The sequence below is a fragment of the Corythoichthys intestinalis genome, chromosome 9 (genome assembly GCF_030265065.1).
Source record: "Corythoichthys intestinalis isolate RoL2023-P3 chromosome 9, ASM3026506v1, whole genome shotgun sequence".
Classification (NCBI taxonomy): Eukaryota; Metazoa; Chordata; class Actinopteri; order Syngnathiformes; family Syngnathidae; genus Corythoichthys; species Corythoichthys intestinalis.
Genome location: NC_080403.1, coordinates 50,617,532 through 50,689,620, shown reverse-complemented (window position 1 = coordinate 50,689,620; position 72,089 = coordinate 50,617,532). Strand labels below are relative to the sequence as shown.

Genomic DNA, 72,089 nt, shown 5'->3' with positions numbered 1-72,089 from the left:
ACCAAGTGTGCCAACTATTGTGGCTCTATAAGCTGCCTGAGTCTCTGAAAAAAAATATTTCCTTTAAATGGCGAACAAAGGGTCGTCACGGCAACAGACAGAGACACGTGGACATGGGCCGTAAATAAGTATTTTAATAGGTCTTGAAACTACAATGACCAACCTGAAAAGAACTGGACATGTATTGGAAAAACGAGTGACTTTCTATTGCCACTAGTTGGCGCTGTAGGGTTGATGCAAATGACCCCTACAAGGCCCTTCAGGGTATGACTCTCAACAAGCACGGGAAGTTTGGCGCAGATATGTTGTATATCTGCCGAGTTATGACTGTTCAAAGTTTTTGGAGAGAAAAATTGTTGACAGTCATTTTCACTTTCCTGTTTGGACCCCTCCGCTTCAACGAAACTTCAATATTTTTCATCAGGCACCTGAACACAGGTCTTAAGGCTTCCCTTTTGCAGGTTTGAGGTAGATTGATTTTTTCCCTTTAGAGGAGGAGTGTGTCCCGTAAAAAAGGGCATTTCCTGTTCCCACTAGGAGGCGCCAGGCACAAATGGTAAATTTTCAATCCAGTCCTGCTCAGGCTAGTATACCTCACACACATGCCAGATTTAAAATAGATTGAACGTTGTATGAGGGAGTTATCAGTCATTTTCCGAATTCGGTGTTTTGGCGAAAAAATGGCCGACTTTGGCACCCCGCCCAGGTCAGGCCCGTGAATGAAAACACACCATTTTTATAACTTAAGATTTCATATGCCTCATGAACAGGCTCGCCAATTTTGAGAATGATCAAACTAATTCCCTAGGTGCCAAGGTGTAAAATGTGCACACTGTAAATCGATAAAAATTTCACATTCAATCCAAAATACCCGATTTCCTGTAGGATTTGGAATGTGTGTGCAAGAGACTTTTTGGAGCAGTTTTGCACAAAGTTTTGACTCTCCAAATTTCATCACTCTATGTTAGAAAAACCTAAATGGAGAGGCCTTTTTGAAAATTTCAAGGGGGCGCCACTGAGCCATTTTGTTAAATTTTTTCGTAACGTTGCAAGATTATCGAACGTTATCCAAAGCCGCATGTATGTGCAAATTTTGGTGAGTTTTTATGCATATTCAAGCCTCCAAATGTAAACTCTTACTGTGAACCCATGAAAATTTCACATTCGATCCAAAATACCCAATTTCCTGTTGGATTTGGAATATGGGTGCAAGAGACTTTTTGGAGCAGTTTTGCATAAGGTATCTACTCCCCAAATTTCCTTGCTCTATGTTGAAAAAACCCAATAGGAAAGGCCTTTTTTAAAACTTCTTTCTTTCGCCACTAGTTGGCACTGTAGAGTTGATGCAAATGACCCCTACAAGAACCTTCAGGGTATGACTCTCAACAAACACGGAAAGTTTGGCGCAGATATGTTGCATATCTGCCGAGTTATGACTGTTCAAAATTTTTGGCGAGACAAATTGTTGACGGTCATTTTCACTTCCAGTTTGGACCTCTCCGCTTCAACGAAACCTCAATATTTTTTATCAGGGACCTGAACACATGTCTTGAGGCTCCCCTGAAACAGGTTTGAGGTCAATAGTTTTTTTTCCCTTGGAGGAGGAGCCTGTCTCGTAAAGAAGGCCATTTCCTGTTCCCACTAGGGGGCGCCAGGCCTAATGGGTAATATTTCAATGCAGTCGTGTTCAGGCTGGGATATCTCATATACATGCTAGAAATGAAAAAGATTGAACGTTGTATCACGGAGTTTTTAATCATTTTCTGAATTTGGTATTTTGCCCAAAAATGGCCGACTTTGGGACCACGCCCAGGCCCGACCCTTGAGTGAAAACACACCATTTTGAAAACTTAAGATCTCATATGTCTCCTGAATACTCTGACCAATTTTGAAGACGATCCAACTATTTTCTTCAGCGACAAGGTCTCAAATGTAAATCGATAAAATTTCACATTTGATCCAAAATTTCCGACTTCCTGTTGGATTTGGAATATGGGTGCAAGAGACTTTTTGGAGCAGTTTTGCACAATGTATCGACTCGCCAAATTTCATCGTTCTACGTTGAAAAAACCTAATAGGAAAGGCCTTTTTGAAAATTTCAAGGGGGCGCCACTGAGCGATTTTGTTAAATTTTTTTGTAGATTATCAAAATTTACGCAAAGTTTCATGTATGTGCAAATTTTGGTGAGTTTTCGTGCATGTTCAGGCCTCCAAATGTAAACCCCAACTGTGAACCGATAAAAATTTCACATTTGATCCAAAATATCCGATTTCCTGTTGGATTTGGAATATGGGTGCAAGAGGCTTTTTTGAACAGTTAGGCATAAGGTATCTACTCCCCAAATTTCATTGCTCTACGTTGAAAACCTGAGAGGAGAGGCCTTTTTGAAAATTTTAAGGGTAAAGGGGGCGCCACTGAGCCATTTTTTGACATTTTTTCAAAACGACACAAGATTATCGAAATTTACGCGAAGCGGCACGTATGTGCAAATTTTGGTGACTTTTCGTGCATGTTCAGGCCTCCAAATTGGCCATTTTCATTTGCCCTGAAAAAAGAAGAATAATAATAATAATAATAATAATAATAATAATAATAATAATAATAATAATAATCCTTTGCAAAACAATAGGGCCTTCGCACGTCTAGTGCTCGGGCCCTAATAATAATAATAATCCTTTGCAAAACAATAGGGCCTTCGCACGCTCAGTGCTCGGGCCCTAATAATAATCCTTCGAAGAACAATAGGGCCTCGCACGCTGAGAGTGCTCGGGCCCTAATAATAATCCTTCGAAGAACAATAGGGCCTCGCACGCTGAGAGTGCTCGGGCCCTAACTAGCCCTGCAAGCAGGACTGACGGGCCCTCGCGTATGGCGCAACTCGGACGTCAAACAAAGTCGGAGGGCAGGCAGGTCGGGGCGGTGGCAGTCGACAACAGACAGATATCCAGGCAGATATATTGCATGTCTGAATGTTCAGAATTAGTGGGGAGAGAAAATGGCGACGGTCATGATGACTTTCTTATCGGACCCCTCTGCTTTAACAAAACAAAAGTGTTTATTAGGCACCTGAACACGGTCATTATGACTTTCCTATTGGACCCCTCTGCTTTAAGGAAACAAAAGTCTTACCGGAGTATAAGTCGCATTTGTGGGTGAAATTTACTTGATAAAATCCAACACATAGAACAGATATGTCATCTTGAAAGGCAATTTAATATAAAGATACAATAGAGAACAACATGCTGAATAAATGTACAGTGTACAGTGCATAAACAACGAAATGCGAATATACTGTCCTCACCAGGACGCTACCGCTCGGTCCTGGCTATAGACAGCGAACTCCAAAAAGACAATTCTGGATGTCCGCATAATTTGTTGAATCAATTTGGTCCTCGATAGCAAACAGGTTCACATCACCGTAAATAAATGATAATTACGTACTATTACAGCAATAATGTAACAGATTAGCATGCGTTCGCTAGCATTAGCACACCATTCAAACAACCACACAACTGGCTGTAAGTGTCCGCTCGCGGGTGGAAAACACACAACAACAGAAAAGATGATACACGCAGGCGTTGCCTCTGTAGAGATATTTTAAAGGCATAAACAATGAACGTAGGTTCGCAGCCGTCTTTCTCTCTCGCTAACTAGTCCACTCACTCACTCACTCACTCACTCACTCACTCACTCACTCACTCACTCACTCACTCACTCACTCACTCACTCACTCACTCACTCACTCACTCACTCACTCACTCACTCACTCACTCACTCACTCACTCAGAGCTACGTGGCTGTCTGTCTTCTTCTGGTGTGCGAGCGCTTATTCACATAAACAAGTGCGAGTGCGCTCCCAGGTGGGCGTGAAAGCGCCACAAACTAAATGCATCCATTTCAATATAAAAAAGTCAATTATACAATTGAACATACATTGCCAAAGGCAGAACGCGAACGTGGCCATAGCTATTAACAGTTATTCAGATAACTATAGCATGCTAACAAGTTTACAAAACCATCAGTCCAAAACACCAAAATAACACGGGAAATTATATCATAATGTGTTAATAATTTCACTCACCAGGGGGCACCAGGCCTAATGGTTTTGTAAACCTGTTAGCATGCTATAGTAATCTGAATAACTGTTAATAGCTATGGCCACGTTCGCGTTCTGCCTTTGGCAATGTATGTTCAATTGTATAATTGACTTTTTTATATTGAAATGGATGCATTTAGTTTGTGGCGCTTTCACGCCTAACTGGGAGCGCACTCGTTATTATTATTTTTTCATGGCAAATGAAAATGGCCATAGCTATTAAGAGTTATTCAGATAACTATAGCATGCTAACAAGTTTACAAAACCATTAGTCCAAAACACCTAAATAACATGGGAAATGTTATCATAATGTGTTAATAATTTCACACATAAGTCACTGCTGAGTATAAGTCGCACCCCAAACCAAAATATGAAGAAAAAAAAACACGACTTATAGTCGGAAAAATACAGTAGTCTTTTACTGAATTGTATTGTCAAAAATAAGACACATTTGCTCCCCTGCCCAGGAAAGGGCCGTGAATGAAATGTCACCATTTTGATAACCTAACATCTCATATGTGTCATGAACATTCATTCATTCATTCATTTTCCATGCCGCTTTTCCTCACGAGGGTCGCGGAGGTGCTGGAGCCTATCCCAGCTAACTCGGGGCAGTAGGCAGGGGACACCCTGAACTGGTTGCCAGCCAATTGCAGGGCACAAGGAGACATACAACCATTCACGTGCACACTCATACCTACGGACAATTTAGAGTGCTCAATCAGCCTACCATGCATGTTTTTGGGATGTCTGACCAATTTTGAGAAGCATTCAACTTACTGCTTCGGCGTAATGGTCTCAAACGTGCATGCAGGTTTTTGACAAAAATGCAAGATTCAATCCATAATACCCGATTTCCTGTTGGGTTTGGAATATGGGTGCAAGAGACTTTTTGGAGCAGTTTTGCACAACGTATCCACTCCCCAAATTTCATCACTCTACGTCGAAAAAAACTAATAGGACAGGCCTTTTTTAAAAATTGAAGGGGGCGCCACTGAGCCATTTTATTACATCTTTTGGCAATGTTGCTAAATTCATGAAATCTACATGAAGCCACATGTATGTGCACATTTTGGTGAGTTTTCGAGCATGTTCAGACCTTGAAATTTGCCATTTTGAGAGAAAATGCCGAGGGTCTTTTCACTTTCCTGTTTGGATACTGCAACATCAACGAAAACTCAATATTTTTCATCAGATACCTAAAGACATGTCTTAAGGCTCCCCTGATGCAGGTTTGAGATCAATTGATGTTTTTCACCAGGAGGAGGAGCCTTTTTAGTAAAAAAGGGTGTTTCCTCTTCCCACAAGGGGGCGCCAGGCCTAATGGAAAATATTTCAATGCAGTCGTGTTCAGGTTAAGACACCTTACATGCATGCCAAATATGAAAAAGATTGGACCTTGTATCAGGAAGTTATTAATCATTTACTGAAATTGGCGCGTTGCCAAAAAAACACCCGACTTTGGTACCCCGCCCAGGTCAGGCCCGTGGACGAAAACTCACCATTTTCACAACTTAGTATCTCATATGTCTCATGAACACTTACACCAATTTTGAGGAAGATCCAACGTACTGGCTCAGCGCAACGGTCTGAAACGTGCATGCTGGTTTTCGCCCAAAATGCTATGTTTTTCAACATTCAATCCAGAATATCCCATTTCCTGTTGGGTTTGGAATATGGGTGCTTTAGACTTTTTGAAGCGGTTCTGGACAACGTATCCACTCCCCAAATTTCATCGCCCTACGTTGAAATACATCAAAGCAAAGGGCATTTTGAAAATTGCAAGGGGGCGCCACTGAGCCATTTTTTTATTTTTTTTGTAAACGTTGCCAAATTATCGAAATTTTCGCGAAGCCGGATGTATGTGCAAATTTTGGTGAGTTTTTGAGCATGTTCAGGCCTTCAAATTGGCCATTTTCATTTGCCATGAAAAAAAAATAATAATAATAATAATCCTTCGAAGAACAATAGGGCCTCGCACGCTGAGAGTGCTCGGGCCCTAATAATAATAATAATAATCCTTCGAAGAACAATAGGGCCTCGCACGCTGAGAGTGCTCGGGCCCTAATAACTAGGCCTGCAAGCAGGACTGAACGGGCCCTCGCAATCTAGCGCAACTCGGACGTCACGCAACTCGGACTGTGTGCAGGTCAGGGTGGTGGCAGATCCTCCTCTCTAATCATCTCATTAGAACCTAACATGCACGAAAGTCGCCTATTTACATTACCACACCCAAGAGATAAAAAACCCTATTGGAGAGAGTACTACAAAAAAGGAGCAACTACTGAGCTGTGCAGCCAAGCCCTTATTCAAAACCAAATTAATCTTCTAACTGGGCCAATTCGACCAAGTGTGCCAAATATTGTGGCTCTATAAGCTGCCTGAGTCTCTGAAAAAAAATATTTCCTTTAAATGGCGAACAAAGGGTCGTCACGGCAACAGATAGAGACACGTGGACATGTGCCGTAAATAAGTATTTTAATAGGTCTTGAAACTACAATGACCAACCTGAAAAGAACTGGACATGTATTGGAAAAACGAGTGACTTTCTATTGCCACTAGTTGGCGCTGTAGCGTTGATGCAAATGACCCCTACAAGGCCCTTCAGGGTATGACTCTCAACAAGCACGGGAAGTTTGGCGCAGATATGTTGTATATCTGCCGAGTTATGACTGTTCAAAGTTTTTGGAGAGAAAAATTGATGACAGTCATTTTCACTTTGCTGTTTGGACCCCTCCGCTTCAACGAAACTTCAATATTCTTCATCAGGCACCTGAAGACAGGTCTTAAGGCTTCCCTTATGCAGGTTTGAGGTAGATTGATTTTTTCCCTTTAGAGGAGGAGTGTGTCCAGTAAAAAAGGGCATTTCCTGTTCCCACTAGGAGGCGCCAGGCACAAACGGTAAATTTTCAATCCAGTCCTGCTCAGGCTGGTATACCTCACACACATGCCAGATTTAAAATAGATTGAAGGTTGTATGAGGGAGTTATCAGTCATTTTCCGAATTCGGTGTTTTGGCGAAAAAATGGCCGACTTTGGCACCCCGCCCATGTCAGGCCCGTGAATGAAAACACACCATTTTGATAACTTAAGATTTCATGTGCCTCATGAACAGTCTCGCCAATTTTGAGAATGATCAAACTAATTCCCTAGGTGCCAAGGTGTAAAATGTGCACACTGTAAATCGATACAAATTTCATATTCAATCCAAAATACCTGATTTCCTGTTGGGTTTGGAATACGCATGCAAGAGACTTTTTGGAGCAGTTTTGTACAAGGTATCGACTCTCCGAATTTCATCCTTCTACGTTGAAAAAACCTAAATAGAGAGGCCTTTTTGAAAATTTCAAGGGGGCGCCACTGAGCCATTTTGTTACATGTTTTCGTAACGTTGCAAGATTATTGAACTTTATGCAAAGCCGCATGTATGTCCAAATTTTTGTGAGTTTTCGTGCATGTTCAAGCCTCCAAATGTAAACTCCTACTGTGAACCGATAAAAATTTCACATTCCATCTAAAATACCCGATTTCCTGTTGGATTTGGAATACGGGTGCAAGAGACTTTTTGGAGCAGTTTTGCACAAGGTATCGACTCCCCAAATTTCATCACTCTATGTTAAAAAAACCTAATAGGAAACGCCTTTTTGAAAAATTCAAGGGGGCGCCACTGAGGCATTTTGTTACATTTTTTCGTAACATTGCAAGATTATCGAACGTTATCCAAAGCTGCATGTATGTGCAAATTTTTACGAGTTTTTGTGCATATTCAAGCCTCCAAATGTAAACTCCTACTGTGAACCCATGAAAATTTCACATTCGATCCAAAATACCCGATTTCCTGTTGGATTTGGAATACGGGTGCAAGAGACTTTTTGGAGCAGTTTTGCAGAAGGTATCTACTCCCCAAATTTCCTTGCTCTATGTTGAAAAAACCCAATAGGAAAGGCCTTTTTTAAAACTTCTTTCTGTCGCCACTAGTTGGCACTGTAGAGTTGATGCAAATGACCCCTACAAGAACCTTCAGGGTATGACTCTCAACAAACACGGGAAGTTTGGCGCAGATATGTTGTATATCTGCCGAGTTATGACTGTTCAAAGTTTTTTGCGTGACAAAGTGTTGACGTTCATTTTCACTTTCCTGTTTGGACCCCTCCGCCTCAACGAAACATCAATATTTTTCATCAGGCACCTGAACACAGGTCTTAAGGCTCCCCTGATGCAGGTTTGAGGTCAACAGATTTTTTTCCCTTGGAGGAGGAACCTGTCTCGTAAAAAAAGGCATTTCCTGTTCTCACTAGGGGGCGCTAGACCTAATGGGTAATATTTCAATGCACTCGTGTTAAGGGTGGGATACCACACATACATGCCAAATATGAAAAAGATTGAACGTTGTGTCAAGGAACTATTAGTCATTTACTGAATTTGTCATTTTGCCGAAAAAATGGTCGACTTTGGCACCACGCCCAGGTCAGACCCGTGAATGAAAACGCACCATTTTCAAAACTTAAGATTTCATATGTCTCCTGAACAGTCTCACCAATTTTGAAGATGATCCAACTAACTCCCTCGGCGAAAAGGTCTCAAATGTGCACCCTGTGAATCGATAAAAATTTCATATTTGATCCAAAATAACCGATTTCCTGTTGGGTTTGGAATATGCGTGTAAATGCTTTTTTGGAGCGGTTTTGGACAAGGTATAGACCCCCCAAATTTCATTGCTCTACGCTGACATACCCTAATGTTATAGGCCAATTTTAAAATTTCAAGGGGGCGCCACTGAGCCATTTTGTTATATTTTTTTGCAACGTTGCAAAATTATCAAAATTTACAATTTTCCGGACGTATGTGCAAATTTTGGTGACTTTTCGTGCATGTTCAGGCCTCCAAATTGGCCGTTTTCATTTGCCCTGACAAAAAAAAAAAATAATAATAAAAAAAAAAATAATCCTTTGCAAAACAATAGGGCCTTCGCACGTCTAGTGCTCGGGCCCTAATAATAATAACTAGGCCTGCAAGCAGGACTGAACGGGCCCTCGCAATCTAGCGCAACTCGGACGTCACGCAACTCGGACTGTGTGCAGGTCAGGGTGGTGGCAGATCCTCCTCTCTAATCATCTCATTAGAACCTAACATGCTCGAAAGTCGCCTATTTACATTCCCACACCCAAGAGATAAAAACCCCTATTGGAGAGAGTACTACAAAAAAGGAGCCACTACTGAGCTGTGCAGCCAAGCCCTTATTCAAAACCTAAATTAATCTTCTAACTGGGCCAATTCGACCAAGTGTGCCAACTATTGTGGCTCTATAAGCTCCCTGAGTCTCTGAAAAAAAATATTTCCTTTAAATGGCGAACAAAGGGTCGTCACGGCAACAGACAGAGACACGTGGACATGGGCCGTAAAAAAGTATTTTAATAGGTCTTGAAACTACAATGACCAACATGAAAAGAACTGGACATGTTTTGGAAAAACGAGTGACTTTATATCGCCACTAGTTGGCGCTGTAGGGTTGATGCAAATGACCCCTACAAGGCCCTTCAGGGTATGACTCTCAACAAGCACGGGAAGTTTGGCGCAGATATCTTGTATATCTGCCGAGTTATGACTGTTCAAAGTTTTTGGAGAGAAAAATTGTTGACAGTCATTTTCACTTTCCTGTTTGGACCCCTCCGCTTCAACGAAACTTCAATATTTTTCATCAGGCACCTGAAGACAGGTCTTAAGGTTTCCCTTATGCAGGTTTGAAGTAGATTGATTTTTTCCCTTTAGAGGAGGAGTGTGTCCCGTAAAAAAGGGCATTTCCTGTTCCCACTAGGAGGCGCCAGGCACAAATGGTAAATTTTCAATCCAGTCCTGCTCAGGCTGGTATACCTCACACACATGCCAGATTTAAAATAGATTGAACGTTGTATGAGGGAGTTATCAGTCATTTTCCGAATTCGGTGTTTTGGCGAAAAAATGGAAGAATTTGGCGCCCCGCCCAGGTCAGGCCCGTGAATGAAAACACACCATTTTTATAACTTAAGATTTCATATGCCTCATGAACAGTCTCACCAATTTTGAGAATGATCAAACTAATTCCCTAGGTGCCAAGGTGTAAAATGTGCACACTGTAAATCGATAAAAAGTTCACATTCAATCCAAAATACCCGATTTCCTGTAGGATTTGGAATGTGTGTGCAAGAGACTTTTTGGAGCAGTTTTGCACAAAGTTTTGACTCTCCAAATTTCATCACTCTATGTTAGAAAAACCTAAATGGAGAGGCCTTTTTGAAAATTTCAAGGGGGCGCCACTGAGCCATTTTGTTAAATTGTTTCGTAACGTTGCAAGATTATCGAACGTTATCCAAAGCCGCATGTATGTGCAAATTTTGGTGAGTTTTTATGCATATTCAAGCCTCCAAATGTAAACTCTTACTGTGAACCCATGAAAATTTCACATTCGACCCAAAATACCCGATTTCCTGTTGGATTTGGAATATGGGTGCAAGAGACTTTTTGGAGCAGTTTTGCATAAGGTATCTACTCCCCAAATTTCCTTGCTCTATGTTGAAAAAACCCAATAGGAAAGGCCTTTTTTAAAACTTCTTTCTGTCGCCACTAGTTGGCACTGTAGAGTTGATGCAAATGACCCCTACAAGAACCTTCAGGGTATGACTCTCAACAAACACGGAAAGTTTGGCGCAGATATGTTGCATATCTGCCGAGTTATGACTGTTCAAAATTTTTGGCGAGACAAATTGTTGACGGTCATTTTCACTTCCAGTTTGGACCTCTCCGCTTCAACGAAACCTCAATATTTTTCATCAGGGACCTGAACACATGTCTTGAGGCTCCCCTGAAACAGGTTTGAGGTCAATAGATTTTTTTCCCTTGGAGGAGGAGCCTGTCTCGTAAAGAAGGCCATTTCCTGTTCCCACTAGGGGGCGCCAGGCCTAATGGGTAATATTTCAATGCAGTCGTGTTCAGGCTGGGATATCTCATATACATGCTAGAAATGAAAAAGATTGAACGTTGTATCACGGAGTTTTTAATCATTTTCTGAATTTGGTATTTTGCCCAAAAATGGCCGACTTTGGGACCACGCCCAGGTCAGACCCTTGAGTGAAAACTCACCATTTTGAAAACTTAAGATCTCATATGTCTCCTGAATAGCCTGACCAATTTTGAAGACGATCCAACTATTTTCTTCAGCGACAAGGTCTCAAATGTAAATCGATAAAATTTCACATTTGATCCAAAATTTCTGGCTTCCAGTTGGGTTTGGAATATGGGTGCAAGAGACTTTTTGGAGCAGTTTTGCACAATGTATCGACTCGCCAAATTTCATCGTTCTACGTTGAAAAAACCTAATAGGAAAGGCCTTTTTGAAAATTTCAAGGGGGCGCCACTGAGCCATTTTGTTAAATTTTTTTGTAGATTATCAAAATTTACGCAAAGTTGCATGTATGTGCAAATTTTGGTGAGTTTTCGTGCATGTTCAGGCCTCCAAATGTAAACTCAAACTGTGAACCGATAAAAATTTCACATTTGATCCAAAATATCCGATTTCCTGTTGGATTTGGAATATGGGTGCAAGAGGCTTTTTTGAACAGTTAGGCATAAGGTATCTACTCCCCAAATTTCATTGCTCTACGTTGAAAACCTGAGAGGAGAGGCCTTTTTGAAAATTTTAAGGGTCAAGGGGGCGCCACTGAGCCATTTTTTGACATTTTTTCAAAACGACACAAGATTATCGAAATTTACGCAAAGCCGCACGTTTGTGCAAATTTTGGTGACTTTTCGTGCATGTTCAGGCCTCCAAATTGGCCATTTTCATTTGCCCTGAAAAAAGAAGAATAATAATAACTAGGCCTGCAAGCAGGACTGAACGGGCCCTCGCAATCTAGCGCAACTCGGACGTCACGCAAGTCGGACTGTGTGCAGGTCAGGGTGGTGGCAGATCCTCCTCTCTAATCATCTCATTAGAACCTAACATGCTCGAAAGTCGCCTAATTACATTCCCACACCCAAGAGATAAAAACCCCTATTGGAGAGAGTACTACAAAAAAGGAGCCACTACTGAGCTGTGCAGCCAAGCCCTTATTCAAAACCAAAATTAATCTTCTAACTTGGCCAATTCGACCAAGTGTGCCAAATATTGTGGCTCTATAAGCTGCCTGAGTCTCTGAAAAAAAATATTTCCTTTAAATGGCGAACAAAGGGTCGTCACGGCAACAGACAGAGACACGTGGACATGGGCCGTAAAAAAGTATTTTAATAGGTCTTGAAACTACAATGACCAACATGAAAAGAACTGGACATGTTTTGGAAAAACGAGTGACTTCCTATCGCCACTAGTTGGCGCTGTAGGGTTGATGCAAATGACCCCTACAAGTTCCTTCAGGGTATGACTCTCAACAAGCACGGGAAGTTTGGCGCAGATATGTTCTATATCTGCCGAGTTATGATTGTTCAAAGTTTTTGGAGAGAAAAATTGTTGACAGTCATTTTCACTTTCCTGTTTGGACCCCTCCGCTTCAACGAAACTTCAATATTTTTCATCAGGCACCTGAAGACAGGTCTTAAGGCTTCCCTTATGCAGGTTTGAGGTAGATTGGTTTTTTCCCTTTAGAGGAGGAGTGTGTCCCGTAAAAAAGGGCATTTCCTGTTTCCACTAGGAGGCGCCAGGCACAAATGGTAAATTTTCAATCCAGTCCTGCTCAGGCTGGTATACCTCACACACATGCCAGATTTAAAATAGATTTAACATTGTATGAGGGTGTTATCAGTCATTTTCCGAATTTGGTGTTTTGGCGAAAAAATGGAAGAATTTGGCGCCCCGCCCAGGTCAGGCCCGTGAATGAAAACACACCATTTTTATAACTTAAGATTTCATATGCCTCATGAACAGTCTCGCCAATTTTGAGAATGATCAAACTAATTCCCTAGGTGTCAAGGTGTAAAATGTGCACACTGTAAATCGATAAAAAGTTCACATTCAATCCAAAATACCCGATTTCCTGTAGGATTTGGAATGTGTGTGCAAGAGACTTTTTGGAGCAGTTTTGCACAAAGTTTTGACTCTCCAAATTTCATCACTCTATGTTAGAAAAACCTAAATGGAGAGGCCTTTTTGAAAATTTCAAGGGGGCGCCACTGAGCCATTTTCTTAAATTGTTTCGTAACGTTGCAAGATTATCGAACGTTATCCAAAGCCGCATGTATGTGCAAATTTTGGTGAGTTTTTATGCATATTCAAGCCTCCAAATGTAAACTCTTACTGTGAACCCATGAAAATTTCACATTCGATCCAAAATACCCGATTTCCTGTTGGATCTGGAATATGGGTGCAAGAGACTTTTTGGAGCAGTTTTGCATAAGGTATCTACTCCCCAAATTTCCTTGCTCTATGTTGAAAAAACCCAATAGGAAAGGCCTTTTTTAAAACTTCTTTCTGTCGCCACTAGTTGGCACTGTAGAGTTGATGCAAATGACCCCTACAAGAACCTTCAGGGTATGACTCTCAACAAACACGGAAAGTTTGGCGCAGATATGTTGCATATCTGCCGAGTTATGACTGTTCAAAATTTTTGGCGAGACAAATTGTTGACGGTCATTTTCACTTCCAGTTTGGACCTCTCCGCTTCAACGAAACCTCAATATTTTTCATCAGGGACCTGAACACATGTCTTGAGGCTCCCCTGAAACAGGTTTGAGGTCAATAGATTTTTTTCCCTTGGAGGAGGAGCCTGTCTCGTAAAGAAGGCCATTTCCTGTTCCCACTAGGGGGCGCCAGGCCTAATGGGTAATATTTCAATGCAGTCGTGTTCAGGCTGGGATATCTCATATACATGCTAGAAATGAAAAAGATTGAACGTTGTATCACGGAGTTTTTAATCATTTTCTGAATTTGGTATTTTGCCCAAAAATGGCCGACTTTGGGACCACGCCCAGGTCAGACCCTTGAGTGAAAACTCACCATTTTGAAAACTTAAGATCTCATATGTCTCCTGAATAGTCTGACCAATTTTGAAGACTATCCAACTATTTTCTTCAGCGACAAGGTCTCAAATGTAAATCGATAAAATTTCACATTTGATCCAAAATTTCCGGCTTCCTGTTGGGTTTGGAATATGGGTGCAAGAGACTTTTTGGAGCAGTTTTGCACAATGTATCGACTTGCCAAATTTCATCGTTCTACGTTGAAAAAACCTAATAGGAAAGGCCTTTTTGAAAATTTCAAGGGGGCGCCACTGAGCCATTTTGTTAAATTTTTTTGTAGATTATCAAAATTTACGCAAATTTGCATGTATGTGCAAATTTTGGTGAGTTTTCGTGCATGTTCAGGCCTCCAAATGTAAACTCAAACTGTGAACCGATAAAAATTTCACATTTGATCCAAAATATCCGATTTCCTGTTGGATTTGGAATATGGGTGCAAGAGGCTTTTTTGAACAGTTAGGCATAAGGTATCTACTCCCCAAATTTCATTGCTCTACGTTGAAAACCTGAGAGGAGAGGCCTTTTTGAAAATTTTAAGGGTCAAGGGGGCGCCACTGAGCCATTTTTTGACATTTTTTCAAAACGACACAAGATTATCGAAATTTACGCAAAGCCGCACGTTTGTGCAAATTTTGGTGACTTTTCGTGCATGTTCAGGCCTCCAAATTGGCCATTTTCATTTGCCCTGAAAAAAGAATAATAATAATAATAATAACTAGGCCTGCAAGCAGGACTGAACGGGCCCTCGCAATCTAGCGCAACTCGGACGTCACGCAACTCGGACTGTGTGCAGGTCAGGGTGTTGGCAGATGCTCCTCTCTAATCATCTCATTAGAACATAACATGCTCGAAAGTCGCCTATTTACATTCCCACACCCAAGAGATAAAAACCCCTATTGGAGAGAGTACTACAAAAAAGGAGCCACTACTGAGCTGTGCAGCCAAGCCCTTATTCAAAACCAAAATTAATCTTCTAACTGGGCCAATTCGACGAAGTGTGCCAAATATTGTGGCTATATAAGCTGCCTGAGTCTTTGAAAAAAAATATTTCCTTTAAATGGCGAATAAAGGGTCGTCACGGCAACAGACAGAGACACGTGGACATGGGCTGTAAATAAGTATTACAATAGGTCTTCAAATTACAATGACCAACCTGAAAAGAACTGGACATGTATTGGAAAAACGAGTGACTTTCTATTGCCACTAGTTGGCGCTGTAGGGTTGATGCAAATGATCTCTACAAGGCCCTTCAGGGTATGACTCTCAACAAGCACGGGAAGTTTGGCGCAGATATGTTGTATATCTGCCGAGTTATGACTGTTCAAAGTTTTTGGAGAGAAAAATTGTTGACAGTCATTTTCACTTTCCTGTTTGGACCCCTCCGCTTCAACGAAACTTCAATATTTTTCATCAGGCACCTGAAGACAGGTCTTAAGCCTTCCCTTATGCAGGTTTGAGGTCAACAGATTTTTTTTCCTTGGAGGAGGAACCTGTCTCGTAAAAAAAGGCATTTCCTGTTCTCACTAGGGGGCGCTAGGCCTAATGGGTAATATTTCAATGCACTCGTGTTAAGGGTGGGATGTCGCACATACATGCCAGATATGAAAAAGATGGAACGTTGTGTGAAGGAACTATTAGTCATTTACTGAATTTGTCATTTTGCCGAAAAAATGGCCGACTTTGGCACCCCGCCCAGGTCAGGCCCGTGAATGAAAACACACCATTTTGATAACTTAAGATTTCATATGCCTCATGAACAGTCTCGCCAATTTTGAGAATGATCAAACTAATTCCCTAGGTGCCAAGGTGTAAAATGTGCACACTGTAAATCGATAAAAATTTCACATTCAATCCAAAATACCCGATTTCCTGTTGGGTTTGGAATATGCATGCAAGAGACTTTTTGGAGCAGTTTTGTACAAGGTATCGACTCTCCGAATTTCATCCCTCTACGTTGAAAAAACCTAAATGGAGAGGCCTTTTTGAAAATTTCAAGGGGGCGCCACTGAGCCATTTTGTTACATGTTTTCGTAACGTTGCAAGATTATTGAACGTTATGCAAAGCCACATGTATGTCCAAATTTTTGTGAGTTTTCGTGCATGTTCAAGCCTCCAAATGTAAACTCCTACTGTGAACCGATAAAAATTTCACATTCGATCCAAAATACCCGATTTCCTGTTGGATTTGGAATACGGGTGCAAGAGACTTTTTGGAGCAGTTTTGCACAAGGTATCGACTCCCCAAATTTCATCACTCTCTGTTAAAAAAACCTAATAGGAAACGCCTTTTTGAAAAATTCAAGGGGGCGCCACTGAGCCATTTTGCTACATGTTTTCGTAACATTGCAAGATTATCGAACGTTATCTAAAGCCGCATGTATGTGCAAATTTGTACAAGTTTTTGTGCATATTCAAGCCTCCAAATGTAAACTCCTACTGTGAACCCATGAAAATTTCACATTCGATCCAAAATACCCGATTTCCTGTTGGATTTGGAATATGGGTGCAAGAGACTTTTTGGATCAGTTTTGCATAAGGTATCTACTCCCCAAATTTCCTTGCTCTATGTTGAAAAAACCCAATAGGAAAGGCCTTTTTTAAAACTTCTTTCTGTCGCCACTAGTTGGCACTGTAGAGTTGATGCAAATGACCCCTACAAGAACCTTCAGGGTATGACTCTCAACAAACACGGGAAGTTTGGCGCAGATATGTTGTATATCTGCCGAGTTATGACTGTTCAAAGTTTTTTGCGTGACAAATTGTTGACGTTCATTTTCACTTTCCTGTTTGGACCCCTCCGCCTCAACGAAACCTCAATATTTTTCATCAGGCACCTGAACACAGGTCTTAAGGCTCCCCTGATGCAGGTTTGAGGTCAACAGATTTTTTTCCCTTGGAGGAGGAACCTGTCTCGTAAAAAAAGGCATTTCCTGTTCTCACTAGGGGGCGCTAGACCTAATGGGTAATATTTCAATGCACTCGTGTTAAGGGTGGGATACCACACATACATGCCAAATATGAAAAAGATTGAACGTTGTGTCAAGGAACTATAAGTCATTTACTGAATTTGTCATTTTGCCGAAAAAATGGTCGACTTTGGCACCACGCCCAGGTCAGACCCGTGAATGAAAACGCACCATTTTCAAAACTTAAGATTTCATATGTCTCCTGAACAGTCTCACCAATTTTGAAGATGATCCAACTAACTCCCTCGGCGAAAAGGTCTCAAATGTGCACCCTGTAAATCGATAAAAATTTCATATTTGATCCAAAATAACCGATTTCCTGTTGGGTTTGGAATATGCGTGTAAATGCTTTTTTGGAGCGGTTTTGGACAAGGTATAGACCCCCCAAATTTCATTGCTCTACGCTGACAGACCCTAATGTTATAGGCCAATTTTAAAATTTCAAGGGGGCGCCACTGAGCCATTTTGTTATATTTTTTTGCAACGTTGCAAAATTATCGAAATTTACAATTTTCCGGACGTATGTGCAAATTTTGGTGACTTTTCGTGCATGTTCAGGCCTCCAAATTGGCCGTTTTCATTTGCCCTGAAAAAAAAAAAAAATAAAAAAAATAAAAAAAAAAATAATCCTTTGCAAAACAATAGGGCCTTCGCACGCTTAGTGCTCGGGCCCTAATAATAATAATAATAATAATAATAATAATCCTTTGCAAAACAATAGGGCCTTCGCACGCTTAGTGCTCGGGCCCTAATAATAATAATAATAATAATAACTAGGCCTGCAAGCAGGACTGAACGGGCCCTCGCAATCTAGCGCAACTCGGACGTCACGCAACTCGGACTGTGTGCAGGTCAGGGTGGTGGCAGATCCTCCTCTCTAATCATCTCATTAGAACCTAACATGCTCGAAAGTCGCCTATTTACATTCCCACACCCAAGAGATAAAAACCCCTATTGGAGAGAGTACTACAAAAAAGGAGCCACTACTGAGCTGTGCAGCCAAGCCCTTATTCAAAACCAAAATTAATCTTCGAACTGGGCCAATTCGACCAAGTGTGCCAACTATTGTGGCTCTATAAGCTCCCTGAGTCTCTGAAAAAAAATATTTCCTTTAAATGGCGAACAAAGGGTCGTCACGGCAACAGACAGAGACACGTGGACATGGGCCGTAAAAAAGTATTTTAATAGGTCTTGAAACTACAATGACCAACATGAAAAGAACTGGACATGTTTTGGAAAAACGAGTGACTTTCTATCGCCACTAGTTGGCGCTGTAGGGTTGATGCAAATGACCCCTACAAGGCCCTTCAGGGTATGACTCTCAACAAGCACGGGAAGTTTGGCGCAGATATCTTGTATATCTGCCGAGTTATGACTGTTCAAAGTTTTTGGAGAGAAAAATTGTTGACAGTCATTTTCACTTTCCTGTTTGGACCCCTCCGCTTCAACGAAACTTCAATATTTTTCATCAGGCACCTGAAGACAGGTCTTAAGGTTTCCCTTATGCAGGTTTGAGGTAGATTGATTTTTTCCCTTTAGAGGAGGAGTGTGTCCCGTAAAAAAGGGCATTTCCTGTTCCCACTAGGAGGTGCCAGGCACAAATGGTAAATTTTCAATCCAGTCCTGCTCAGGCTGGTATACCTCACACACATGCCAGATTTAAAAAAGATTGAACGTTGTATGAGGGAGTTATCAGTCATTTTCCGAATTCGGTGTTTTGGCGAAAAAATGGAAGAATTTGGCGCCCCGCCCAGGTCAGGCCCGTGAATGAAAACACACCATTTTTATAACTTAAGATTTCATATGCCTCATGAACAGTCTCACCAATTTTGAGAATGATCAAACTAATATCCTAGGTGCCAAGGTGTAAAATGTGCACACTGTAAATCGATAAAAAGTTCACATTCAATCCAAAATACCCGATTTCCTGTAGGATTTGGAATGTGTGTGCAAGAGACTTTTTGGAGCAGTTTTACACAAAGTTTTGACTCTCCAAATTTCATCACTCTATGTTAGAAAAACCTAAATGGAGAGGCCTTTTTGAAAATTTCAAGGGGGCGCCACTGAGCCATTTTGTTACATGTTTTCGTAACGTTGCAAAATTATCGAACGTTATCCAAAGCCGCATGTATGTGCAAATTTTGGTGAGTTTTTATGCATATTCAAGCCTCCAAATGTAAACTCTTACTGTGAACCCATGAAAATTTCACATTCGATCCAAAATACCCGATTTCCTGTTGGATTTGGAATATGGGTGCAAGAGACTTTTTGGAGCAGTTTTGCATAAGGTATCTACTCCCCAAATTTCCTTGCTCTATGTTGAAAAAACCCAATAGGAAAGGCCTTTTTTAAAACTTCTTTCTGTCGCCACTAGTTGGCACTGTAAAGTTGATGCAAATGACCCCTACAAGAACCTTCAGGGTATGACTCTCAACAAACACGGAAAGTTTGGCGCAGATATGTTGCATATCTGCCGAGTTATGACTGTTCAAAATTTTTGGCGAGACAAATTGTTGACGGTCATTTTCACTTGCAGTTTGGACCTCTCCGCTTGAACGAAACCTCAATATTTTTCATCAGGGACCTGAACACATGTCTTGAGGCTCCCCTGAAACAGGTTTGAGGTCAATAGATTTTTTTCCCTTGGAGGAGGAGCCTGTCTCGTAAAGAAGGCCATTTCCTGTTCCCACTAGGGGGCGCCAGGCCTAATAGGTAATATTTCAATGCAGTCGTGTTCAGGCTGGGATATCTCATATACATGCTAGAAATGAAAAAGATTGAACGTTGTATCACGGAGTTTTTAATCATTTTCTGAATTTGGTATTTTGCCCAAAAATGGCCGACTTCGGGACCACGCCCAGGCCAGACCCTTGAATGAAAACACACCATTTTGAAAACTTAAGATCTCATAGGTCTCCTGAATAGTCTGACCAATTTTGAAGACGATCCAACTTTATCCTTCAGCAACAAGGTCTCAAATGTAAATCGATAAAATTTCGCATTTGACCCAAAATTTCCGGCTTCCTGTTGGGTTTGGAATATGGGTGCAAGAGACTTTTTGGAGCAGTTTTGCACAATGTATCGACTCGCCAAATTTCATCGTTCTACGTTGAAAAAACCTAATAGGAAAGGCCTTTTTGAAAATTTCAAGGGGGCGCCACTGAGCCATTTTGTTAAATTTTTTTGTAGATTATCAAAATTTACGCCAAGTTGCATGTATGTGCAAATTTTGGTGAGTTTTCGTGCATGTTCAGGCCTCCAAATGTAACCTCCAACTGTGAACCGATAAAAATTTCACATTTGATCCAAAATATCCGATTTCCTGTTGGATTTGGAATATGGGTGCAAGAGGCTTTTTTGAACAGTTAGGCATAAGGTATCTACTCCCCAAATTTCATTGCTCTACGTTGAAAACCTGAGAGGAGAGGCCTTTTTGAAAATTTTAAGGGTCAAGGGGGCGCCACTGAGCCATTTTTTGACATTTTTTCAAAACGACACAAGATTATCGAATTTTACGCAAAGCCGCACGTATGTGCAAATTTTGGTGACTTTTCGTGCATGTTCAGGCCTCCAAATTGGCCATTTTCATTTGCCCTGAAAAAAGAAGAATAATAATAATAACTAGGCCTGCAAGCAGGACTGAACGGGCCCTCGCAATCTAGCGCAACTCGGACGTCACGCAACTCGGACTGTGTGCAGGTCAGGGTGGTGGCAGATCCTCCTCTCTAATCATCTCATTAGAACCTAACATGCTCGAAAGTCGCCTAATTACATTCCCACACCCAAGAGATAAAAACCCCTATTGGAGAGAGTACTACAAAAAAGGAGCCACTACTGAGCTGTGCAGCCAAGCCCTTATTCAAAACCAAAATTAATCTTCTAACTTGGCCAATTCGACCAAGTGTGCCAAATATTGTGGCTCTATAAGCTGCCTGAGTCTCTGAAAAAAAATATTTCCTTTAAATGGCGAACAAAGGGTCGTCATGGCAACAGACAGAGACACGTGGACATGGGCCGTAAAAAAGTATTTTAATAGGTCTTGAAACTACAATGACCAACATGAAAAGAACTGGACATGTTTTGGAAAAACGAGTGACTTCCTATCGCCACTAGTTGGCGCTGTAGGGTTGATGCAAATGACCCCTACAAGTTCCTTCAGGGTATGACTCTCAACAAGCACGGGAAGTTTGGCGCAGATATGTTCTATATCTGCCGAGTTATGATTGTTCAAAGTTTTTGGAGAGAAAAATTGTTGACAGTCATTTTCACTTTCCTGTTTGGACCCCTCCGCTTCAACGAAACTTCAATATTTTTCATCAGGCACCTGAAGACAGGTCTTAAGGCTTCCCTTATGCAGGTTTGAGGTAGATTGGTTTTTTCCCTTTAGAGGAGGAGTGTGTCCCGTAAAAAAGGGCATTTCCTGTTTCCACTAGGAGGCGCCAGGCACAAATGGTAAATTTTCAATCCAGTCCTGCTCAGGCTGGTATACCTCACACACATGCCAGATTTAAAATAGATTTAACATTGTATGAGGGTGTTATCAGTCATTTTCCGAATTTGGTGTTTTGGCGAAAAAATGGAAGAATTTGGCGCCCCGCCCAGGTCAGGCCCGTGAATGAAAACACACCATTTTTATAACTTAAGATTTCATATGCCTCATGAACAGTCTCGCCAATTTTGAGAATGATCAAACTAATTCCCTAGGTGCCAAGGTGTAAAATGTGCACACTGTAAATCGATAAAAAGTTCACATTCAATCCAAAATACCCGATTTCCTGTAGGATTTGGAATGTGTGTGCAAGAGACTTTTTGGAGCAGTTTTGCACAAAGTTTTGACTCTCCAAATTTCATCACTCTATGTTAGAAAAACCTAAATGGAGAGGCCTTTTTGAAAATTTCAAGGGGGCGCCACTGAGCCATTTTCTTAAATTGTTTCGTAACGTTGCAAGATTATCGAACGTTATCCAAAGCCGCATGTATGTGCAAATTTTGGTGAGTTTTTATGCATATTCAAGCCTCCAAATGTAAACTCTTACTGTGAACCCATGAAAATTTCACATTCGATCCAAAATACCCGATTTCCTGTTGGATTTGGAATATGGGTGCAAGAGACTTTTTGGAGCAGTTTTGCATAAGGTATCTACTCCCCAAATTTCCTTGCTCTATGTTGAAAAAACCCAATAGGAAAGGCCTTTTTTAAAACTTCTTTCTGTCGCCACTAGTTGGCACTGTAGAGTTGATGCAAATGACCCCTACAAGAACCTTCAGGGTATGACTCTCAACAAACACGGAAAGTTTGGCGCAGATATGTTGCATATCTGCCGAGTTATGACTGTTCAAAATTTTTGGCGAGACAAATTGTTGACGGTCATTTTCACTTCCAGTTTGGACCTCTCCGCTTCAACGAAACCTCAATATTTTTCATCAGGGACCTGAACACATGTCTTGAGGCTCCCCTGAAACAGGTTTGAGGTCAATAGATTTTTTTCCCTTGGAGGAGGAGCCTGTCTCGTAAAGAAGGCCATTTCCTGTTCCCACTAGGGGGCGCCAGGCCTAATGGGTAATATTTCAATGCAGTCGTGTTCAGGCTGGGATATCTCATATACATGCTAGAAATGAAAAAGATTGAACGTTGTATCACGGAGTTTTTAATCATTTTCTGAATTTGGTATTTTGCCCAAAAATGGCCGACTTTGGGACCACGCCCAGGTCAGACCCTTGAGTGAAAACTCCCCATTTTGAAAACTTAAGATCTCATATGTCTCCTGAATAGTCTGACCAATTTTGAAGACTATCCAACTATTTTCTTCAGCGACAAGGTCTCAAATGTAAATCGATAAAATTTCACATTTGATCCAAAATTTCCGGCTTCCTGTTGGGTTTGGAATATGGGTGCAAGAGACTTTTTGGAGCAGTTTTGCACAATGTATCGACTTGCCAAATTTCATCGTTCTACGTTGAAAAAACCTAATAGGAAAGGCCTTTTTGAAAATTTCAAGGGGGCGCCACTGAGCCATTTTGTTAAATTTTTTTGTAGATTATCAAAATTTACGCAAAGTTGCATGTATGTGCAAATTTTGGTGAGTTTTCGTGCATGTTCAGGCCTCCAAATGTAAACTCAAACTGTGAACCGATAAAAATTTCACATTTGATCCAAAATATCCGATTTCCTGTTGGATTTGGAATATGGGTGCAAGAGGCTTTTTTGAACAGTTAGGCATAAGGTATCTACTCCCCAAATTTCATTGCTCTACGTTGAAAACCTGAGAGGAGAGGCCTTTTTGAAAATTTTAAGGGTCAAGGGGGCGCCACTGAGCCATTTTTTGACATTTTTTCAAAACGACACAAGATTATCGAAATTTACGCAAAGCCGCACGTTTGTGCAAATTTTGGTGACTTTTCGTGCATGTTCAGGCCTCCAAATTGGCCATTTTCATTTGCCCTGAAAAAAGAATAATAATAATAATAATAATAACTAGGCCTGCAAGCAGGACTGAACGGGCCCTCGCAATCTAGCGCAACTCGGACGTCACGCAACTCGGACTGTGTGCAGGTCAGGGTGGTGGCAGATCCTCCTCTCTAATCATCTCATTAGAACCTAACATGCTCGAAAGTCGCCTATTTACATTCCCACACCCAAGAGATAAAAACCACTATTGGAAAGAGTACTACAAAAAAGGAGCCACTACTGAGCTGTGCAGCCAAGCCCTTATTCAAAACCAAAATTAATCTTCTAACTGGGCCAATTCGACCAAGTGTGCCAACTATTGTGGCTCCATAAGCTCCCTGAGTCTCTGAAAAAAAATATTTCCTTTAAATGGCGAACAAAGGGTCGTCACGGCAACAGACAGAGACACGTGGACATGGGCCGTAAAAAAGTATTTTAATAGGTCTTGAAACTACAATGACCAACATGAAAAGAACTGGACATGTTTTGGAAAAACGAGTGACTTTCTATCGCCACTAGTTGGCGCTGTAGGGTTGATGCAAATGACCCCTACAAGGCCCTTCAGGGTATGACTCTCAACAAGCACGGGAAGTTTGGCGCAGATATCTTGTATATCTGCCGAGTTATGACTGTTCAAAGTTTTTGGAGAGAAAAATTGTTGACAGTCATTTTCACTTTCCTGTTTGGACCCCTCCGCTTCAACGAAACTTCAATATTTTTCATCAGGCACCTGAACACAGGTCTTAAGGTTTCCCTTATGCAGGTTTGAGGTAGATTGATTTTTTCCCTTTAGAGGAGGAGTGTGTCCCGTAAAAAAGGGCATTTCCTGTTCCCACTAGGAGGCGCCAGGCACAAATGGTAAATTTTCAATCCAGTCCTGCTCAGGCTGGTATACCTCACACACATGCCAGATTTAAAATAGATTGAACGTTGTATGAGGGAGTTATCAGTCATTTTCCGAATTCGGTGTTTTGGCGAAAAAATGGAAGAATTTGGCGCCCCGCCCAGGTCAGGCCCGTGAATGAAAACACACCATTTTTATAACTTAAGATTTCATATGCCTCATGAACAGTCTCACCAATTTTGAGAATGATCAAACTAATTCCCTAGGTGCCAAGGTGTAAAATGTGCACACTGTAAATCGATAAAAAGTTCACATTCAATCCAAAATACCCGATTTCCTGTAGGATTTGGAATGTGTGTGCAAGAGACTTTTTGGAGCAGTTTTGCACAAAGTTTTGACTCTCCAAATTTCATCACTCTATGTTAGAAAAACCTAAATGGAGAGGCCTTTTTGAAAATTTCAAGGGGGCGCCACTGAGCCATTTTGTTAAATTGTTTCGTAACGTTGCAAGATTATCGAACGTTATCCAAAGCCGCATGTATGTGCAAATTTTGGTGAGTTTTTATGCATATTCAAGCCTCCAAATGTAAACTCTTACTGTGAACCCATGAAAATTTCACATTCGAGCCAAAATACCCGATTTCCTGTTGGATTTGGAATATGGGTGCAAGAGACTTTTTGGAGCAGTTTTGCATAAGGTATCTACTCCCCAAATTTCCTTGCTCTATGTTGAAAAAACCCAATAGGAAAGGCCTTTTTTAAAACTTCTTTCTGTCGCCACTAGTGGGCACTGTAGAGTTGATGCAAATGACCCCTACAAAAACCTTCAGGGTATGACTCTCAACAAACACGGAAAGTTTGGCGCAGATATGTTGCATATCTGCCGAGTTATGACTGTTCAAAATTTTTGGCGAGACAAATTGTTGACGGTCATTTTCACTTCCAGTTTGGACCTCTCCGCTTCAACGAAACCTCAATATTTTTCATCAGGGACCTGAACACATGTCTTGAGGCTCCCCTGAAACAGGTTTGAGGTCAATAGATTTTTTTCCCTTGGAGGAGGAGCCTGTCTCGTAAAGAAGGCCATTTCCTGTTTCCACTAGGGGGCGCCAGGCCTAATGGGTAATATTTCAATGCAGTCGTGTTCAGGCTGGGATATCTCATATACATGCTAGAAATGAAAAAGATTGAACGTTGTATCACCGAGTTTTTAATCATATTCTGAATTTGGTATTTTGCCCAAAAATGGCCGACTTTGGGACCACGCCCAGGTCAGACCCTTGAGTGAAAACTCACCATTTTGAAAACTTAAGATCTCATATGTCTCCTGAATAGTCTGACCAATTTTGAAGACGATCCAACTATTTTCTTCAGCGACAAGGTCTCAAATGTAAATCGATAAAATTTCACATTTGATCCAAAATTTCCGGCTTCCTGTTGGGTTTGGAATATGGGTGCAAGAGACTTTTTGGAGCAGTTTTACACAATGTATCGACTCACCAAATTTCATCATTCTACGTTGAAAAAACCTAATAGGACAGGCCTTTTTGAAAATTTCAAGGGGGCGCCACTGAGCGATTTTGTTAAATTTTTTTGTAGATTATCAAAATTTACGCAAAGTTGCATGTATGTGCAAATTTTGGTGAGTTTTCGTGCATGTTCAGGCCTCCAAACGTAAACTCCAACTGTGAACCGAAAAAATTTCACATTTGATCCAAAATATCCGATTTCCTGTCGGATTTGGAATATGGGTGCAAGAGGCTTTTTTGAACAGTTAGGCATAAGGTATCTACTCCCCAAATTTCATCGCTCTACGTTGAAAACCTGAGAGGAGAGGCCTTTTTGAAAATTTTAAGGGTCAAGGGGGCGCCACTGAGCCATTTTTTGAAATTTTTTCAAAACGACGCTAGATTATCAAATTTTACGCGAATCTGCACGTATGTGCAAATTTTGGTGACTTTTCGTGCATGTTCAGGCCTCCAAATTGGCCATTTTCATTTGCCATGAAGAAAGAAGAATAATAATAATAATAATAATAATAATCCTTTGCATTACAATAGGGCCTTCGCACGCCTAGTGCTCGGGCCCTAATAATAATAATAATAATAATAATCCTTTGCAAAACAATAGGGCCTTCGCACGCTTAGTGCTCGGGCCCTAATAATAATAATCCTTTGCAAAACAATAGGGCCTTCGCACGTCTAGTGCTCGGGCCCTAATAATAATAATCCTTTGCAAAACAATAGGGCCTTCGCACGCTTAGTGCTCGGGCCCTAATTCATGTTCTGGGTGAAATTTTTTATTCAGTTACTGTTTTCGGTTGTTTCATTAATTGCTAGTTATGGGATTTGGTAACACTTTATTTGACAGTGGCACAATAAGACTGTCATTAGACAATCATAATTACAGTGGTATGAAAAAGTATCCGAACCTCTTGGAATTTCTCCCATTTCTGCTTAAAATCACCATGAAATGTGATCTTTGTCAAAATCACACAGATGAAAATGCAGCGTCTGCTTTAACTAAAACCATCCACACATTTGTGGGTTTTCATATTTTAATGACGATAGCATGCAAACAATGACAGAAGGGGGAAAAATAAGTAAGTCAACCCTCTGCCTAAGGAGACTGAAAGAGCAATAAAAAACAATTTTTACCAAACATTTCAAGTCAGGTGTGTGCCGAATCACTGATGAGTGTTATAAAGCTGCCCTGCCGGCTATTAAACACACACCTGGTAAGAAATGTCTTGATGAGAAGCATTGTTTAATGTGCATCATGTCTCAGTCAAAAGAGCTGTCTGAAGACCTGCGATCAGGGATTGTTGATTTGTAAAAAGCTGGGAAAGGATACATAAAAGTCTGAATGTTCATCAATCGACAGTCAGAGAAGATGTCTACAAAAGGAGAAAGTTTGGCACTGTTGCTTCTCTCCCAAGGAATGGCCATCCACAAAAGATGAGGCCAAGAATTCAGCGCAGAATATTCAGAGAGGTAAGAAAGAACCCTGGAACCATGCTTAAGACTTACAGAAATCACTGGCACAGTCCAATATCTCTGTGCACACATAAACTATAGTTAAAACTATGGCCCAGAATGGTGTTTATATGATGAGTCCACAGAGGAAGCCGTCGCAGTCTTAAAAAACCATTGTTGGTCATTTAATGTTCGCAAAAAGGCACTTGAACACTCCACAGTTTTGGCAAAATATTTTGTGAACTGATGAAACCAAAGTTGAATTGTTTGGGAGTAACAGCATGGTGGTGGGAGCTGTTTTGCTACTTCAGGGCCTGGACAACTTGCAATCATCAATGGAAGAATGAATTTCAAATGTTTATCAGGATGTTTTGCAGGAAAACCTGAGGCCGTCTGTCAGACAGTTGAAACTGAAAAGAGGATGGATGCTGCAACAAGACAACGATCCAAAACACAGAAGTAAATCAAATTCAGAATGGTTTCAGAAGAACAAAATACACGTTCTGGAGTGGCCAAGTCAAAGCCCAGACTTAAACCCCATTGAGATGCTGTGGCATTGCCTATGGACAGCGATTCATGCCAGACATCCAAGGAATCTGACTGAACTAGAGCAGTTTTGTAGAGAAGAATGGGCCAACTGATGGGCCAAGACTGATCTGAAGCTACAGGAAGTGTCTGGTTGAAGTTATTGCTTCCAAAGTAGGGAGGGCACAAAATATTAAACGTCTTCATTCACTTACTTTTCCTTCTGTCATTGTTTGCATACTATCCTCATTAAAATATGAAAACCTATAAATGTTTTGAGTGGTTTTAGGTAAAGCAGATGCTGTTTTTTCATGTGTGATTTTGACAAAGATCAGATCACATTTGATGATTTTATTCATAAATGTGAGGAATTCCATTAAGTTCATATACTTTTTTGTACCACTGTAGTTGTCAGAGAACTATGTTAAAGTGAATTGGTTTTTAACGCCTACCCCTTTTAATGAATTTTCTAACACAAAAATGTCTATCAGGTTTTAAACAGCAGCCCAGCGTTTTTTTCATCAACGATGACTACAACGGAAATATTTCGTTGACGAAGAATTTTTTTCCAAAAGATGAAACGATAACGAGCGAAAAACGTGTCTTGGGAGACACAACATAACGAGACGAATACCAGTTTTCGTCTGACGAGACGAAAATCCGTCACGTTCTCAATGTGTGACATTTTTATATGTAGTTAGCCTCCATCGTAGCAGTGTCTTATTGTGTCACTCATGTGACGTGCTGCCCACCAACTCATCAGTGTCCTCTCCAGGCTTGCTTGTTTTAAAACACACACGGTAAGATTTGTTTTCATAACTTGGCAAAAAGGAATATGCAATGTTGTTTTAGCCTTTAAAGGTCTGTGCTGAGTGATCATCACACACTAAATGTAACCTATAGCGTTAGCATTGAAAATATTTTCAGTGGCAAAAACAGCAGAAATAAACCAAAACATTTTTTTGATATCTTTATTTAATGAGCAGCTGTTATGGGGGCTCTTACATTAACCAGTAGGCTTTTAATTAACATTAGCTGCTTCCAAGTCAGTCTGATTTGGTAAAAAGAAAACTTTCACATGGTGTCTTGTAAAATTGTGGAGCAACCGCGTCTCAGAAACAAGTGGGAGGAAGCGCAATGACAAAAACCGAGGTAGACTGAGAGGAAGTGGTGTCGCTCTCCTGAACAACAACAACAACATTGCGACATGACCACATGACTAAATTAAGTGAGGTAAAAACAAAACAAAAATTTAAGTTGTTGTCAAATTGCAATTTGAAATTTCAGCCGAAATTTGACGGGAAAATGTTGACTGACACCGCACAAAGGTGGTTAATTTCTACTTATTCAGTATTTCAAAGAGAGCCACGTCGGCAAGAAGGTTGAAGGCACTTGAGGCTCAAGTAATCCAGGACTCTGGAGTAGTTATTCGTTTTTTTTAGTGTTTCTCGGTGAATGTGGGCACCACCTGGTCGCCGCCATCATCGTCGTCCTCATTTTTCCACTCAGGTGCTTGCCCCGAGCAACGGCGCGGGTTTGCATATTGCGACGGCGTGCGGTAACTGCTCAACCATGGGTGAGCTAGCAACTCGGAAACGCGCAGCCGTTCGTCGGGACGCTTCCGGAGCATGCAGCTGATCAAGCACTTGGCCGGCGCCGACAGCCAGTTGGGGACGGCAAAGGCCCCGCGGCGAATTTTGGCGAACAGCGCTGCAGGCCGGGTGTCCTGGAAGGGGTATCGTCCAATCAACATGGTGTACAGGGACACGCCCAGGCTCCACACGTCTGCGGCGCGGCCAGAGTATGATGCCTTGCCGCTGGCTAGGAGCTCGGGGCCCACGTAGGCGGGGCAGCCGTGGCGGTCCGTGAGCGAGTCGCAGTCATCGCGCTCCAGGAGGACACAGTCGTTCAGACCGAGAAGGGCCACTTGCGTCCTGCATGGAAAAACGGGTTACATCAGTGGGTAGAAATGATTGACGAGATAAAATTCGCCATAGTTTTAGTCAAAGATGTGAAGGAAATTCAATTTTGAACTCCAAGACAAGGGTCAACTCGATAGCTCGATGAGAAATGAATCAGACCCCAACCATGGATTGCTTTGCTTCGAAGGCTTTGTGAACAAGAGCTCTCGGGTACAGACGCGGAGCCACGCACAAAGCGTCCTCTCCGCACGTGGACAAAAGAGAAATGCAGGGCATGCCTCTATTTATGGGTTGACATAATAGAAACAAAACCGAAAGTTACTATAGCATATCCTGGTAAAAACATCTCAAGTTACAGAAAAACATCTCTAGTAGCGGAAAAACACCTCAAGTAATGACCTTGAACACCAGCTCAGTCTGATAAGCCACAGTCGCCCATTATATTCATTCTGGGCATATTGGAAAACACAGGAACATAACAGTCCATATTTGGGCGTATTGTGATAAAGTCTACAATAGTCAAGGCTATGGGAAGGCACACTCAAACAGGTTAATATAACAATGATGCTGTATGCTACAATGTTCTCATGCAAGCATAACAAAAGCATACAAAATATGATGTAGGGCTGCAGCTATCGAATATTTTAGTAATCAAGTAATCGACTGAAAATTCTATCGATTAATCGAGTAATCGGATAAAACAAACATATTATTACGTGAAGAGCAATTATAAATATACATGAGAAAACAAGACATTTCATCTAATCTTGAACCATTTTCAGTCAATCGATGTCTTTATTTTCGATGTATATTGTTGAAAACAGCCAACAATTGCATCTCAGATGTAACTAGAATTTAAAAAAAAAAAAAGACTAATTCACTGCTTTCACTCAAAAAACTTTTAGATCTTATTAAAAAAAAAAAAAAAAATTATATATATATATATATATATATATATATATATATATATATATATCTTACCTAAAAATGCCGTTACGCTTGATAACACACATCACTTAAAAGTTTTCCCACGTGTTTCAATTGAATTTCTCTTTGTGTCAAGCCATTTTTAAGTTCTAGTTAAGTTTTAAGTTAGTCTAAACTGTAAGTCCTGATAGGATTTTGAGTTTTTGCAGTGTTCAAAATAAATGTATGATACAGGCTGTATAGGAGCACATTAGGGACCAGTGCTACTTGGTGTTTTATCCAGCAATGACTACTGAGCTAAAATTGATAGTTAGCATGATTAAGTTTTTATTTTACACCCTCATCACTCCACAATGCTGTTATGTTAAAGCCTGTATGTAAGACACGTTAGCCACGCATCGACAGTGGTCATAATTAATTGAAACCTAGCCCTCCGCAGGGCTAACGTTACGTGAGCTAGTAGCGACAGTAACGTTAATCTTATTTATTAGCGCTTAGCGCTCTTTATTAGCGCTTAGCGCTGTACTGCTTTAAGATGGCGGCTGTTTACTAACGCTGCCCAGACGCGGCCGAGTCTGTCATTTGGCATCTAGTTCAACATACATGTGATCTCTATGAAACGCATCAGACGCTACCTGTACCAACGTAGCATCGTGCGGGCTAGTATTTAGCAACGTCGGCGTCGTTTGTGGCGGCTGTCGGCTGCAGTAAGTTTTTTTTTCCCCCCTTCTTCCTCTCCGCACGTGACAGCGCGTTGTCCCGCATTAAAAGTAGTCCGAGCAAAACGTGACGCTTACAGCTGTCAAAATAAACGATTACTCGAGGTGAATAAAATTACTCGGATCAGTTTTTAAACTCGAGTTACTCGAGTTGCTCGAGTACTCGTTTCAGCTCCATCTAATATGATGTATAATGGTTGTGTTTTAAGCATGAATAAAATTCTCTCACAATAAGTTCACGATGTGTGGTATTTTCTTATCGTATTATAGTTAGCGCATCTTAGCAGTGTTTGGTCGTGTCACTCGTGTGACGTGCTGCGCCTCCTCCAACCAACGCACAGCGTGTCCATTCCAGGCTCCTTTTGCGAAACATGTGTCAGGTGCTGCTTGATATGTTTTGTTTTCTTATTTTTGCGATGTCATGTTGCTTTAGCCTTTTAAAGTGTGTACTGAGTAATCATCAAACACACTAAACTAACTTGTAGCGTTAGCATAGCGTATGTGTTAGCATTAGCATTTAGCCCAGTGACTGTGAGTGTCTTCTTAAACTCTTGGAAAACTTTTTACATACAGTTCGTGGCATACAGGTGAGTTTAATTAATTGCAAAGAATGTGATGTTTTCCTACTGTATGTATTATCATCATGAAGATGTTGATGTCCTTGTAGACTACAATTATGTCGGGTTAAATCTGTCAAAGTTCATTCGAAATTGTTGAAACTTTTTATTTATGGCGGAAAACATAGACAAGACTGAAAAAGCAGTTTCTGCTCTTGCACCCCTTTTTAAAACAAACTGCTGTATTTTAAGATAAAACAACTGTTGTGTTTAATAGAACAATATGTCTATATGCTGCCATAGCAGAATCATGGCACATGAAGCCCCCGAATTATTTTTAATTTGTCCGTTTTACCCTGAAAATCCCCGTTTACAGGCGTCGCGCAACCGCTTTTGTTTCAACCCAGCCATAAAACGAAGGTAATGAATTATATTTATTATTCAAAATGTCTGTCGTTATTAGCTTAGAATCATTCATTGAGATCTCATATTTTGGTTTAAAAAAATAAAAACACTTTAAAAAATTATTCACATATTTTAAACTTTTAAACAAATTATGTCACACAGAAAAAAATGGCGTCTGTAAAAAAGTCACGGATATCTACCTCTTAACTATCGCTTAATTGTATTTTTTTTGTTACTGTCGCATTTTCTCCAATATTTTAGATGATAAATAATTGATCCAAACAAAAAAAAATTGAAAAAAAAAAAACTTTAAAAAGGTAAATATACGAAAAAGAAAATCTCGACCACTCCTTGATGTCTGCGATTTCTTAATCGCGACCCTTGTGATATTACCATGTTTCACCCATAAAATCCCCCAAAAATCCAGCTGTGGCCATTCACAGCTGTGTCTTGACACTCAGTGATACATGCTACATGGAGTTTTTGAATCGAAACAAAGTAAGTACGCGATAATATCTCGTTAAAGTCATGGCGTCTGTAATTCTGTTCTCGCGTGCTCTCACCTCCAGATAGGGTTGTGCTGTTTAAAAAAAATTTTTTTTTTTTTTTTAAATGCCCTCCTGCTCAAAATTTTTTCCCCCCAGAAAATTGAGATTTTAAGCTTTCCAATGATGCATATCGAACAATTTTGAAAGTTGGATAAATTGGGGGTGTCAGAGCGGAACTTCAAGTCACCTGAGTGTTTTTCGCCTTATATATTTATCCAAGGACTAAAACTAAGTTTATTGACGAAAACATTTTGAGAATTGTCGACTAAAACTAGAGGAAATTTGTTGAAGTTTTTGTTGACTAAAACTAGACAAAGACGAACACATTTGAAGAAACTAAAATATGACTAAGACTAATACGTTTTTCGTCAAAAAGACGGACTAAGACGACAATTAAAAGGGCTGCCAAAAACCACTGCTTTAGCACAAAATGACCCCTCTGTTACATTCAAATGGCACCCTTTAAAAAAAAGACCCGTCTATGCTGACATAATTTAGTAGGTGCTGCTGCTTTGGTTAGCAAACCAGTTTCTCATTTATCCTACGACTGTTACACATTTCACCCCAAAAACTACAGGCCACTGTTGCACTCACCGGAATCTGTCGATGAAGACGAAGCGGCGCAGCTTGACGTCCCGGAGCACCACGCCGTTGCGGTGGCAGTGCGCCACGGCCTGGAGCATCTGAGCGAACAGGAGCCCCGCCTCCTCCTCGCCAAGGCGCTTGCTGCTGCGCACATGCGCGTGCATGTCGCCGTGGTGGGCGGGTAGGAACAGGTAAGCGGCGTCCCGCTGTATCACCGTGTCCAGGAGGCCGCAGATGTTGGCGTGGCGACCAAGCCGGGCGTAGGCAGCCAACTTCTCCTGATAGCTGGGCAGGGGCAAGACCTGTAACCATACCTTGTATTATATTAAATGCCTTCGTGGAATTAATACTCATCCGAGTTAAAGGGATCCATGGATAGAAAGACTTGTAGTTCTTAAAAGATAAATGTTAGTACACGTTATAAATTGATATTGAAACCCCTCTTGATGTTTTCATTTTTATACAATGTGAAAAATTATTTCAACTAGTTATTTAACTATTTCAACTCTTGATGTTTTCATTTTTATTAGGGCTGTCAAACGATTAAAATTTTTAATCGAGTTAATTACAGCTTAAAAATTAATTAATCGTAATTAATCGCAATTAATCGCAATTCAAACCATCTATAAAATATGCCATATTTTTCTGTAAATTATATATATATTCTGTAAAATAAATTGTTGGAATGGAAAGATAAGACACAAGATGGATATATACAGTGGGGAGAACAAGTATTTGATACACTGCCAATGGGAAAACCTATTGGCAGTGTATCAAATACTTGTTCTCCCCACTGTACATTCAACATACGGTACATAAGGACTGTAGTGGGCATTTCACTCTACTGTCATTTAAATCTGTCTATGCTGTCCTCACTCCGAAGCGTCTACTTTTTCCAAAGCTAGACAGCTAGTGAACGACGGCTTAATAATCAGATTTCTCCCTTTTTCATCTGATTTATTAATAAAATAGCCTCAAACCATTGTCCTCTTTAGACCGTCGTAAAACTACAACAAAAAAAAGTACACAAGCATTGCATTAGCAACAATGTTAGCTTAGCACGCTATACAGGTTCACTAAACATAAACAAAAAGCATCTCATACAAAAAATAGAACATTTCGCTTACTAACATAATATGTACATTCTTTACAACAACCATACTTACGGACAAATCTTGTCCAAGGATCATATAAGCACAACATTACAACGTAGGCGTCAGCCCGAGACAGCCATATTGAACTGGCAAGAAAAAAAATAAACCATGTCGCAAAGCGACCACAAGAGTTCGCTGTTAGACAGCACAAAAAGCTTGCTGTAAAACTTACCAAAAGGCAGAATACTGTCTGAGCGGGACATGTGCGTTAATTGCGTTAAATATTTTAACGTGATTAATCAAAAAAATTAATTACCGCGCGTTAACGCGATAATTTTGACAGCCCTAATTTTTATACAATTTGAAAAATTATTTCAACTAGTAGGTCGCCATTGTTGTTGACGTCACAGTGCCACGCTGCCCGAATTCCACGTGTCACTGAGATAAAATACACACAAAAAAAGTGTCACTCTTTAATTATGTAAGATAATGATGTAAATATGCCACAAGGTGTCAATGGCGAGTTTTACATGAATTAGGGATCAAGGCCATGAGTGCGTTTTTTCCCTTGACTGACTCTTTAATTTCTTTAATCCAAAGTGGGAGACAGAAAGGAGAGTGGACACAGGAGTTGAAATTCGTAGCTCGGACCGCACCGTTTATTGGCATAAGCTTCGGCAACTCTTTCACAACACACATAAGTTATCATATAGTGAAAATGCAACAAAACTAATTCTCATATCTCTCATAAAATAATGTTCACAAGAAGAAAAGTTAACAGAACAGTTAACAGAACAATGCAGCGAGAACTGGCATTCACAATCAAACTAGATGAGCAATACACACATAAAACTTACTCAGACTTTGGTCAAACTATATTTAAACATTTTAGCAACTATTTTACCTCAAAAAATACACTGGATGGCAATATTTAGTCACAATATGCAAACTATGATGCTGGGAGCCATTATCAGGAGTCTTGTTGTGAAGACAACATTCAAATGAACGTGAATTAAAATAGACAGGAAACTATGGCATCAATCGAGGGACAAAACACACTCATTGGCTTGATGTCTTATTATTGTAAATCTCGCCATTGACACCTTGTAGTGTATTTAAATCACTACCTCACATAGTTAGAGTGACACTGTTAAGTAAGGCAGCGTGGCCATGTGACGTCATAGAGTAATAAAATACACCTTGTGTCAAGTAGGGTTCATGCCCCCGATGATTTATGACTTTGACCTCTGTGACCCCGCCCCCTTTGATTGTAGTCCTTTGATCTCTATTGATGATGACAGATGATTGATGACCCCTCCCCCCTTCCCCTTTGATCGTGGTCCTTTGATCTCTATTGGTGCTGACAGGTGATTGATGACCCCCCCCCCCCCCTATCCCTTTGATCGTAGTCCTTTGATCTCTATTGGTGCTGACAGATGATTTATGACCCCACCCCCCACCCCCCTCCCCCGGACCCCTTTGATTGCAGTCCTTTGATCTATGTTGGTATGATGTCATTGATGTGGTTTTGGTCATGACAGATGTTTTACAACTTTGAAGTTTAGCGCATGCGCGTTCCAGGGTATGGGTTATGTCCGTACATGTCCCCCCTAGAAAAAACGTAGTGTATGTGTGGGGGGCGTGTTTAGCGCATGCGTGCTATGTGTGGTATGGGTTATGTCCGTACATGTCCCCCTAGAAAAAAACGTAATAGGTGTGGGGCCGTGTTTAGCGCATGCGTGCTCCGGGGTATGGGTTATGGATCTAATTTGGATTGAGTTAATTAAAGGGGTATTTTTGATGGATCTAATTGGGTTTAATTAAAGTTTTTTTTTTTTTTTTTTTTTTTTTGATGGATCAAATTTGGATTGAGTTAATTAAAGGGTCTTGTAAGGTTTTGATGGATCTAGTTGAGGGGTTAATTAAAGGGTTTAGGGTTAGGGTATGACTTAATGGTTTGTAATTAGAGGGTTATTGTGGTGTTGATTGATCTAATTGGGGAGTTATTTAAAGGGTTTTTGGATGGGTCTAATTTGTGGAGTTAAATTAAAGGGCTTATGTGTGGTTTTGATGGATCTAATTGTGTAGTTAATTAAAGGGTTTTGTGTGGTTTTGATGGATCTAATTAGATCTAGTTAATTAAAGGTTTTTTGTTGTTGTTTTTTTTCGGTTTGGATGGATCTAATTTTTTTTTGGGGGGGGGGGGGGGGGGGGGGTTAATTAAAAGTGTTTGTGATCATGGGTGTGTCTTAATTGGGTGTATGTCCATATATGTCCAAACGAGACGTTGTCACGGATGTTAGGATATGTGCGGTCATGCCCCGCTACAAAAAAAAAAGGGGTGGGGGTGGGGGCGTGTTTAGCGCATGCGTGCTCCGGGGTTTTGGGAAATGTACGGACATGCCCCCCCCCCCCCCAAAGAAAAAAAGTAATGGGGGCTGGGGGCGTGTTAAGCGCATGCGTTCTCACGGATGTTGAGACATGTCCGTACATGTCCTAACGAAGAATCGGAAGTAGTAGGGCGTGGCTATCGCCTGGGCTAGTCGTAGCCAAAGCGATGTCCCCTTTGACCCGTACCTATTTGGAAACAAGGGGGGTTATGGGAAAGTGTGGGTGGGAAGGGGTAACTTATCTAGGCATGTTCATGCATGTCCGGACAAAGCCCCCATGGGAGGGTGTGGTCTGTGTGTAGGCTAGTTTTGTAGCAATGCTGGGTGAGTATTTTTCCGGCGAATCTTTTACCTTCTGGATGAAGTCTCTTCTGTCAGGTTTGTGGTTCTATAATAAGTTTTAAGAAGTCTTGCACGAGTTCAATTTCAAGCATTTGTGAAACTACAGTTTTTATATCAAAGTAACTTCATTCCATTTACTCAAAGTACAGCGTCTTTCAAGTATGAAGTTTGCTTGATCATTTCACCACAGATACTACAGGCAGAGCATTGACTTCAACTCCAGACAGCTTTTTGCTGCAACTATAGGTTGGTACTAATGTATACATATATACACTTAGGCAAATAACTACGTATTTCAACCGGATTTAAATCATTCTATTTCGCAAAGTTAGCATGCTCTCTATATCTTTAAAAGTAACCAAATAAGAGTTGGTGACATACCAGTTTTGTTGCTGAAGAGTCTTTTCTCCCCAACTTCTTCCTTGCGATTCCGCGGGCCGACTGATTCGAACCATGTCTCAAAAATCAACGCGAATCTCCGCCCCTCTTTCATAGCATGGAAGCATAGTGTTCTGGTTATTATGCAATCGACCTAGCATACAGTTTCAGAGGTTTGCACTGGTGAACGGTTAGGAGTTTACATTCGAGTTTTCTCAACAGACTGTAATATATTTGATCCAAATAAATACCAAATGCTCTAAAATACTGTATATAGTGTTCTTATTCTTCAATCAGTTAATATACACATCTTTGATGTGAAAGATGTTATAGAATGTATAAGGTGATAACTTGTAGAACATGAAAAGCACAACATAAAATGTTAAATATGAACTACTACTGCATCCGAAGTGTTTTGTAGATATTATGTGAATGTTCATACTTGTAATTCTTGAGGTTTGAGGATTTACTTCCTACTACAAAACACATTGTCTCTAAACTCGGTATATTTTGATATTTATGGAAATGTAACTATTTTGTTGTTAGTACGTTTATAAAGAGTTTAGTAAGCGAGATGACTAAAGTTATACAGTACATGAGACAGTAATTCATTTACTTTTAGGGAGAAGTAATTTTTTAACTGTAACTCATTACTTTTTAAAAGTAAGATGACCAACAGTGGTTACAAGTTAACTTTTTGTGTTTAAGAATGACAACTGCCATCTTGATATTACAGTGAGCAAACAATAGGATGATGTACAACTCAGTTTCATTGCAAACGTATTAGTTCAAGAGTGTTCCATTTAAAAGACCCTCTAACATAAAAACAAATGGGAACTAATATTCACTTTGAAACTAAAATTACATGACATAAAATGTTGAATATAAAAGAATGCTACTTGTAGTTCAGCGGGTTGGACTATTTATACATTTATGTTAATGTAATTATTTCCTTGTTAGTATGTTTTTAAAGAGTTTAGTAAGCGAGATGAATAAGTTATACAGTACATGAGTTACTAACTCATATAGTCTTTTTGGCAAAAGTATTTTTTAACTGTAACTCATTACGTTTTTTTAAAGATTAACAACACTGGTTACAAGTTAACTTTATGTGTTTTAGAACGACAACTGCCTTCTTACTATTAAAATGAGCAAAACAATAGGACGATGTACAACTCAGTTTCATTACAAGCGTGTTAGTCCAAGAGTGTTCCATTTAAAAGACCCCCTATCTTAACAAAAACAAATAGGAACTAATGTTCACAAAATTACACAGCATAGAATATTGAACATAAAAGAATGCTATATCTAAAGAGTTATATGTTAGAATATTTTTAAAGAATTCAGTAAGCGCAATGAATAAGTTTAAACAGTATCCAGACCAAATTGACAGCCAGCTGAGTTATACTAGCCATCTCCACCCCCACATATTTTTAAAGAATTCAGTAAGCGCAATGAATAAGTTTAAACAGTATCCAGACCAAATTGACAGCCAGCTGAGTTCTACTAGCCATCTCCACCCCCACCTGCAAACACATACAACGTGATAAAAGATACATCTGAAAGTGTCAATTTCAACAAGGGGCAAAAAAGCAGGTTTCAAAGACCTAGAAAATTATGTATTTAAAAATATCTGCAATGATACTATTATCTTGTTATTTCAAAAGATTTTATGAACATTACTTTAGTACAGTACGCATTTGTTTTGTGCATATATTAATTTCACATGCTAAAGAAATGTTTGTACGCCTGATACAGTTGGTATACCTTCTCTTACAAAATCATCTTGTAATTGCATAAGTGCTCTTATGCAAACGTGTTCATTTGAAAAGTGCAACAAGCAACAAATACGGTACCTCCAAAAGCATACTGCACATATCTGAACAATGATGAAGGAGGGGAATATGTTGGACCATTTTTAACCTTCTGTCTGTTTGTATTCCAAAAGCTACTACTTACACACACTTATCTCATACCTGAGTCAATCCAAGTTAATTAAAGAAATATTCAGAACAGTATATGTTGCGTTAGCAAGTTTGATAAAAAAATAAAAAATAAAACATTCAAATAAGAGTTAGGTAGTTACATACCGACTTTGTCAATGACCATACGTGTGCGCAGTTTGAAGAGGAGTCACGTTTCTCATTGGTTCTCTCATTGGTTATTCAAAATCATTCTAAAATACTTCAGCCATAAAACTATTCATTTAACTTTCTGCCAATAATGCAATTCAGTGCAATTGAGGTGGCACTGTCATGACTGAATGTCTGACTGTCATGCCTCATTGTGTGAAGTTTGCTCATTCTTCCCCACTCCATGTGTGGGGTTTACGACGGGTGCTCAAGTTTCCTCCCACATTCCAAAAAACATGCATGTTAGGAGTATTTAACGCATCAAATTGGCCACATAATTTTTTGGGTTGTCTGGAAATTAGTCTGGTAACCCTTCCATTTTGGAAGGATCTTAGTGTTCGCGGCATGCTCGTAAGGCCTCCTATTTTTACCCATTACATACTTTCCTGAAGACTTAAAGATTGGCATTATTTTTTTTTTTCTTCCTCAAAACCCTGTTTGTTTGTTGTTTTATTTTTTTTTAATAAGAGCAACTTTATGTATCTTTAATACATCATAATAAAATATGTCCACACCATTTAGCAGTCTAAATTTGTCTTTTGAAAACTTCAGCTGTACACTCACTGACGTCATGCTATTGGCTCCGGCCATCCTGTGTGGACTTTGCATGTTCTCCCCCTGTCGATGTCGATGTGAAACTCTAAATAAGCTTCATAAGTCACATCGACTTCCCTCTTTTTTCACTAGCAGGCCAAAGTGTTCCACGGTGTGTCTGTGGTTTAAAAGAAAAAAACTACAGTAAACATCAGTGAATCAAGAACTCTTGTGTCACCACGTGTGAACAATCCGTCATCCTCAGTGTACCTTTTTATACCATCCGCCAACAACGATGGCAGGTACAGTATTCTATTTTTTTCCTTAATTTTATTAATACGTCGTATAATACATGTTTTTGGGTAGTTATTTTTAGGTTTAGGGGGTATTTAGGGGGACCTAAAGGGTTAATTCCGATTTATGCGGTAATTTGGGTTATGTCGTCAGCGTAAGAACGGATCTCGTTCGTAACCCGGGGGACTACCTGTAATTTGTATTGTATTGTGTGAGAAAATTGTATTCATGCTTAAAACACAACCATTATACATCATATTTTGCATGCTTTTGTTATGCTTGCATGAGAACATTGTAGCATAGAGCATCATTGTTATATTAACCGGCTTGAGTGTGCCTTCCCATAGCCTTGACTACCGTAGACTGTATCACAATATGCCCAAATATGGACTGTTATGTTCCTGTGCTTTCCAATATGCCCTGAATGAATACAAAGGGCGACTGTGGCTTATCATCGTTCTAGCCAGAGTCGGTGTTCAAGGTCGTATCTTGAGGTGTTTTTCCCCCTACTGGAGATGTTTTTCTGTGGAAAACCACCAGAGTTGATACTTAAGTTTCAGTCTCGTGTTCATAGGTATCGTTTCACAGTAAGCATCCTTGGGTAACGCCCTTTCAACAGTATAAATGTCCAACCTCTATTGTACTTATGGGTGATCACAGCTCCTGGCAGAATCACATCATTTTGTACCCCTGATATACAGTATCATGTTTATAAAGTCTTCGAAGCAGGCAATCTTTGGTTGGTCGTATTCATTTCTCTCATCGAGCTATCGAGGTAACACTTGTCTTGGAGTTCAAACCTGAATTTCCCTGACATATTGTACTGATTTTTTTGTGGTTGTTGTTGTTGTTGTTAGAGACTAAATACAAAATGGAAAAAGATTCACTTAAAATTAGAGAAAAGTAAAAAATAAATGCAAAATTTCAAAAAATGAACATGCAAAATGAAATGAAAAATAACTAAGTATTACATTGATAAAATGCAAAGTAACAAAAAAAACTTTGACTATGTTCAAAAAAGAATACGTGGGCAGACCGCATTCATACGAATGGCTGGCTGTCAAGTATATACGGAGGCAAGTTGATGATAAAAACGGTCCCTTTTGAATTTTCAACAGTGTATATTCTATAAGAGGCACTTTATAATGTCTATGTTGAGCTTTATTGGTATGTGCGTGGCGTATTATATATTTTATCTAGGTGACGAGCTATTTTCTACTTTTTAAGCTGACTCTGCTAACTGGGAATGTATCGCCAGGGATAAATTCATTAAGTCGCTACCTCTTTAAATTGTCAACTCTTTCAGAGCCCCTTTGTGACGTTCACACTCATCTATATTTGTGACTATTGGTACATGACTGGCTTTCACGTGCTTATTAGCTCGATTTTGTAAGCTTTGAGCTAAGGTATCACCTTCACGGAAGAGTACCAGGTCGATGCATGACAACCTGTATTGTTTACACCAAAATGCTTGACATTATTATATTATAGAGATCTGTATAGATTGAAAAGTGATGTCAACAAACAATAAACACAAATTTATAATACAAAACTAATTTCATGTTATTGTATTAGGTCAAATTTTCATGAACTGCTTCTGCTGGGGACTGCTGCTGGCTGTAGGCCAAATGTAGCCCATTTTTCAAATAGCAAAAAACATATTAAATAGGCCTTTTATTTCATGTTTTGACGGCTGACCGTTGCCATCCATTTTTTCTGCTGCTCTAATTCTTTGCGGAAGCCATGCTGCACAACCAACAATCAAAGGCCGCTGATCCATAAAATGTTAGGTGTAAACAATGAACCACGACACCAATTTCATCAATTGTTCAATAAAAAATGTTTTCCTTTATCAAGGGGTAATAACTTGTTATTGTTATACATTACACAATGAAAATAATACAATTTTGTTCCTGCCTTGTAATCATTGTATTTGTGTTGCTTGGGTCCAAGCTAAATGAAAAATGCCTCTAAAAAGGTACAGGTTTGGTTTTGCTAAAATTAGAGCCTATATTAAAAATTTGAGTTAAGCAGGAAATGTTTGTTAAACGTAATTTCAGGTCAAACAGTCTATAAAATAAGGAATATGTACACACACACACACACACACACACACATATACATATAAGCATTAGAACGTACAACAGTAAAGAAAAGTGGAAAATATAATTTAAAAGTCGTGACCTCAAACGTTTTGGGAAACAAAAGTGGTTTTATATGTCAATGCGACAAAACAAACTAGGATGTGCCATTCAGAACTTGGGAATAAAATATGTTATACATGGTGTTAGCTTTAATATATTACCACAGGTAGGTGAATCAAGGAAATCTAGACATTTTCTGGAAAAACAGCATTCTTGTTGTGAAAAAAGAAAAACCTAAGTCATCCTGCATTTCAATGTAAAAGTTGATTTCTCATAGAAATGCCAAACAAACATGAAACTTTCAGTCCACATCGGAAAGTTCACTTCTGTGTAACAGTTTACATAGTTTTCAGCTGTCGCCTTACGCCTCCAAATGTAAAACTAACATTTGAATATATGTTATAATGCAATGACAAAATCAAATCACTTAGATACATGATTATATCCATTTTCCCATAAATGTCGCAACTACCGCTGTCAGTTTCATTGAAAACCACTACAGTTCTGCTTGTGCTTGGAACTACCCGAGGCTCCGTAACCCGGAAAACCCGGAAGTAAAATCGGATAATCGATCCCTATGGGGGTGTCGCCACTCTCTTTATACCGCTCTGGGTATGACTGTATACGTGAATGGTTGCACGTCTCATTGTGGCCTGCGATTGGCTGTTAACCGATTCAGGCTGTACCCCGCCAACTGCCCGTAGTAAGCTTGGATAGGCTAATAATATTACTCAAGTAAAAGTAATCGTCCAAAGAAAAAAAAAATGTATTCATATACAAGTAAAAAAAAGAATTTTATATACCGGGCAAATACTGTAAATAAACTGGTCTGTCCAACAATCTCAGCTTGTGTTATGTGCACCTTTATCTTAATACATTTTCTAAATGACCACAAATCTGCTGCATTATATACATTGGTTAAATATTAATATGTCATTGGCTCTCTATTGAGGTACCATCCAGGCATACTCCATTTTATCAGCTGTGAGATTTTGGTGGCATGCCCTGAGAGCCCTAACTAAGTCTTTAACGCAGTCTTCGGATCCACGACTCTTGCGCCATTCCTTCAGCAGCTCTCTGGCAGTCTCGTCCAAATCGTTCGGATGTCTCGTTGACTCAAATTTTTAATATAGGCTCTAATTTTAGCAAAACCAAACCTGTACCTTTTTAGAGGCATTTTTCATTTAGCTTGGACCCAAGCAACACAAATACAATGATCACAAGACAGGAACAAAATTGTATTATTTTCATTGTGTAATGTATAACAATAACAAGTTATTACCCCTTGATAAAGGAAAACATTTTTTATTGAACAATTGATGAAATTGGTGTCGTGGTTCATTGTTTACACCTAACATTTTATGGATCAGCGGCCTTTGATTGTTGGTTGTGCAGCATGGCTTCCGCAAAGAATTAGAGCAGCAGAAAAAATGGATGGCAACGGTCAGCCGTCAAAACATGAAATAAAAGGCCTATTTAATATGTTTTTTGCTATTTGAAAAATGGGCTACATTTGGCCTACAGCCAGCAGCAGTCCCCAGCAGAAGCAGTTCATGAAAATTTGACCTAATACAATAACATGAAATTAGTTTTGTATTATAAATTTGTGTTTATTGTTTGTTGACATCACTTTTCAATCTATACAGATCTCTATAATATAATAATGTCAAGCATTTTGGTGTAAACAATACAGGTTGTCATGCATCGACCTGGTACTCTTCCGTGAAGGTGATACCTTAGCTCAAAGCTTACAAAATCGAGCTAATAAGCACGTGAAAGCCAGTCATGTACCAATAGTCACAAATATAGATGAGTGTGAACGTCACAAAGGGGCTCTGAAAGAGTTGACAATTTAAAGAGGTAGCGACTTAATGAATTTATCCCTGGCGATACATTCCCAGTTAGCAGAGTCAGCTTAAAAAGTAGAAAATAGCTCGTCACCTAGATAAAATATATAATACGCCACGCACATACCAATAAAGCTCAACATAGACATTATAAAGTGCCTCTTATAGAATATACACTGTTGAAAATTCAAAAGGGACCGTTTTTATCATCAACTTGCCTCCGTATATACTTGACAGCCAGCCATTCGTATGAATGCGGTCTGCCCACGTATTCTTTTTTGAACATAGTCAAAGTTTTTTTTGTTACTTTGCATTTTATCAATGTAATACTTAGTTATTTTTCATTTCATTTTGCATGTTCATTTTTTGAAATTTTGCATTTATTTTTTACTTTTCTCTAATTTTAAGTGAATCTTTTTCCATTTTGTATTTAGTCTCTAACAACAACAACAACAACCACAAAAAAATCAGTACAATATGTCAGGGAAATTCAGGTTTGAACTCCAAGACAAGTGTTACCTCGATAGCTCGATGAGAGAAATGAATACGACCAACCAAAGATTGCCTGCTTCGAAGACTTTATAAACATGATACTGTATATCAGGGGTACAAAATGATGTGATTCTGCCAGGAGCTGTGATCACCCATAAGTACAATAGAGGTTGGACATTTATACTGTTGAAAGGGCGTTACCCAAGGATGCTTACTGTGAAACGATACCTATGAACACGAGACTGAAACTTAAGTATCAACTCTGGTGGTTTTCCACAGAAAAACATCTCCAGTAGGGGGAAAAACACCTCAAGATACGACCTTGAACACCGACTCTGGCTAGAACGATGATAAGCCACAGTCGCCCTTTGTATTCATTCAGGGCATATTGGAAAGCACAGGAACATAACAGTCCATATTTGGGCATATTGTGATACAGTCTACGGTAGTCAAGGCTATGGGAAGGCACACTCAAGCCGGTTAATATAACAATGATGCTCTATGCTACAATGTTCTCATGCAAGCATAACAAAAGCATGCAAAATATGATGTATAATGGTTGTGTTTTAAGCATGAATACAATTTTCTCACACAATACAATACAAATTACAGGTAGTCCCCCGGGTTACGAACGAGATCCGTTCTTACGCTGACGACATAACCCAAATTACCGCATAAATCGGAATTAACCCTTTAGGTCCCCCTAAATACCCCCTAAACCTAAAAATAACTACCCAAAAACATGTATTATACGACGTATTAATAAAATTAAGGAAAAAAATAGAATACTGTACCTGCCATCGTTGTTGGCGGATGGTATAAAAAGGTACACTGAGGATGACGGATTGTTCACACGTGGTGACACAAGAGTTCTTGATTCACTGATGTTTACTGTAGTTTTTTTCTTTTAAACCACAGACACACCGTGGAACACTTTGGCCTGCTAGTGAAAAAAGAGGGAAGTCGATGTGACTTATGAAGCTTATTTAGAGTTTCACATCGACATCGACAGGGGGAGAACATGCAAAGTCCACACAGGATGGCCGGAGCCAATAGCATGACGTCAGTGAGTGTACAGCTGAAGTTTTCAAAAGACAAATTTAGACTGCTAAATGGTGTGGACATATTTTATTATGATGTATTAAAGATACATAAAGTTGCTCTTATTAAAAAAAAATAAAACAACAAACAAACAGGGTTTTGAGGAAGAAAAAAAAAAATAATGCCAATCTTTAAGTCTTCAGGAAAGTATGTAATGGGTAAAAATAGGAGGCCTTACGAGCATGCCGCGAACACTAAGATCCTTCCAAAATGGAAGGGTTACCAGACTAATTTCCAGACAACCCAAAAAATTATGTGGCCAATTTGATGCGTTAAATACTCCTAACATGCATGTTTTTTGGAATGTGGGAGGAAACTTGAGCACCCGTCGTAAACCCCACACATGGAGTGGGGAAGAATGAGCAAACTTCACACAATGAGGCATGACAGTCAGACATTCAGTCATGACAGTGCCACCTCAATTGCACTGAATTGCATTATTGGCAGAAAGTTAAATGAATAGTTTTATGGCTGAAGTATTTTAGAATGATTTTGAATAACCAATGAGAGAACCAATGAGAAACGTGACTCCTCTTCAAACTGCGCACACGTATGGTCATTGACAAAGTCGGTATGTAACTACCTAACTCTTATTTGAATGTTTTATTTTTTATTTTTTTATCAAACTTGCTAACGCAACATATACTGTTCTGAATATTTCTTTAATTAACTTGGATTGACTCAGGTATGAGATAAGTGTGTGTAAGTAGTAGCTTTTGGAATACAAACAGACAGAAGGTTAAAAATGGTCCAACATATTCCCCTCCTTCATCATTGTTCAGATATGTGCAGTATGCTTTTGGAGGTACCGTATTTGTTGCTTGTTGCACTTTTCAAATGAACACGTTTGCATAAGAGCACTTATGCAATTACAAGATGATTTTGTAAGAGAAGGTATACCAACTGTATCAGGCGTACAAACATTTCTTTAGCATGTGAAATTAATATATGCACAAAACAAATGCGTACTGTACTAAAGTAATGTTCATAAAATCTTTTGAAATAACAAGATAATAGTATCATTGCAGATATTTTTAAATACATAATTTTCTAGGTCTTTGAAACCTGCTTTTTTGCCCCTTGTTGAAATTGACACTTTCAGATGTATCTTTTATCACGTTGTATGTGTTTGCAGGTGGGGGTGGAGATGGCTAGTAGAACTCAGCTGGCTGTCAATTTGGTCTGGATACTGTTTAAACTTATTCATTGCGCTTACTGAATTCTTTAAAAATATGTGGGGGTGGAGATGGCTAGTATAACTCAGCTGGCTGTCAATTTGGTCTGGATACTGTTTAAACTTATTCATTGCGCTTACTGAATTCTTTAAAAATATTCTAACATATAACTCTTTAGATATAGCATTCTTTTATGTTCAATATTCTATGCTGTGTAATTTTGTGAACATTAGTTCCTATTTGTTTTTGTTAAGATAGGGGGTCTTTTAAATGGAACACTCTTGGACTAACACGCTTGTAATGAAACTGAGTTGTACATCGTCCTATTGTTTTGCTCATTTTAATAGTAAGAAGGCAGTTGTCGTTCTAAAACACATAAAGTTAACTTGTAACCAGTGTTGTTAATCTTTAAAAAAACGTAATGAGTTACAGTTAAAAAATACTTTTGCCAAAAAGACTATATGAGTTAGTAACTCATGTACTGTATAACTTATTCATCTCGCTTACTAAACTCTTTAAAAACATACTAACAAGGAAATAATTACATTAACATAAATGTATAAATAGTCCAACCCGCTGAACTACAAGTAGCATTCTTTTATATTCAACATTTTATGTCATGTAATTTTAGTTTCAAAGTGAATATTAGTTCCCATTTGTTTTTATGTTAGAGGGTCTTTTAAATGGAACACTCTTGAACTAATACGTTTGCAATGAAACTGAGTTGTACATCATCCTATTGTTTGCTCACTGTAATATCAAGATGGCAGTTGTCATTCTTAAACACAAAAAGTTAACTTGTAACCACTGTTGGTCATCTTACTTTTAAAAAGTAATGAGTTACAGTTAAAAAATTACTTCTCCCTAAAAGTAAATGAATTACTGTCTCATGTACTGTATAACTTTAGTCATCTCGCTTACTAAACTCTTTATAAACGTACTAACAACAAAATAGTTACATTTCCATAAATATCAAAATATACCGAGTTTAGAGACAATGTGTTTTGTAGTAGGAAGTAAATCCTCAAACCTCAAGAATTACAAGTATGAACATTCACATAATATCTACATAACACTTCGGATGCAGTAGTAGTTCATATTTAACATTTTATGTTGTGCTTTTCATGTTCTACAAGTTATCACCTTATACATTCTATAACATCTTTCACATCAAAGATGTGTATATTAACTGATTGAAGAATAAGAACACTATATACAGTATTTTAGAGCATTTGGTATTTATTTGGATCAAATATATTACAGTCTGTTGAGAAAACTCGAATGTAAACTCCTAACCGTTCACCAGTGCAAACCTCTGAAACTGTATGCTAGGTCGATTGCATAATAACCAGAACACTATGCTTCCATGCTATGAAAGAGGGGCGGAGATTCGCGTTGATTTTTGAGACATGGTTCGAATCAGTCGGCCCGCGGAATCGCAAGGAAGAAGTTGGGGAGAAAAGACTCTTCAGCAACAAAACTGGTATGTCACCAACTCTTATTTGGTTACTTTTAAAGATATAGAGAGCATGCTAACTTTGCGAAATAGAATGATTTAAATCCGGTTGAAATACGTAGTTATTTGCCTAAGTGTATATATGTATACATTAGTACCAACCTATAGTTGCAGCAAAAAGCTGTCTGGAGTTGAAGTCAATGCTCTGCCTGTAGTATCTGTGGTGAAATGATCAAGCAAACTTCATACTTGAAAGACGCTGTACTTTGAGTAAATGGAATGAAGTTACTTTGATATAAAAACTGTAGTTTCACAAATGCTTGAAATTGAACTCGTGCAAGACTTCTTAAAACTTATTATAGAACCACAAACCTGACAGAAGAGACTTCATCCAGAAGGTAAAAGATTCGCCGGAAAAATACTCACCCAGCATTGCTACAAAACTAGCCTACACACAGACCACACCCTCCCATGGGGGCTTTGTCCGGACATGCATGAACATGCCTAGATAAGTTACCCCTTCCCACCCACACTTTCCCATAACCCCCCTTGTTTCCAAATAGGTACGGGTCAAAGGGGACATCGCTTTGGCTACGACTAGCCCAGGCGATAGCCACGCCCTACTACTTCCGATTCTTCGTTAGGACATGTACGGACATGTCTCAACATCCGTGAGAACGCATGCGCTTAACACGCCCCCAGCCCCCATTACTTTTTTTCTTTGGGGGGGGGGGGGGGGGCATGTCCGTACATTTCCCAAAACCCCGGAGCACGCATGCGCTAAACACGCCCCCACCCCCACCCCTTTTTTTTTTGTAGCGGGGCATGACCGCACATATCCTAACATCCGTGACAACGTCTCGTTTGGACATATATGGACATACACCCAATTAAGACACACCCATGATCACAAACACTTTTAATTAACCCCCCCCCCCCCCCCCCCCCAAAAAAATTAGATCCATCCAAACCGAAAAAAAACAACAACAAAAAACCTTTAATTAACTAGATCTAATTAGATCCATCAAAACCACACAAAACCCTTTAATTAACTACACAATTAGATCCATCAAAACCACACATAAGCCCTTTAATTTAACTCCACAAATTAGACCCATCCAAAAACCCTTTAAATAACTCCCCAATTAGATCAATCAACACCACAATAACCCTCTAATTACAAACCATTAAGTCATACCCTAACCCTAAACCCTTTAATTAACCCCTCAACTAGATCCATCAAAACCTTACAAGACCCTTTAATTAACTCAATCCAAATTTGATCCATCAAAAAAAAAAAAAAAAAAAAAAAAACTTTAATTAAACCCAATTAGATCCATCAAAAATACCCCTTTAATTAACTCAATCCAAATTAGATCCATAACCCATACCCCGGAGCACGCATGCGCTAAACACGGCCCCACACCTATTACGTTTTTTTCTAGGGGGACATGTACGGACATAACCCATACCACACATAGCACGCATGCGCTAAACACGCCCCCCACACATACACTACGTTTTTTCTAGGGGGGACATGTACGGACATAACCCATACCCTGGAACGCGCATGCGCTAAACTTCAAAGTTGTAAAACATCTGTCATGACCAAAACCACATCAATGACATCATACCAACATAGATCAAAGGACTGCAATCAAAGGGGTCCGGGGGAGGGGGGTGGGGGGTGGGGTCATAAATCATCTGTCAGCACCAATAGAGATCAAAGGACTACGATCAAAGGGATAGGGGGGGGGGGGGTCATCAATCACCTGTCAGCACCAATAGAGATCAAAGGACCACGATCAAAGGGGAAGGGGGGAGGGGTCATCAATCATCTGTCATCATCAATAGAGATCAAAGGACTACAATCAAAGGGGGCGGGGTCACAGAGGTCAAAGTCATAAATCATCGGGGGCATGAACCCTACTTGACACAAGGTGTATTTTATTACTCTCTGACGTCACCAACAATGGTTAGCTACTTAGTTAATTTTTTGGGTTTAAAACGTTTCAAAATTTACTAAAACGAAAACATTAAGAGTGGTTTTCATAATTATTATAACTCGTACTAAAATTTATCTTTTAAGAAGTACATGTCTTTCTATTCGTGGTTCCCTTTAAGAACAATTAAATGCACGCAGACCTAGGCCTGTCGCGATAACAAATTTTAGTGTGCGATAATTTATTTCATAAATTATTGCGATATGCGATATTATAGCACCCCCTCCCAATTAAAAAAAATAAAAATTACAATAACACTGTGAGAATACAGTATATATTAATAGCTCATGTACACCCATTTAAATGCAATAAATGTTTACTCTTAAATTCAAAAATGCTTTTTAGGAAAAGACAACAATATTAATACTGCACAGAAACACTGAAGAAATAAAATGTGTTTTTTTAAGAAAAATAAAATTCCACTTAATAATTTAAGCATCTTGGCAAATGAAAACGTTTCCCCTCATAGCTTCTGCTATGGCGTTTCATGTGTAATACAGTGGTACCTCTACATACGGAGTTAATTCATTCCGGGAGCTTGTTTTTAAGTCGAAATGGTCGTATGTCAAGCAGGATTTTCCCATAAGAATACATTACAATTCCAATAATTCGTTCCACAGCCCAAAAACCCACACTAAATCCTAAATAAATACTGCTGTTACAATTGCAAATAGCAATTACAAAGAGCAAAACAAATAAAATATGAATTAAAATCAGAATAACAATAATATAATAATAGCAATAATAACAATAATACAGTACAGTACAGTACCTGTAATTATGTAACGAATCGGCTTCTAATGTGGCGGACTTTTTTTAGTGTACCTGAACGCACCGCGTAATGTGGCGGACTTTTTTTTTTGTGTACCTGAACGCACCGCGGGGCTGACGGTGAGCAGGAGAGCGCTATTTTACTTTCTGTTTCGATCCTGGCGTCAACAGCAGTGGACACTCGGTGAGTTGATGGAATAAATGATTTGAAACCTGACGAAGCTGGCGATTTCTTAGGCGATGTTACCACAATAAGAACTGTCACTTTAACTTATAAAGACTGGCGAACGAAGGGGGACCGCCACACCGGCCGAGATCGGCATTCTACGACCCAGTTCATGGATGCACACTTATATTTTGCTATCATTAACGTCTTCATTTCAATGGTAAGCGTCACCTTTTCTTTTCTTTTTGTCCACCTGCACTAAACTTAAACTGCACTAAACTAAAAACAGAACTAAAATGCATTTTGCGTAGCTGGGAACAAGGAAGCCGAACTTTTAACAGCACGTCAGCCGCACGCGCGCACGCAGGTGCACGCGAGGCGATAAATCGCAGCGGAAAAATTATCGCCTTCATTTTTATTTACCGTGCGATAAATGGAATTATTGCATATTGCGACAGGCTTACGCAGACCTTACCTGACAAGTGTATTGCTCCTGTGTAGCAGCATGAACCGCTCTGTACGTGTCCTCGCCTTCGCAGCGCTCAAACAGGAAGTATGGCCCAACCCTCACTTTTGATTGGCTCTGGTTGGCTTTAGGGGCAAGACTTTTAGCCGGACTGAGGTCAAGCGGCGGTCCGGTGTCGGGAGGTGACGGCGGAAGGTCAGGACACACTCTTTTACATTTGGGCGACGCATCGTGCGGTTCGTCGAGTAATCTCTTCAGACAGCGCTCGGCCACGCCCGCACTCATCTGTGATTGGAGGAGACAAATGGCTTGTGACTCAGGGTGGCATCGTCTAGGTACCTCACAATGCTATAGTGGTTATCCCACGATATGGCGATACAATAATTATCGATACATCGGCCAGGAAATCATTCATCAATATACAATATATTGATTTCTAGTCACTTCCTGTTGATTTTGGGGCATTTACGGATCACTTCCTGTTGATTTTAGGTTAATGAACATGAAGTGACCTGGGCCTGAACATGATGTCCCCAAATGAATAGGAATTGATTTAAAATAAACAGGAGGTGACCTGTAAATGCCCTAAAATGAACATGAAGTGACCTATAAATGCCCCCAAAACCGGAAAGATTGACTGTGAATTAACCCCGGGCGATAAAATGATAACAATTATCGTCATATAATTTCTGTCAAACGAATAAAAACGTTTGATTATGGTCGATAGATTTAAACTGTAACTACACCACCAGAACACCAGAGGGCGCTGATGCGACATGAACGCTAGCATTAGACGCAGAACCTGACACTGTGGACAGACTTGTTTTTCTGGCCCGTAACCTTTAAAGCAATGGCTGTCTTGTTTGTTTATTTGTCTTTTTTTTTTCCTTTTGTATGTTTAGTTTGTTGACATTGTCAGACACCTTAAGACTTCATGCACAAAAGACATGTTGCTGAGTATAAATTAAAATTAGTTTGTCTATTTATGGTTATTTAATTTTTTGTGCAATGTTCTTCATTTTTTTTTTAGTGCTGCAACGATTAATCGATTAGCTCGAGTAATTATATTAGAAAAAAAAGCCTCGAATCAAACTTTGCTGTTGTTTTAATCATACTGTACAATAACCCATTACATAACTACATTAAGCCAAAGAAGGAAAAAAAAAATCATTAAACTCCGCCGAGGAAAAAAATAAAAGACGAAAGAAATGAGGCATTATTTGTACACAGAGCATGAGAGCCCTCTAGTGGAGAAAATAGTTCCGAGCTTAGTTACTTTTATGAAATTAAAAGGATCAAATGTCCGGTTTTCCGTGGTCAATCAGCGCCAAATAAAACCTGGAAGCGAGGTTTAAATCCGCACTTTCGAATCATGTTGAGGGCATGTTGATAATGGAGTCATGTGATTATATTTGAGATGTCTCATCGTTGAAATTGGTAAAAAAAATCTAATTCACAGAATAAAGAGGTGTGAGGTCTTGTGTAGCCCAAAGTAACAGAGTAAGAGTAGCGTTTTTTTCTTTACAAATCTACTAAATAAAAAGTATGGCTTAGTAAAACTAACTCTTAGAAGTACATTTTTCTCAAAAACTTCATGTAAATGTTACAAATGAATAGTTCCTTCATAGTTACTATTTTGAAATCAAAAGGACCATATGTCCGTTTTTTTGTGGTCAATCGGTGCCAACTAAAACCTGGGAGAGAGGTTTAAATCCGCACTTTCGAATCATGTTGAGGGCATGATGATAATGGAGTCATGTGGTTATATTTGGGATGTCTCATCGGTGAAATTGGTAAAATAAATCTAATTCACAGAATAAAGACGTGTGAGGTCTTGTGTAGCCCAAAGTAACAGCGTAAGAGTAAGTTTTTTCTTAACAAATCTACTAAATTAAAAAGTATGGCATTGTAAAACTAACTCTTAGTCCATTTTTCTCTAAAAGTTACTCATGTAAATGTTACAGCGTACATGTATTGCATTACTACCCACCTCTGGTCAATGGCAGCCAATGAGCTAACACAAACACTATTCTAGTGGAAGATTTTTGTAGCAACCTGTTGGTTGGTTCCCTATCCCCCCCCCAAACAATGACACCTTTTTAAAACGATAAATCGATTCTTGGCAGGAGCATATCGATAACCTTTGGGGATCCAAAGTATCGCCATACATCACCATTTTGATATATTGTCACCGATCGATCGGATCCGATCACGTCATTTTCAAAGTATCGGAATAAAAGTATCGAGTATCGAAAAAAAAAAAAAAAAATATATATATATATATATATATATATATATTTTTTTTTTTTTTTTTTAATTAAATCGTTTTCTAATTGTATTCAACGTTATAGACAAAATGTCTTAAACTCATCCAGAGTCTTTAGTTTTGGCCTAAAGTAGGGCTGTCAAATTTATCGCGTCAACGGCAGTAATAACATTAAAATATTTATCGCAATTAACGCATGCGTTGCACTACCCATTCACGCATTATCGTGTTCAATCTATAATGGCTCCGCATTATGTATACATAGATCTAATAGGCAACGTAAAATGAGTAGAGAGAATTTTGACAGCCTTTGAAGCCTTTTTTTAATTGGCTAAAGCCTTACAATCCCTCTCTCAACGATTAGAAATATCGTGGGAAGCAATGTGGGGAAGAAAGGTAGTAGTTGATCTTTTTCTTCACACCTTATTTTATTTCCCAACGCTGAGAAGATATACCAATTGGTACCATTACGTACAGTCATGGTTGCACTTCCCATCATGCATTTGGGCATAAGTTAAATGGCTTCAGTATCATTTACTGAAAGCTCATAAAATTTCACTAGATGGCAATATTTAGTCACAATATACAAAGTCACATTTATCCTTTAACAATTACAAGTCTTTCTATCTGTGGATCCCTCTCACAGAAAGATAATAATAGTTAATAATGTAGTTGTTAATGTAATAATAATAATAATAATAATAGTTAATAATGTAAATGTCATCTTGAGGATTTATTGTCATAATAAACAAATACAGTACTTATGTACTGTATGTTCTTCCAATTCGTCCAAGTTTTATTAATTTTTTTCTTAATACATTGCCAAAATGTATATGATCGGGAAAAATTATCGGAAATGATTGGAATTGAATCGGGAGCAAAAAAAAAAAAAGCAATTGGATCGGGAAATATCGGGATCGGCAGATACTAAAACTAAACGAGCAAAAAAACATGATCGGAACAACCCTAATTGTCACACAATTGTGACAGCACATAAGCGACGAAAGCATTTAAGCTAACATTGATTACAGTAAAGGCACAATTTCAATAAGTATAATCAGAATGTTTTAGCTAGCAAAAATGTCTGCCGCCATTTACCGGTCAACAGTAGAATTATACACAATTTAAAACAACCTCTACTCAACAGCGCACTCTATTGTCCGACTCCCCCAATAAACATCATTACGGTAAAAAGCAGGAGGGCCCGCGTGTGCGGGCATCAAACTCCAAGCGTGCCCCACACGTGTTAACGTGTCTATAGGCTCCATGATGCAACTTCCTGTAAGCTGACAGTCGCTTTCAGATCGTTGCATCAGAGCACAACGCTTTATAGTTTTAACCGTTTTTAAATAGCGGCGACCGCACAGCAACAAGCGTGCTCCTATTCCCGGAAAACCAGGATTTATTATGATTCTTTTGCCGAATAAACAGCTGAGCTGTTGAAACAGCTGAGTCACCATGGTAACACCATCCTGTGACACACGCATAAGGGCGAGGTTGAGTTGTTGTACTTGCAGTTTCACAATGACACAAAGTCAATGCCATATGACTGATAAGGATTTGCAATATCATCATTAAAACTGCCGCTTGAAACTTTCGAGGCCAGTTTAACTCATTAGCTGCGCATTGGACGACTATGGCTGTCAGTGGCAGGCAATTTTGAGGGAATTTCACATCATTTTATGCTGAATTTCGGTCACTTCATGTTCATTTTGTAGCATTTACGGTTCACTTGCTGTTGATTTTGGGTTACTGAAAAGGAAGCGACTCAAGAATGTCCACAAATGAATAGGAAACCACTCAAATTCAACAGGAAGTCAACTGTACAAGCCCTAAAACGAGCAGGATCTCAGCACAATAGACTAGCTATGAAGGCTCTGGTTTCAGTGCCATTGACAGCACTAGACGTCCAATCCAGTCAAAATGAATTGGATGTAGGGCTGCAGCTATGGATTATTTCAGTAGCAGGTTAATCGATGAACTAGTTAGTTCGAATAATCGAGTAATCGGATAAGGAACATAAAAAAATTAAATACCTGAGCTAAACCTCAAACGGTATTAAAAAAAATAAAATAAAATAAATGAGGACATAAGTACAACAAAAGAACAATTGGCTAACTTATGTAGCAAAAGTCTGCTAGCTTAAATATGATAGAATGCCAACATTTTTTTATAATGCTCTTAACAAATGGTTCAAACACATATTCCCACAAAAAAAACTGCTAAAGTACATTACAAATGCATTAAAAAAGACATTAGCTCAAACAAAAAACTTAGTTTATGTTGGTCTAAACAGGGAGCAGCTGGATTCAGCCATGTGAAATGAGTTATATTCACTGTTCCCAGTAGAGGGCAGTGTTTCCTCCCAAATCAATAAAACTAAATGCAAACACTTTCAAAATAAACCATTACAACTCCACTTTAATTAAACCAATACTCTAAGCAGCAAAATTTATTTCATATCTTTTTTCTAACTGAATTACTCGAGTTAATCGATTAATCGTTGCAGCACTAATTGGATGTCTAATGTAGCTAAGTGAACGAACGTAGACACTAACGTAGACACTATTCTAACGGAAGATTTTTGGTCGCATTCATTTTAGGAATGCAACTAACAATTATTTTCATTATTGATTAATCGGATGATTAATTAAACGATTAATCGATTAATTAAAAAAATGTCACTTCTTTCAATTACATTCACAATTTACCTCAAAGTTGTTTTTGGCATGTTATAAGTAGCAATGAAGACAACATGGATGACTATTTCCTTCAACTGTATCGATAATCAAATGTGTTTATTAATCGATTTTTGTGCTGCAACGATTATATATATTTCTTTGATTATACGTGGTGATTCATAAAGAATGTGCCAAAACCATTGCGGTATATTTTAAAAATAAAAAATAAAAAAAACAATTAATAACTAGCTGGATACAAGTATTGTATACAACTTCAAAGTTTTTTATTTCATGCTTTACAAGTGCTCAATGTGACCACCACCAGCGCAAGGACAAAGTCGATATGACTTTTGTTAAAATAACTTACTTGTTAACAAGACTTTTAATTCTTATCATTCTTATTCTGATGTGTATTAAATTATTAATTACTTTAATTTGATTAATAATTAATAGTTCAGTCTATTTCAGTGATTTTGAAATGAATAAATGCGTGATGATTTTGGCACATTCTTTTTGAATCACTCTGTGCTTTGGCAAAAACGGGAAACATGTCTCATAAGTATCTCTTTCCAATGCTAAATCTGAATAAAACCATTCAACACAAAAAAATAATTATTTGAGTTGGAGAGGCACTACTTCGCGGTTTTGCACTTATCGCAGCGGGTTGTGGTCCCCATTAACCGCGAAAAACGAGGGATCCCTGTATCGCGATAAACCACTTATTGGATATGCAGCAGTGTCATAAATTAACTCTAATAAGTAGCACCTGTGAAGTTCTTAAAACAGTCTGCTGGTCTTGTAGTTGTGAATTTCAATAGATATTGTAATTGTTTTATATGTATTGTTTTCATAGTTATGCAAAACCTTAACTGCATATTTCGGAACATTTAATTAAGTGTAATTGCTTTGATTTCGAAGAAAAGCCGGAGAAGTACGAGGCAATTAAGTGTAATTGCTTTGTTTTCGAGGAAAAGTCATGGAAGTACGAGGAGAGCTTGCAAAATCGAACCCTGCACCCGAGACCAGTGAGGCAGAATGTCTACACTAACAAGGTATCGTCTTTAGTTCATTCAAAATGAATTAATGAATTTTAATTACGGAATATTTTTCAAGAAAAACTATTAGCCTACAACTTTCGATTCAACTCTGAAACAAAAAGTGTTTTGAAAGGTAGTTTTGAGCTACTTTTCGTCAATTAAATTGCTCAAAATGAAGTAAATAACTCTTACCGTGCACTGGACGGTAGCTCCAGATCCAGTCGAACTCGGCGGAGCTGGACAACGACAGGCCCCGTTAAGGACGAGTCGTCGCGGCCATAGCGGCAGCTGTGTCCCGGGGAAGTCTGGGTGGAGTGTCCGGGGTGTGACGCCTGCTTCTCGGTTGCAAAAACCAAAGGAGAAAGAGTTGGTTTTACATCCAAAAAAGGAGTGATCCACGAGGGGGAAATGACTTTTGGTGGTGCTTCGTGGCCGGCGTGAGGTGAGTAGAAGAGTTCCGATTTAGTAGAAGTTTCAAGCTTCTCTTATTAGATGAGAAGCCAGCGAGTTCTCCTTTGTTTAGTTGAACTACTGGCGGGGTGACGTCGCTAGTTGGGGGAGGGCTTTCGATGTTGCAATAGTGAGTGGATCCGTCGTCAGCACTCATATATCATAACGTGGGATATTCATAAACAACATCTCTTACATCAGCTTCCGAATCGAGATTTTCATCACTTCCTGGTTGAAAACCTCCGTAACATAGATTTGTTAAAAATTAAATAATAAGATATATTAATATACGTGCATATGGATTGAGATACGAGTTATTTTCGTTCCTCGAACACGCGCAAGCCCACTTCTATCTCGAACCAGGAGCTGTAATTTTGTGTTTGTTTTATCTTTTTTTGCTTTAAAGAATTTATTCATTTATGTATAATTTTCATTTCAGATCGTAAAAATAAACTCAGACAATGTGTTATATTAATTGACATAATGAAATTGCATGCATTTCTTTGTATTTTATTTTTGTATTTAACTTTTTGGCTGCCATTGACTCTGCCAGACGTCCATTCCATTTTGACTGAGAAAGACTGGCAGCATTTTTAAAATTATTATTTTTTATTATTATTATTTATTTATTAGATTTTTATTTTTTTGTTGCTAAAATGAAATTTGAATTAAAAAAAAAAACATTCTATTGTGAGGGACTACAGAAATCAGAGAATATTGACAATAACTTTTTCCCCATCATGTTTAAAAATAGAATAGAATAGCTTTTTACTGTCATCATACAAATGTACAGCAAGAATGGGGGGAGCTTCTCCTTTACAGTGCAAAGGTAATAAGTTAAAAAGAGGCTTAAAAGCGTACAAAATAAAAGGCTTAAAAATACACAAAATATATACAAAATTGGCAGATTGAGCAATTGAAGTTCCGTGTGGGATTCCAGGTATTATAAATTTGTATTGTATTGGACATGGGATTATCAAAAAACAAAAATAAATAAATGAAAAATAGAAAATATATTTCTGTGCTTATATTTACCGTAATTTTCGGACTATAAGTAACTATACTTTTTCCCCTCATTGTGAATCCTGCAGCTCATAGTCCAGTGTGGCTTATTTGTCGATTTATTTGGGTTAATAGGTAACACTTTATTTGACTGCGGCGTCATAAGACTGCCATAAGACCGTCATATTTACGACATGACACTATCACGGGCATTAATGAATGCTTATGACGGTTGTCATTAAGTATCATCCAGCAAATTATGTGACTAACTCCATTTATGTCCAGCTCGGATCGTTTACATCGATTCAAAATTGAGATAATTTGCCGGATGACCCAAAATGACATCTGTCATAAGCATTCATTAATGCTCATTAGTTAGTGATGATGGTCTTATGAGAGTCTTATGGTGCCACTGTCAAATAGTGTTGCCAAATCCCTTAACTAGCAATTAATGAAACAACTAGAACAGTAACTGAAGAAATAATTAGCACAGAACATGAAGTTTGATTGTTATTTACTATGTAGTGCTGCAATGCATTACGGGAGGCATGTTGGACGACAACAGTGTTGACAGCAGGTGGCAGCAGAGGGTAACTGTCCCCAGGGCGCGGTGATGGCCAAATGAAAAACCACTTATATCTATTCAAATTCACAACTAGAAGACCAACAGACTGTTTCAAGAACTTCTCAGTTGCTGCTTATTAGAGTTAATTTATGACAATACTATATATTGAAAAAGTGGTTTATCGCCTTCCGTGGTCAGAAGACGTCCTGTATCTGTTCTGCCCTTATCTGCCAGTTGTCTTGGCGCTGCAAATTCTAATCATTTCAAGTCCAACTGTTCATGATATTAAATATATTCCGCTTGTTTTTCTTAAACTATGATATAAATGCTATTTAATTTTATATTGTGTGTTAGAGTAATACAAACAGTCAAACATTAAATATGAGAAAATATACTATTCCCTGAGTGATTATATTAAGTGTGTTAGAGTAATACATACAGTCAAACAGTAAATATGAGAATAGATACTATTCCCTTCATTAGCTACCTATTGATATCTACTGATATTGAAGAGTATTGCATGATTTCCGACCGTTAGACAGCAAAGACGTTGGATTTTGCGCATTTGCGGATTCATTTTCCCCAAAAAAATTTAGATTAATCAGGTTAAAGTGGATGATTTTCCACAGCACACTGCCGGGGGCAGTCGCACACCCAGCACCCCCCCTAAGTTCCGCCCCTGCCTGTGCCCTAAAGTACCCAAAATGAACTCATTGCCGCCATTGACAACGATAAACATTCAGTGTTTAAATGACATTTAAAAAGCATACTTACAGTGGGGCAAATACGTATTTAGTCAACCACTAATTGTGCAAGTTCTCCCACTTGAAGATATTAGAGAGGCCTGTAATTGTCAACATGGGTAAACCTCAACCATGAGAGACAGAATGTGGGGAAAAAAAACAAAATCACATCATTTGATTTTTAAAGAATTTATTTGCAAATCATGGTGGTAAATAAGTATTTGGTCTATACCAAAAGTTCTTCTCAATACTTTGTTACGTACCCTTTGTTGGCAATAACGGAGGCCAAACGTTTTCTGTAACTCTTCACAAGCTTTTCACACACTGTTGCTGGTATTTTGGCCCATTCGTCCATGCAGATCTCCTCTAGAGCAGTAATGTTTTGGGGCTGTCTTTGGGCAACATGGACTTTCAACTCCCTCCTCACCCCGTGGCATCAAAATGATAACAAGAACGGGGAGCAAAAATCCCAGAACCACACAGGGGGACCTAGTGAATGACCTACAGAGAGCTAGGACCAAAGTAACAAAGGCTACTATCAGTAACACAATGCGCCGCCAGGGACTCAAATCCTGCACTGCCAGACGTGTCCCCCTACTGAAGAAAGTACACGTCCGGGCCCGTCTGCGGTCCGCTAGAGAGCATTTGGATGATCCAGAAGGGGACTGGGAGAATGTGTTATGGTCAGATGAAACCAACATATATCGTTTTGGTAGAAACACAGCTTCTCTTGTTTGGAGGAAAAAGAATTCTGAATTGCATCCGAATATCACCATACCCATTGTGAAGCATGGGGGTGGAAGCATCATGCTTTGAGGGTGTTTTTCCGCAAAGGGACCAGGACGACTGATCTGTGTAAAGGAAAGAATGAATGGGGCCATGTATCGAGAGATTTTGAGTGAAAATCTCCTTCCATCAGCAAGGGCATTGAAGATGAGACGTAGCTGGGTCTTTCAGCATGACAACGGTCACAAACACACAGCCAGGGCAACAAAGGAGTGGCTTCATAGAAGCATTTCAAGGTCCTGGAGTGGCCTAGCCAGTCTCCAGGTCTCAACCCCACAGAAAATCTGCGGAGGGAGTTGAAAGTCCGTGTTGCCCAACGACAGCCCCAAAACATCACTGCTCTAGAGAAGATCTGTATGGAGGAATGGGCCAAAACACCAGCAACAGTGTGTGAAAAGCTTGTGAAGAGTTATAGAAAACGTTTGGCCTCCGTCATTGCCAACAAACGGTACATAACAAATTATTGGGATGAACTTTTGGTATTGACCAAATACTTATTTTCCACCACGATTTGTAAATAAATTTAAAAATCAAACGATGTGATTTTCTGTTTTTTTTTTCCACATTCTGTCTCTCATGGTTGAGGTTTAACCATGTTGACAATTACAGGCCTCTCTAATATTTTCAAGTGGGAGAATTTGCACAATTAGTGGTTGACTAAATACTTATTTGACCCACTGTATCTGACTGTCCATTTACTGTTACGGTACGCTGTAACGTTTTTCTGTAATTTCTCATCATAGCGTTTTTTTGTTTGTTTGTTTTTTTAAACTCAAACTGAATAATTAAGGGTTCACATTACCCATGAGCACGTGTGAAATTAAGAAAATTCGTCACATTGTACTGACATTTACACACGCACGCACACAGCAGGTTATCTTCACGTGGTTAGCGTGTTTTTATGCTACATGATGAAATATTGAAGAAACAGAGGAGTGTGTGTGTGTGTGAGTGTTAAACTTGACTCTTTTTCATAAGCAACGTGATGAAATCAGAGGCCAAGTGTCTGACTTAACTATGGCCTGAGCGACACGCACGTACGCTCAAACGCCGTCATTCACTGCGCCACCTGCGTTGCTTTGATCCCCACTTGATGCCACTTCCTGTGATTCGAATCTACTTCCTGCCGTGCACTCTCTGGTCTTGCTGGGGGGCATCTCGCACCGGCGCGCCCCCACAGGGAGCTTTGAGAGAGGCCTCAGGCTGCGGGATAAAACATCCCCGTGAGCAAATATGTTCTTGTAAGTATAAGAGGGTGGGCCTAAAAACGTTTCAACATTCAAGGAGCGCACTATCGAGCGAAGTCGGATAAATATGATTAAATGAGGCCAAATAAAGTAAAAACTACAACAACAAAAAAAGCACTCCGCTGATTTGGAATCATTACTTATTCCCAGTGGGATGCACAAACAATTTGGGGGGGCGGTGCTCAGATGCAAATTAAAAAAAAAAAAAAAAAAAAAAAAAAAAAAGGGCACCTTTTGCAGCGTACAGTGGGGGCAAATAAGTATTTAGTCAACCACTAATTGTGCAAGTTTTCGCACTTGAAAATATTAGAGAGGCCTGTAATTGTCAATATGGGTAAACCTCATCCATTAGAGACAGAATATGGGGGAAAAAAACAGTAAATCACATTATTTGATTTTTAAAGAATTCACTTGCAAATCATGGTGGAAAATAAGTATTTGGTCAATACCAAAAGTTCATCTCAATACTTATGTTATGTACCCTCTGTTGGCAATAACGGAGGCCAAACGTTTTCTGTAAATCTTCACAAGTTTTTCACACACTGTTGCTGGTATTTTGGCCCATTCCTCCATGCAGATCTCCTGTGTGTTTGGGATCATTGTCATGCTGAAAGTCCCAGCCACGTCTCATCTTCAATGGCCTTGCTGATGGAAGGAGATTTTCACTCAAAATCTCTCGATTAATTCTTTCCTTTACACAGATCAGTCGTCCTGGTCCCTTTGCAGAAAAACAGCCCCAAAGCATGATGTTTCCACCCCCATGCTTCACAGTGGGTATGGTGTTCTTCGGATGCAATTCAGTATTCTTTCTCTTCCAAACACGAGAATCTGTGTTTCTACCAAAAAGTTCTATTTTGGTTTCATCTGACCATAACACATTCTCCCAGTCCCCTTCTGGATCATCCAAATCCTCTCTAGCGAACTGCAGACGGGCCTGGACGTGTACTTTCTTCAGCAGGGCGACACGTCTGGCAGTGCAGGATTTGAGTCCCTGGTGGCACATTGTGTTACTGATAGTAGCCTTTGTTACTGTGGTCCCAGCTTTCTGTAGGTCATTCAGTAGGTCCCCCCGTGTGGTTCTGGGATTTTTGCTCACCGTTCTTGTTATCATTTTGACGCCACGGGGTGAGATCTTGCATGGAGCCCCAGATCGAGGGAGATTATCAGTGGTACTTTATGTCTTCCATTTTCTAATAATTGCTCCCACAGTTGATTTCTTTACACCAAGCGTTTTACCTGTTGCAGATTCAGTCTTTCCAGCCTGCTGCAGGTCTACAATTTTGTCTCTGGTGTCATTCGACAGCTCTTTGGTCTTGGCCATAGTGAAATTTGGAGTGTGACTGACTGAGTTTGTGGACAGGTGTCTTTTATACCGATAATGAGTTAAAACAGGTGCCATTAATACAGGTGGCGCCTCGGTAGACCTCGTGAGAAGAAGTTAGACCTCTTTTACAGCCAGAAATCTTGCTTGTTTGTAGGTGACCAAATACTTATTTTCCAATCTATTTGGAAATAAATTCTTTAAAAATCAAACAATGTGATTTTCTGTTGTTTTTTTTTCACATTCTGTCTCTCGTGGTTGAGGTTTACCCATGTTGACATTTACAGGCCCCTCTAATCTTTTCAAGTCGGAGAACTTGCACAATTGGTGGTTGACTCAATACTTATTTGCCCCACTGTATATAGAGTCATGTGAAAAAATTAGGACACCCAATGGAAGCCTATTTGTTTTCTAAGATATTTGGTCATATGGATATTAAATATAAATTTTAACAATCTTGAGAGATTCAAGAAGTAGAACTAAACAAAACTGAAAAAAAGACTTTTAAAACTTTCTGTAATTTTAAATAAATGCTATTTCTGTTGAGGAATTAATTAGGACACCCCCACATTCAATCCCACTTAAAATGGCTAAAATCACACACACAGGCATATCACATCAGATGCACATGATTAGAACATCATTACCCAATGTTATGAACGAGGCTTTCCATATTTAAACCTCACATTTAATTTGGTGTGCCCCTGACTGTTGAAGTGAGAGAAAACACCATGGTCAGATCAAAGGAGCTGTCTGAGGCCTTTAGAAAGAAGATTGTAGACGCTTGTGAGTCTGGTAAAGGATTTCAAATGATTTCAAAAGAATATAAAATCAGCCATTCCACCGTCTGGAAAATAGTCTACAATTGGAGGACATTCAAAAGAACTGCCAACATGCCCAGGTCTGGCCGTCCAAGCAAGTTCACGACGAGAACAGACCGCAAGATGCTTAAAGAAGTCTCCAAAAACCCTAAAATCTCATCACGGGACCTACAGCAGGCTCGTGCTACTGTTGATGTGAAAGTGCATGCCTCTACAATCAAAAAGAGACTTCACAAGTTTAAGCTTCATGGGAGGTGTGCAAGGAGGAAACCTTTGCTCTCCAAGAAGAACATGAAGGCCAGACTGAAGTTTGCCAGAGTGAATGTAGCATTCCAGGAGAAGAACCTCATACCAACTGTGAGGCATGGAGGTGGACGTGTCATGGTTTGGGGATGCTTTGCTACAGCAGGACCTGGCCAGCTCACCGTCATAGAATCCACCATGAATTCTATTGTGTATCAGAGGGTGCTTGAGGAACATGTGAGATCATCTGTGAAAAAAATAAAAGCTGAAGTGAAACTGGACCCTGCAACATGACAATGACCCAAAACATACCAGTAAATCCACCAAGGACTGGCTGAAAAGGGAAAAAATGGAGAGTCCTGGAATGGCCGGGTCAAAGGCCAGATCTTAATCCCACTGAGATGCTTCTGCTGTGGGGTGACTTGAAACGGGCTGTACATGCAAGTAACCCTTCAAACATCTCACAGCTGAAAGTATTCTGCGTTGACGAGGGGAGACAAATTTCTTCAGACTGATGTCAAAGACTGGTAGATGGCTACAAAAAGCGTCTCACTGAAGTTGGTGGTATAGGGTGTCCTTACGTTTTCTTCAGTTAGAATATGCATTTTTGTTTAAATTAGGGCTGTCAAACGACGACAATTTTTAATCGAGTTAATCACAGCTTAAAAATTAATCCCATCTATAAAACCATCTATAAAATATGCCATCTTTTTCTGTAAATTATTGTTGGAATGAAAAGATAAGACCGATTCAACATACTGTACATAAGTACAGTATTTGTTTATTATAAGAATAAATCAACAAGATGGCATTAACATTATTAACATTCTGTTAAAGCGATCCATGGATAGAAAGACTTGTAGTTCATAAAAAATAAATGCTAGTAGAAGTTATAGAAATTTTATATTAAAACCCCTCTTAATGTTTTCGTTTTAATAAAATTTGTATAATTTTCAATCAAAAAATAAACTAGTAGCTCGCCATTGTTGATGTTAATAATTACACAATGCTCATGGTGCTGAAACCCATAAAATCAGTCGCACCCAAGCGCCAGCAGAGGGCGACAAAACACCAAAAAACACAAGCAACAAGTGGACATGACACTGTGCTGTCATTTTAATCTGTTTGAGCGGGGCATGTGCGTTAAATGCGTCAAATATTTTAACGAGATTAATTTGAAAAATTAATTACCGCCCGTTAACGCGATCATTTTGACAGCCCTAATTTAAATATTTGGTTTAATGAGTAAAATAATGTTAATTTATCTTGTTTACCTGTAATTAAACCACTTTCTTTTCCAGAGATTAAGAAAAACAAGATCAGACATTGATATGTGAACATTCCCTCATAAAGAACTGAATATTTAATGGGGTGTCTTAATTTTTTCACTTCGCAGTATGGAATGGAATTTTTATTGTCATCATCATCGGTATCATTGACAATTACAAAATGTGATATGATTTGCCCGAAGGAACCGAAGAAGAAGATAAAGGCGGACGAGATGAAGCATATGCTTATCAGTTTCCCGTCCCCCATACAACTAAAGACGCACATTCAGGCATGGAACATACATCAAAACTGTATAATAACAAAATCAACAATCTGAGTTTAGCAACTTAGCGTCCAGTCAAGCAGCTCAATTAATTTCAGGGCGTACAAGGTTATGGCTTAGTCATGTCCCTGACATTTTTGCATCTGTTTGCTGAGGAACATTTTGTTGTGGCTATGTGTGTGGCAAAAGTGATTGTGTTATCACAGCTGGTGTGAGTAGCGGCAACAATTGGCGCACACAAAGGTCACTGTAACAGTTTCATCAGACATGTATGTATAAAATCAAACAACATGCTGCACTTATTTTATCCCAAGATTAATGTCTCCACAACGTAAACATGCTTATTATTCGTTTTATACAGTATCTTTTCCATATGGTAGACATTTCAATCAGGAGCTCGGTAGACACAGCAGATAATTATGTTTTTACAATTATGTATGTTTTATACAATTAAGTATGTTAATATTATGGCCTACAAAATGTGATGTGTAGAGTAGACGCCAGTTTGAATGAGGCTAAGTATAAACTCCTGGATCCAAAGCTTTCACTTCAATGTTTTTAACCCTGAAATTGTGTTCAAGTGTGCCATTGACAGCAATAGACGTCCAACCCTTTTGAGCATTCAAATGGATTGGACGTCTATCATGGTCAATGGCAATGTGTGACCAGGATATTGAGAAGACAAAGCGAGTAGTTTTTCTTTTGGCTTAATGAGTCTTTAGCAGCAGCGGACGTAACGAAGGAACGAGCGACTGATGCAACGTACCTGGGGAGACTGGCTTGCGTCTTTTCAATAAAGCCCGAAGTGGCAACATTGCAAGACTTCAGCGATGGAGCATCAGGCGGACTTTATTGCACACGATTGCAAATGCTGTTTGTTATTTGCAACCGAGAAGCAAGGACGTCTGTCAGTCCCGTCTTTTTTCTTTTTTTTTATTTTGAAAACATCAACCTGGCCGAAAAGGTGAACTTGTGAAAACTTGGCAACATGAAGTTTGGTCGACATTTCAATCCAACTGATGAAAAACACACTGGAGTGAATCTGATTTCTCTTTTTGCTTGTTTCCCTTTCCTGTCCATGTTTACATCAAGTACAAGATTTCTCAATATTCCCAAAAGAAAGACCACCCACACCTTGTCAAACCTCTCCCTACAAAATGCCAAATGACTGACACGTCTTAATGTTTATTACACAATGGGAAATGCCCTAAAATTAACATGAACTGATCAAAAATGGTATTAAAAAGTATCTGAACTTTTTGGAATTTCTCACATTTCTGCTTAAAATCACCATCAAATGTGATCTGATATTTGTCAAAATCACACAGATGTAAAAACAGTGTCTGCTTTAACTAAAACCACCCAAACATGTATAGGTTTTCATATTTTAATGAGGATAGCATGCAAACAATGACAGAAGGGGGAAAAATAAGTAAGTGAACCCTCTGCCCAAGGAGACTTAAACCAAACAATTTAAGTCAGGGATGTGCCCAATCACTGATGAGTTGTTTAAAGCTGCCCCGCCCTCTATAAAACACACACCTGGTGAGAATGGTAATTGATTGATGTGCATCAGGGCTCGGTCAAAAGAGCTGTCTAAAGACCTGCGATCGAAGACTGTTGATTTTTATAAAGCTGGGAAATGATACAAATCCATCTCTAAAAGTCTGGATGTTCATCAATCGACAGTCAGAGAAGTTGTCTAGGAATGGAGAGAGTTTGGCACTGTTGCTTCTCTCCCAAGGAGTGGCCGTCCACCAAATATGATGTCAAGAGTTCAGTGCAGAATACTTACAGAGATAAAAAAGAACCCTAGCGTGTCTGCTAAAGACTTACAGAAATCACTGGCACAGTCCAATATCTCCGTGCACACATCAACTATATGTAAAACTATGGCCACAAATGGTGTTCATGGGAGGACCCCACGGAGGAAGGCACTACTGTCTAAAAAAAATTGTCGCTCGTTTGATTTTCGCAAATCACACTGGGACACTCCACAGAGGTTTTGGCAAAATATTTTGCGGACTGATGAAACCGACGTTGAATTGTTTCGGAGTAACACAGAACGTCATGTGTGGAGGAAAAATGGAACAGCTCACCAACATCAACACCTCACTCCCACCGTGAAGCATGGTGGAGGAAGCATCATGATTTGGGGCTGTTTTGCTGCCTCAGGGCCTGGACAAATTGCATTCAATAATGGAAGAAATAATTCAAAAGTTTATCAGGATGTTTTGCAGGAAAACCTGAGGTCGTCTGTCAGACAGTTGAAGCTAAAAAGAGGATGGATGCCGCAACAAGACAATGATCTGAAACACAGAAGTAAATCAACTTCAGAATGGTTTCAGAAGAACAAAATACATGCTCTGGAGTGGCCAAGTCAAAGTTCAGACTTGAACCCTATTGAGATGCTGTGGCATGACAGCGATTGATGCTAAAATCCCAGGAGACTGACTGAACTACAGCAGTTTTGTAGAGAAGAATGGACCAAGATTCGTCTTGATCAATGCATCTCCACTCGTCTGCGTGGCTGTCGCGTGTTTGCTGGGGCTCGCGTGCGGCTGGATGTGATTGGACGCACTTGGGTGGGGGGTCCCGGTGCCGGGATTGGTGATGGGGCGGCGTTGGGTCGGTCGCCAACGGGCTTACACTCACAAGGGATTCACACGATTACTTGGTTCTAGATCACGGAGCTGATTTGTGTACACTCTAGCCTCCCAATCGCTTAGCTTATCAACTCCCCCTGCCCCTTCCCTTCTTTACCTGGTCAACAGGCCCCCCACATGGTCTCAGTTGTAAATACATCTAGCTGACGATAGCACCAACATATTAATAGTTAGTGTAGGCGTTCAATATATTTCTTGTCGTTGTTTGTGTTTCTTTTCTTTCCTCTCTTGAGTTTCTTTTCTTCTGTTCCCCCATAACCCCTACTGTTCGCTGGTTTGTCATAATAAACGAGGTATGTTGAATGATCACAATGGGAGTATGTCATACTCTCAATGTGAAACATTAAAATTGTTCAGACCAACCGGACACTTAGACTTCCATTCTCCGGGTCAAACTGCTGAACAGGACAGGTTTAAAAAAAAAAAAAAAAAAAGTCTTGATCAATGTGCCAGACTGATCTGCAGGAAGTGTCTGGTTTCCGGCAAAGGGGGTGTGGGGGGCACAAAATATTAAATGTGATGGTTCACTTACTTATTTTCCCCCCTTCTGTCATTGTTTGCATACTATTACTCATTAAAATATGAAAACCTATAAATGCCTGGTTGGTTTTAGTTAAAGCAGACACTGTTTTTTCATCTGTGTGATTTTGACCAAGATCAGATCATATTTGATGGTGATTTTATGAAGAAATGTGAGAAATTCCAAAAGGTTCAGATACTTTTTCATACTACTGTATAAGTACATAAAACCAACAAGGATGTGACACACAATTTACTCAAAGCCTGCCCTTAACAACAGTAGACAGCCAATTCATTTAAACTGGGATGACTGTCTGTGAATCCTCATCTTTAAGTTCCAATGACAGCGCTAGACGTCCAATCCGTTTTAACTGGGAGTGGCGAATGAAGTCACCCGAAATGCCCCAAAAATGAATCAGAAGTCACTAAAAATCAAAAGTAAGTGCATTCCTTTATGACATGACTTTCTGTATTTGTGGAGATGTGTTGATAGACACCACGTAAAGGTCAAAGGTCTCCATTGCGCGCACACACATATACTCCAGCACACCTACACACACTCACAAACACACACCATGTCACAGAGGATGGAGTTGACATGCCAACAGTTACCGCTGGTTTCATCACAGAGACAATCCCAGACAGCCCACTGTGAATGAGTGTGTCTACGTGTGTGTGCGTTCGCAAATGTGTGTATGTGTGCGTTAATACCCACAAACAGAGGTCATCATGGATGATGCAAAAATGATATAAGAAAATACGCCAGCAGTGTATCTTCATACGCGTTGTAGTTGAGTCCGGCGAGCGCCCAAAAAAAGATCAGTTTCGCCACATTGCTTTGCTTTTTCTTTGGATTATTTGTGTTAATTAGTTGGTATTTGAACTCGTGGGGTCTGCCATTGACGGCGATAGTCGTCCGTGCCATTTGGACGATCGCTAACAGATTGGACGTTTATAGGCTTCAGTTATAGGAGTTTCAGATGTTTTGATTTTTTTTTCTTTTGTTTTGTTAAAATGGTGCAAATAATTGTATGATGTTTGGTAGGGTTTGAATCGGTTGAGAAATTGAATGTGATTATGTACTGTAAATATATTAGTATTTATTTTGGGGATTTTATTTCTAAAAGTTTGGAGGATTTGGAGAATAAGCTGAACATGAAAAAAATTTAAGGGTGAATCTGTATTGTATTTTAGGTAATATTTTTATTTTTTTTTAAATGAACATTATATACATTTCTGAATAGGTTTGAATCAGTTAAGAAATTGAAGGTGACCAATTTAAAAATATAAATATTTTAGGGCTTTAATTTTCAAAAATTTGAAGGATTTGGTGAATAATTTTAAAATGGAATTATTTGAATTATTCAAAAAAAAAAAAGTAGAAGTTACATTATTATTGAATCATTAAATATATTTTAGAGTGTCTTTTAATTTAGAAATACAATAAACTGAATTTTTTAAAAAAAAAAGTTTTTTTTTTTTTTTTTTTTTTTACTTGATTACATATTTTTTAAACAATAAAAAACATTTAAAGGGTGAATTTTTTTTTTAATCAAATAATATTAATTTAAAAAACGAAAATAATAAAAAATTCGGAATAGGTTTTAATCAGTTAAAAAATGGAAGGTGATCAATTAAAGAAATAACAATTTCAGGGTTTTTATTTTCAAAAATTTGGATGATTTGCTGAATAATTTAAAAATGGAATGATTTGAATTATTCAAAGCAAGTAGAAGTTAAATTATTATTAAATTATTTTTACAAATTTAGAACGTCTTTTACTTTAAAAATACAATAAACTTTTTTTTTAGAACGTGTTTTTTATATTTTTTGAAATTTCTTTTTTTTTTTTTATTAAATAAAAAAATAAGGGGTAAATTTGGATTTTTTTTAAGTCAGACAA

At 39.2% G+C, this 72,089-nt stretch overlaps 1 protein-coding gene across 1 annotated transcript; it reads right to left on the bottom strand.

Moving 5' to 3' along the window:
• Positions 1 to 28,523: 28,523 nt before the first annotated feature.
• Positions 28,524 to 58,860, bottom strand: LOC130922322 (tribbles homolog 3-like). Its single transcript, XM_057847045.1, has 4 exons — positions 58,464 to 58,860; positions 52,297 to 52,572; positions 33,512 to 33,804; positions 28,524 to 29,773 (listed from the first exon to the last, which is right to left on the bottom strand). Exons 2-4 carry the CDS (start codon positions 52,570 to 52,572, stop codon positions 29,278 to 29,280), a joined length of 1,065 nt encoding a protein of 354 aa, XP_057703028.1. The 5' UTR covers positions 58,464 to 58,860; the 3' UTR covers positions 28,524 to 29,277.
• Between the last annotated feature and the right edge of the window lie 13,229 nt (positions 58,861 to 72,089).

Excerpts from the sequence above, each read along its gene's own strand:
- LOC130922322 (XM_057847045.1), bottom strand. The coding sequence starts at position 52,572 with ATGAGTGCGGGCGTGGCCGAGCGCTGTCTGAAGAGATTACTCGACGAA. Across the intron at positions 33,805-52,296 it reads AGGAGCAATACACTTGTCAG|GTCTTGCCCCTGCCCAGCTA; the intron begins GTAAGGTCTGCG and ends GTATGGTTACAG. Across the intron at positions 29,774-33,511 it reads GTCTTCATCGACAGATTCCG|GACGCAAGTGGCCCTTCTCG; the intron begins GTGAGTGCAACA and ends TTTTCCATGCAG.